Source organism: Coregonus lavaretus (assembly GCF_964263955.1).
Source record: "Coregonus lavaretus genome assembly, chromosome: 31".
Lineage (NCBI taxonomy): Eukaryota > Metazoa > Chordata > Actinopteri > Salmoniformes > Salmonidae > Coregonus > Coregonus lavaretus.
The window spans coordinates 24,408,322-24,480,410 of NC_140018.1; the positions used below are offsets into that span (position 1 = coordinate 24,408,322).

General features: G+C 42.3%; 1 protein-coding gene and 1 pseudogene across 2 annotated transcripts; both read left to right on the forward strand.

Moving 5' to 3' along the window:
- Nucleotides 1-11,239: 11,239 nt before the first annotated feature.
- LOC311106564 (clavesin-2) lies at nucleotides 11,240-32,352 on the forward strand (the record flags this gene model as incomplete). The annotated part of the gene is made up of 5 exons (XM_084148944.1): nucleotides 11,240-11,628; nucleotides 12,384-12,558; nucleotides 27,199-27,309; nucleotides 27,614-27,834; nucleotides 31,750-32,352. The coding sequence occupies 5 exons, from the start codon at nucleotides 11,240-11,242 to the stop codon at nucleotides 31,841-31,843; spliced, it is 990 nt and encodes a 329-aa protein (XP_084005070.1). The 3' UTR covers nucleotides 31,844-32,352.
- Nucleotides 23,284-24,339, forward strand: LOC311106397 (protein FAM98A-like; annotated as a pseudogene). The gene has a single exon. The product of its transcript is annotated as a protein FAM98A-like (transcript).
- Nucleotides 32,353-72,089: the final 39,737 nt, after the last annotated feature.

Genomic DNA, 72,089 nt, shown 5'->3' on the forward strand with positions numbered 1-72,089 from the left:
GAGAGCTGGGACCACAGTCTCAAAGAAAACCATTAGTATCACACTACGCCGTCATGGATTAAAATCCTGCAGCGCACGCAAGGTTCCCCTGCTCAAGCCAGCGCATGTCCAGGCCCGTCTGAAGTTTGCCAATGACCATCTGGATGATCCAGAGGAGGAATGGGAGAAGGTCATGTGGTCTGATGAGACAAAATAGAGCTTTTTGGTCTAAACTCCACTCGCCGTGTTTGGAGGAAGAAGAAGGATGAGTACAACCCCAAGAACACCATCCCAACCGTGAAGCATGGAGGTGGAAACATCATTCTTTGGGGATGCTTTTCTGCAAAGGGGACAGGATGACTGCACCGTATTGAGGGGAGGATGGATGGGGCCATGTATCGCGAGATCTTGGCCAACAACCTCCTTCCCTCAGTAAGAGCATTGAAGATGGGTCGTGGCTGGGTCTTCCAGCATGACAATGACCCGAAACACACAGCCAGGGCAACTAAGGAGTGGCTCCGTAAGAAGCATCTCAAGGTCCTGGAGTGGCCTTGCCAGTCTCCAGACCTGAACCCAATAGAACATATTTGGAGGGAGCTGAAAGTCCGTATTGCCCAGCGACAGCCCCGAAACCTGAAGGATCTGGAGAAGGTCTGTATGGAGGAGTGGGCCAAAATCCCTGCTGCAGTGTGTGCAAACCTGGTCAAGACCTACAGGAAACATATGATCTCTGTAATTGCAAACAAAGGTTTCTGTACCAAATATTAAGTTCTGCTTTTCTGATGTATCAAATACTTATGTCATGCAATAAAATGCAAATTAATTACTTAAAAATCATACAATGTGATTTTCTGGATTTTTGTTTTAGATTCCGTCTCTCACAGTTGAAGTGTACCTATGATAAAAATTACAGACCTCTACATGCTTTGTAAGTAGGAAAACCTGCGAAATCGGCAGTGTATCAAATACTTGTTCTCCCCACTGTATACAGTCCCAGTCAAAAGTTTGGACACACCTACTCATTCAAGAGTTTTTCTTTCTTTTTACTATTTTCTACATACATTGTAGAATAATAGTGAAGACATCAAAACTATGAAATAACACATATGGAATCATGTAGTAACCAAAAAAGTGTTAAACAATATATTTTAGATTCTTCAAAGTAGCCACCCTTTGCCTTGATGACAGCTTTGCACACTCTTGGCATTCTCTCAACCAGCTTCATGAGGAATGCTTTTCCAACAGTCTTGGAAAAGTTCCCACATATGCTGAGCACTTGTTGGCTGCTTTTCCTTCACTCTGCGGTCCAACTCATGCCAAACCATCTCAATTGGGTTGAGGACGGGTGATTGTGGAGGCCAGGTCATCTGATGCAGCACTCCATCACTATATTTGGTCAAATAGCCCTTACACAGCCTGGAGGTGTGTTTTGGGTCATTGTCCTGTTGAAAAACTAATGATAGTCCCACTAAGCGCAAACCATTCGCTGCAGAATGCTGTGGTAGCCATGCTGGTTAAGTGTGCCTTAAATTCTAAATCAATCAGAGACAGTGTCACAGGCAAAGCACCCCCACACCATCACACCTCCTCCTCCATGCTTCACGGTGGGAACCACACGTGGAGATAATCCGTTCACCTACTCTGCGTCTCACAAAGACACGGCGGTTGGAACCAAAAATCTCAAATTTGATATCCACCTGTCTAATGTCCATTGCTCGTGTTTCTTGGCCCAAGCAAGCCTCTTCTTCTTATTGGTGTCCTTTAGTAGTGGTTTCTTTGCAGCAATTCGACCATGAAGGCCTGATTCACGCAGTCTCCTCTGAACAGTTGATGTTGAGATGTGTCTGTTACTTGAACTCTGTGACGCATTTATTTGGCCTGCAATCTGAGCTGCAGTTAACTCTAATGAACTTATCCTCTGCAGCAGAGGTAACTCTGGGTCTTCCTTTCCTGTTGCAGTCCTCATGAGAGCCAGTTTCATCATAGCTCCTGATGGTTTTGCGACTGCATTTGAAGAAACTTTCAAAGTTCTTGAAATGTTCCGTATTGACTAACCTTCATGTCTTAAAGTAATGATGGACAGTCGTTTCTCTTTGCTTATTTGAGCTGTTCTTGCCATAATATGGACTTGGTCTTTTACCAAATAGGGCTATCTTCTATATACCACCCCTACCTTGTCACAACACAACTGATTGGCTCAAACGCATTAAGAAGGAAAGAAATACCACAAATTAACTTTTAACAAGGCACACCTGTTAATTGAAATGCATTCTAGGTGACTATCTCATAAAACTGGTTGAGAGAATGCCAAGAGTGTGCAAAGTTGTTATCAAGGTAAAGGGTGGCTACTTGAATAATCTCAAATATAAAATATATTTTGATTTGTTTAACACTTTTTTTGGTTACTACATGATTCCATATGTGTTATTTCATAGTTTTGATGTCTTCACTATTATTCTACAATGTAGAAAATAGTAACAATATAGAAAAACCCTTGAATGAGTAGGTGTGTCCAAAATTTTGACTGGTACTGTATATAAAAGTGTCTAGTAACAGTTGTGGTGCATGGTTGTAGTGTGCATGATAATTATGTGGAGGTGGCGTGTGAACGAGTCTCATACCCCAGGTCAATATTTCACACCCTTAGTCTAATGAAGAGACAATCCGTCAGCCATCTTGGTGAAGAGTAGTGCTTATCAGTGATACCTGTCCTCACTTACCCTCCTCTCTGTCACTTGATTTCAATTTCAGAATATCTGACATCGGGGCCTTACCTGCTTTTTAAATGGACTTACTTTGGATGCAGCAACTAAAACCTAAAATGATGCCATTTACAGCACAAAATAGCCTAAATACCAGTGGGTCTATTCCTGCAACAAGTAATTTGTGCTTGTAGACAATGAATGATGTCTCAAATCAATGTTGCAAGTTGTAACATTGTTGGAGGATGTCAGTGTACGTTGCAGACTCAGCTAAAATACAGCCACTTCCATTTAACTGTACAGTAGACCTATAGGCTCCCATTATAGCTAGTATAGCTGAGGGCTGGGCAAGACCTATCCGAACCCTTGAACCCTATGAGTCATGAGAAGTATTTTATTATATAGAGTAGATGACCCGGAGAGATACTTTTCATAGTCACACCTCTCAATTGTGGGTCATCTTTAGGTTCTCCTTCATCAATGCAAGGCCTTGGTGCTGAATTTTTGTCAACAAGGACAGGAGTGGTCTAGTCTGTGACTTCTAGTAACCTCTCTCCCTCTAGCCCTGTAATCCTCCAGGAGGAAATGCCCTTGGTCTGTAAATATTGCTTACTGTAACTTCTGCTGAATGGCCAGTTCACTCTGTCTCACTCCCAGCTTTGTGTTTTTTCCCCCAAAATGTAATTGAGACTAGTATTGTTGGTTTACAACAAGGCTCAACCCTGTTTAAGTGTTGTTGAGCTCCATTCTGGGTTTTTTCCTTTAACAAGTATGGACTTTGATTAATCCCTTTGTAACTTAACTCACAGAAAGGTTAAACAAAGTGACACATGGGCATATAGTCATTTTTTACATTACAAGAGATTAGACATTTAAATTAAAATGTTCATCGTTGTAAATTCACAGGAATGGCAAGTGTTTTACATTGTTTATATGTGGTGAAATGCAAGATAGCCATTGCTACTTCATCAAGCATTTAGTAAATCAAAAGTAAATCAAAAATCCTGGAGAAGTTTAATATAACTCTTGGCATGGCCAAATTCCCTTGTGGACAAACACATTGTTCTATTCATGGAGTGAACCTCATGTGGTGCTTTCCCACGGGGGTCCAGTATGAAAATATATGCACTCACTAACTGTAAGTCGCTCTGGATAAGAGCGTCTGCTAAATGACTAAAATGTAAATGTAAAAATGTGCTAGCTCTCACACACTACTCCTTCTCATACAGAATATAAAGAGAGTGAGTGGCACAGATTTTCAAAGCCAAACTTAGCACAGACAGCCATTGAGGAAGGCATGGTGATTGTGCAATTCAGTCTGTTTCCCCAATATGGGGGTAAGAGAGGGTTTCTTGAATGGGGAAGGGGGGGTTCCTTTCGTCTCATGCTTCAGTGGCAATTTGTCAGCCAGCATGAATGGCCACCTTTATGAACCCACATGAAGTCGGGGTTCAGATCTGATTGTACCCTGTCCTTTGTGGGCCGAGCATAGCCTGATCCCCCTCAGCCAATGGGCATCCAGCTAGGGCATTACCTCACAGTCAGATGATGTCTATGGCAAGCACACAAAAAACTCCCTCTTTTCCACTTTCAGAGGAAGAAAGGCACTCTGGGAAAAGAATAGAACTCCCATCGGGCCTTCCATGAGAACTTCTCTCTAGGAATAAACAACGGAGTGTAGAGAGAACAAAAGATCAATTTCTGCAGGGACGTATTTTACAAGGTGGCTTGTAGAAGTGAATGAGGGAGTGTTTAGAAGTGGGCCAAACATACATGGAAAATCACCATTATGGTCACTACTGCCAATTAAAATGTACCCCACTGTGCTGGGGCTGGAGATTCCCATGTTACACTAGGGTTAAGGTATTGTCTGCAGACACAAAGCTCTGATTGTGGAAGTGGGAACTGTACATACTGTATGCGTGCAAGAGACAGTGGTCTGCAGAAATATACAAAAGGAAACTAATGTAAATTAAGTTGTCATTTGGAAAGAATACAACTGACAGTATTTTTGCATGACAGAGAGTGTGAATAAAACTAAGAGGTGTGAATAGTTATTGAACCAATTTGTGGATTGTTATTGCTTCAATGAATTTAGACAAAAGTGAAGAACTGATACGATGTGATCATGACACTTACAATTTTCCACAAACATTTTGTGAGACTATGGACAGTAGCTGCATAGTTTTCAGCCTGACATCATCTGTGAACAAGATGATTGATATTAATTAATAATGACCTACAAACCATAGTAGAAATTACCAAATTCATGATGAATGTACATTGTCTTCTTGTGATTTGCATCCGTCTGGCATCCTATGTTTCCTTTCATAACAGACTAACATCTTAGGATCACGTTCCACCTACCCCCGCCCTGTGGCTTCATCTAAATATGTGAACAGAAGGACATTTTTCATTGATTGAAGGACAGTCAATAATGATTTTCTAAAGACAGGCCTAAGCCAATTGTGTGTCTTTGCTGCAGGTTTTCTTCCTTGGGGTTTATTCTTGGTTTGTGCTGGGCCTCAGTAGGCAGAGACTAGTTCAGGGTCAATGGGTTTGCCCAGGATGGAACAGGTTGGCCAAGGTCTTTGATCATGGTGGAGCCTGGGGGTTGTGACCTCTTTTATTCCACATGATGATAACTGTACTGACCCATGATACTATGAATGCGTCCCAAATGGTACCCTATTTCCTAATATGTGCACTACTTTTAACCAGGGCACACAGTTCACTAGGTAGGGAATGGGGTGCCATTTGGAAACACACATAGCCCAACAGATGACCCCGCCTGCAGCTTAGTGCACTGTCGGGGCACGGCGCTGGTTAATTTCTAAAGGCAGGTTTGCTCATTGCATTTAGGCCCTGCTAACTGACTTTTGAACTCTTGATGTTCACCTTTGTTACATGCATTAACCAGGCTAGTTTGATATGGATATGAACCATTGCTCTGTGAAACACTGTACAAATAATACTTGAAAATAATTCTGATAACCTCAATATTATCAGGTTGACTTTGAATTCCTGAGATATTTTTTTACCCCACCCTTACTTTACACTGTTGCATGCATGATACAGTATATTGCCATCTTCACTGCAATGGTGTGATGTGCTAGATCTTGAATATGGGATTGTGCTGTGTAACCCAAACGAGGACATTGCGTTCATCCACCTCTGGCCTGCTGGCTCCCCTTCCTCTGCGGAAGCACAGCTCCCCCTCAGCCCAGTCAAAACTGTTCGCTGCTCTGGCACCCCAATGGTGGAACAAGCTCCCTCACGACGCCAGGACAGCGGAGTCACTCACCACCTTCCGGAGACATTTGAAACCCCACCTCTTTAAGGAATACCTGGGATAGGCTAAAGTATTCCTTCTAACCCCCCCCCCCCCCCCCCCCAAATTGTAAAGTGGTTATCCCACTGGCTATAGGGTGAACGCACCAATTTGTGAGTCGCTCTGGCTAAGAGCGTCTGCTAAATGACGTTAATGTGCCCTTGAGCAAGGCACTTAACCCTAATTGCTCCTGTAAGTCGCTCTGGTTAAGAGCGTCTGCTAAATGACTAAAATGTAAATGTAAATGTATTGCAGATGAGGTGATGTGTGAAGGTTACCAGGATATACTTTAACACAATCAGACCTGACCCATGCATTCTGCTCATGTGGAAAATGGATGTCTGCTGACACCTCAGTTTTGACCCAGACAATCAATATGATGTGACTATGACCTTATAGTCATTTGACCAATGCATTGCCTGCACAGATTACTGATACAGGCTAACAAAACTAGGATTTGTGTAGTTTGCTACGATCAACCCACAGGCTAGGTTTAGTTTTAAACTGGCTATTAAAACCCCCATTATGATCGTCTTCGGTGTTATCATATTATCATTCAAACTATGCAAACTTTCCAAATCTTCTGACCGAAAACGCAAGAGGCTATGCTACTATCGCAAATGTTGGTAGACTGTAAGATTAACTGCTACAACAGTGCCACCATCTGGCATTGTATGTTCATTACATCCTTTTGAAGAAAATCCTGCCAAAATGTTGCACTCGTTGTGGAGTGCATGGGTAATCTGTTTATATGGTGGTGGTGTGCTTTTTACTTAATTAGATAGTTTGCCATTGGAAACTTGTGATGTGACCAGACTGACATTTTAAATAAATCATAAGAATAACAATAACAATAAACATGTCAGGATGGTATGCGTATAGCTTAATGGAATTGAATGTCATTCCTCATATCATACCCAATGCCGATGTTCCCTTGAGCAAGAAATGTAACCCCCTAATATGCTCATTGGGCGCTGTATATCCCTCTGCTCAAGCCTCTCCAACCTAGTGTGTGTGTGTGTGTGTGTCGGAGTGGTTGGGGAAAAAAGCAGAAGACAAATTTCCATCTCATATGGACTAAATAAGTATATCTTATATTATCTTCTCAGATAAATGAAGTGCTCTGTTGTACACTCTTAGAGTTAATGTGACAAATGAGGTCATATCTTAAAATAACTTTAATTGAAAGAGCACCTTCCTAACAATAGTATAAGTGATTCTGAGATAAATGTAACTAAAAAAATACAATCATAATGTTCCACAGAGATAACCATGGTGTACAAACAGTTTTGTAGGCCTATATGTTATAACATAATCAGTGAACATTACATTATTGGTCTCCTGGACCTGAGCCCTGTTATGACAACATCCCTCAATCCCCGGACTATTAATTGAACCTGTCGCCACTAATAACACCATGAAGGCTGCGTTTGACCAGATGTAAAATAGTGAGATTGGTTCAATCCTAATCCACGGACCGGCTCGCCATATAGCGTGTAATTTATCATGAGTTATACAGCAGTTCAAGCATATTGTTCCATCTGAACATTAGTGCACACACAACGACCATATTAGCGACGCCCCTGGGCAAGCCTCAGATAAACCAACAACACTAGTCCATTAAGTGCCATCTGAATCACTGTCTGTCTGGACGAGCGAGCACATCCGCCCTGGCAGTACTGATGCTACTTAGCACTGGGAGCCAGCCATGTTGAACCCACTCACCCATTTCTCTGAACTTGCTGGAACGGGGAACTGGAAGGCTAAGGGAAAAAAAATGTTTTAATGAAAATAATTCATGACAATTATCGAGAATCTTTAAACGGTAATTCTGGTAATTTGCTCAATTTTCAGTTGTAGGCATAATAGGTACATGCTCCCATAACTTGTTCAGAGAGTTTTCCCTCCACCATCTGGCTATTGAGATAAGCTCCTGGGCATTGCCTTGATGGGCGCTCACCCGGTCTAATATTGAAGCAGCACCAGACCAGTGGTTTTCACACAAACACGCTTGTGGACCAGCCAAGGTCAGAGGCTGAATCCCCGGGCTTATGAGTAATTTATGTAATTCATTAGTTTGACTGTAGAAAAATCACAACTCCAACTGAGAGGACTGTCTTTGCATTCAGATTTGCAATTGAATCACGCCACCATTTGATATTCGATGCGAATAGGCATACACTATTTATTTGTTTAAATCGTTTACTTTACAAAATAGGCTAGTATGCATCTCATGGCATCTTGCCATGCACGGGTGGATTTGCTTCACTCACACTTACATTTAAGTATGGAGAGTTCACAGCATGCCAAAAAGTGTCCATTGTCAAAATCTGACTGAGTGTTCAGGCCTAGTGGTCCTGTGCTGTTCAGTAAGTAGCCTGTTTCGTCTCACTACTGTATATTTGAGATGTAAACATCTAAAATAATGTATGGGTTATCTTACATCGCCCTCATTTATACCAGTGAAACCAGTCGTTTCCAAATACCCGGCAGCGTTAGAGCAGAGTCAACAAGGCGCTGTCCAGTCACATGGTGCTGAAACCGCCACGAGCAGTAGTGGAGTGACTAGACGCGTGAGTTCGGTCACTGTGGTGACTAATTTAATGACATCTTTGCGATCACACTCTGTAATATGTGTCTACTTCCCCATTAAGAACTTTTTAAATATCCATGTTTTAACTGAGAACATCTACAAAAAAATGTGGGAGATGGGTGGTAATTTTCATCAAGCATAGCCTAATGTCATTCTGAATGCCAAGCACCAATACAAATACTGCAAGCTGAGTTTAACGCCATCTTAGGCTACACATTTTCTAATCAAGCAATCAACCATCGAAATATCAAATGGCATTTTCACAGAGCGTGAGAGAGCTCCTCAAAATGATAGCTGCGCCTTCGCAACAAAGGTAATTTCCTATGCAGGTTCGTCCATTCATTTGATTTCCTCCACACTCCTCAGAACAGAATGTAATTATCCACTGCCCATTTCTACCTCCCGCGGGAGTCTGTTTTTCCTCCCTTTCACCGTGCTCAGCTGTCAGTCAGTCCCCTGCTCCCTCTGGCCCCTCGCACTACATGACATTATGATCCACGTGCTGCCCTTTATCTCCCGCCACTTACTCAACAGTGGCGCCTCAAGCTCCGGAGCGACTGAGTGATGGTCCCGCATACCCGATTGCTAACTAACACTGTGATTCACTAAACGAAATAACCAATTAATAAACCTCACACAAACTTTGCAGAATGAGTGACTGAATCCGAAGAAAATACACAAGGTACAATGCGTAATTGGTTCCACTTTGAGAGAATTGGAGGACATTTGTTCAAACAACATGCAGGACCTATGATTATTCTCCAGATTGGCAATTAGAATAGCCTACAGGCCTACACACGGAGCCTACTGGAAATAACGTTGAACCAACGTGGAATAGACGTTGAATTGACGTCTGTGCCCAGTGGGAGGTTTACGCATCATTATAAGGGCTCAAATCAGCAGACATGATGCGTCTTCCTCATCAGTGTGCACCCTTGATTTTCGCTCTCAGAACTTGGCAGGAATGTGGGCAACCGTGTAGCACAGCTTGTGATCAAATTTATTTGTCCAGGGGGAGAGAGCAACAAACGCAACAAACGCTGGACCGGACAGGTTGGTATATTCAGTTGAGCGGGCATTGGCCCCGCCCTAAGTGTGCCTCCGTAGACCACCACAAGACAATTAATTGCCTTACTGAAACAAAGCCCATGTCGGGATGTTTCTGCAATCAATTAAATAGGTCTATCAAACCAATTGTGTCGTCTATTTGTAGCAACATTGTATGCATTTTGATGCAAAGTGTAACAATAATGAAACAACGGGGAAAACTGATTGGATTTGCAAAAAGCCATAAATGTAAGGGAATTTCGTCTTTTTTTTCATCCAACTTTTAACCTAAATCCAATGACAGGGTGACCTTTTTGGTTGATTTCACGTTGAATTCGCGTTAGATGAGGGGTAGTGTAAAGATAAATAAAATTAACCAAGAAATCATAAGGCCACTTATTTTTCCGTTCTAATTGTAGGCCAGAGCCGTATGACAATTTATAGCCTACTGCAGAATTGGTCCTTCAATGCGATGCTAAATGACATCAACAAGATGGGACTGAATAGGTTGGCGGTCGTTTCAAAAAATAGAATTCATAAGCTACAGCACCAGAATAGCCTAAAATAAAATGAATAATGCACGCCCTACAAAATGATGAGAGACAAATTGAGACGAGGATAGAGGAGAAATCATTATCAATTCGGATGTAAAATCAGAGTGAGGAGACCATGTGTGGTCTGGTAGCAGCCAGTGAGCAGGTGTTTTGGTGCGATGAATAGAGAGAGGAGAGCGGGTGATTCTCCCCCCTCCACCATGTGATGACGGTCAGACTGACTGTATCACCGGAGCGATGGTTTTTAGTCACTTTCAACAGCAACAAATCGACGACAGCAGCACTTGACGTAAAGCCTCCACCACAGAACCGGAGCAGCACGGATCAGAACAACGGGACTTGAAGTTGGTCCCACATTCAAATAATTTTGGTACCAAACACACAGAATGGAAATAGACAGCAGGCTGGATGGAGTGAGGATGTCGACGGAATATATCGCCTTGATTCTTTGACTGTAATTTCTAGCAATCGGTGATAGCATCTCTCTGATTTTGAATTGAAATGCTTTCGGTAAGGATAGTTATGACAATAGTTGCTGCAGGCTGCCGCATTGCCTGACCGCTTGGATAGTGTAATGTTTTTATGGTAATTGTAATATTAGTTTTTTGGGTGGGGATGGACGATAATGGCTGTCTTACAATTGTGTTTAAAAGGCTTTCAACATAGCTAGCAATTGGTAGCGGAACATATTTAGACCCATTGGGGAAGTCAGCAACAGCCAGTATTATGATTGAATTGAGAGCTATAAATGTCGACATATGAAAATAAACTTGGAAACAGAAGTCAAATGTAAGGTACAGGTGGAAACCTAATGGCGCTGTCCAAAAAGTGAATACAGCCAATGTTGCTTGCACCTTCTATCATACTCAGGGAAGCAGGACGATATCTGAAGTCAGGCTTTGATTTTAGGGTCCTGATTGAGAAGGTGCAATAGGCCTGTACGTGACGCATTCATTGTTCGCGATTTTGGCTGTATCTACGGTAACATTTTAGCTACCATTCAACATTGGCCGTGGACGTTGAAGCAAGAACGATGACTCACTTACAAGCCGGCTTGTCCCCAGAAACACTGGAGAAAGCCAAGGTGGAGTTAAAGGAGAACCCCGACACTGTACATCAGGACATTCAGGAGGTGAGGGACATGATTATCACGCGCCCAGACATTGGCTTTCTTAGGACAGACGATGCTTTCATCCTGCGCTTTCTCAGAGCGCGGAAATTTAACCATTTCGAGGCGTTCCGTCTCTTGGCCCAGTATTTTGAGTATCGTCAGCAAAATCTGGATATGTTCAAAAACCTCAAAGCAACCGACCCGGGCATCAAGCAAGCTCTCAAAGACGGATTTCCGGGGGTGTTGACCAACTTGGACAGATATGGCAGGAAAATACTCATTCTCTTCGCCGCTAACTGGGACCAGAGCAGGTAATGTCCGTCTGATATTAGGGAGCTGTCGATTCAGAACTACTCTAACACCACTTGACAGTTTGCTTGCTTGCTCTATTTACTTTTCACAAATCTGTGTTATTGGTTTTGTTAGAGCCTAGTCTTATGAACATAACCGAAACAATTGAACTATTAACCCAAAGGCAATCCATGTCAGTATCATGGATGTAGGCAATGAGAAAAGTTTAGGCTGCACAGGCCAGTAGAAATTCTATCATCACCCCACTAGTGAATGAGGAATGTAAGGACTGAATCAGATACAGTCAAATATAGTTTCACCACATTACTTAATTGCAGAGATTTGACTTTAGGGGCCCACTTATGTGATCTCCATAGTCACAATGACAATTACATGAGTAATTTAAAACAGCCTTTTCAGACCTCACCCAATAGCAGGATGTGATGAACAAACAAAATGCCACCAGGAGTGGCCATTAACTTCACCAATAACAGCACTCACACAAGTCAAATTGTCTCTCCAATCTGATTCTCTGTGTTACTCTCCTGAATGAAAATGGTAAGAGTCACTTCCAGTATATAATGCCAAACAAGGGTATACTGGTTACATTTCATTTGAACTGGGATTACAGTACTAAGATGACATGGTACATTTGTTATTTAATAATAATTACACAATAATCACTTATTACTACTTTGTAGAACCAATTGCCCCTCTTATGTTTGTAATCTAGGCTACATAGAATAGTCTCCTAATGCTTTTCTCACATCTATAGGTATACATTTGTGGATATACTGCGAGCTATTCTGTTGTCGCTGGAGTCCATGATAGAAGATCCAGAGTTACAGGTGAATGGATTTGTCCTGATCATCGACTGGAGCAACTTCACATTTAAGCAAGCCTCCAAACTAACACCGAGTATGCTGAGACTGGCCATAGAAGGTCTACAGGTAATAGTCTCAACATTTTTCTAACCCTTCTCTTTTGTGGGCTCAACATCACTCAGATGAAGTTCTTAGCTACTTTTGACACTTGACTCCATTTACTGAGATTACCCAGATTACTCCTAATTTAGATGGGTTTGCCACATTTAATCATTTTAGTCAAGCCTACAACAGGGATCTTGTCCTTTTGGGATTTTGAATACACCAGGCACTTGTAAGTGCTGCATTTTTGAAGTGCAGATCTCCATTGTTCTTATGGTAGCTTATAGAAGTATAGCTCTACTGCTTCTAGTTTATATGCGTTGAACATTAGAGACAGGCTCTATTTCAACCAATGGCAACTGCTCGGCATCCGACCGTAAGGAGCTACAGAGGGTAGTTCGTAATGCCCAATACATCACTGGCCAAGCTTCCTGCCATCCAGGACCTATATACTAGGTGGTGTCAGAGGAAGGCCCAAAAAATTGTCAAAGACTCCAGTCACCCAAGCCATAGACTGTTCTCTCTGCTTCCGCACGGCAAGCGGTACCGGAGCACCAAGTCTAGGTCCAAAAGGCTCCTTAACAGCTTCTACCCCCAAGCCATAAGACTGCTGAACAATTAATCAAATGGCCACCCGGACTATTTACATAATCAAATGGCCCCCCCGTCCCCCCCCCCCCCCTGCTGCTACTCGCTGTTTATTATCTATGCATAGTCACTTTACCCCTACCTACATGTACAAATGACCTCGACTAACCTGTACCCCCGCACATTGACTCTGTACCGGTACCCCCTATAGCCTCGTTATTGTTATGTAATCTTATTGTGTAACTCTATTTCTTGAACTGCATTGTTGGTTAAGGGCTTGTAAGTAAGCATTTCTTGGTAAGGTCTTCACCTGTTGTATTCGGCGCATGTGACAAATAACATTTGATTTGATTTAATTTACCACACATGGTCCTGCACACCTACTGGAATAGGTGGACACGTCTCTGAATATTCACGAGAAACTCTTTCTGATCAACTATCTTATCATTCTCTTGGTTATGTGACAAACTGTTCAAATGTAAAAGCACTTTCACTCAATAATCACTTTCCTGTACTCTCAGAAACTACTTTACAATCAAAGACTTGCATAAGAAATAACTAATGATATTTACATTTTGATTACTGGCAGTGTAGGCCTATGATTGCAATCTTCAGCAGGTGATGCAGAGAATCAAATTTGAACAACATTCCTTTGACCCTGTTCAATCATTTCTAATGGAAGAGAAAAATACAAGGTCTCTGGCCAAGTGCATGCTTTGGTAGCTGGCCAACTAAAATATAAATATGATGTGGAGCCTAAGCCTATAACCTAATAACAATGCATACAGACATTTTTCTGAACGACCTTGCGAATGTCAGACAATTCCTCTTGTAACCCATTATTCAAATTCCAGTGTATGAAAAGTTTAGATAGGCTTGTTCTATAGCCGTGTAGCCTTGTATAATGTACCATGTAGAGCATAGACAGTTATCACCAGAGAGGTTTGTTGACTGAATATCAATGGAGGACCATGATGAGGCCGTTGCACATTCCATTGCTTCTCCAGACACAGATTAGACTGTGAATAATTGATCTATTTGATCTGCTATTAGTATCTCAGTCTCCCAATGTGCCACTACCAAATCATGCGGGAACCCACTGTTGTCGTCCGTTGAATGGAAAAGAAAAGAAAACACACAGAAACATTGTATAACTAATGGAATCAGCCACATTTTTCTCCCTGTCTGAGTCAGAGACTGAAAAACCCTGACTGAATCTGTTTCCATTTGAGCAAGTTTATACTGTATCTACTGTAAAAAAATATATGTTAATCAGCTCAACAATAGTATGTACTTCATAAGGTATATAGGATATTATTACATGGTATGGTATACCACTATTGATTTTCCACCTCAGACACAATATGTGTTGTCCAGTGCTGGACCCCTCTCCTTATAATGCTAAAATTAGAGAGAAAAGTTTCTCCTCTGTAATCAATAGTGGTGACCTATCTGTGAGCCCACTTGACACTGAGCACTGAGAGTATCTCAGGGTGTTGCGGCCCCCTGGTGGGTTTTGTAATGACATTGAGGGGGTTTGTGTGTACGCCTCATGAGTCACTATGCCTGTCATTAAGGGCCTGAGCTGCTAAAGAAATCACACACAAAAACTCACACAAAAGCACTTCCAAGACCTCAACATTAGGTTTTCATCCTCAGCTGAGGTTAACACTCGTTGTCTCTATGGTTATTGATTTAGGAAAATACCAAGACATGTCAAGATGTTCTTTTTTCGTATTATGTTGTGAAGGACATGTAATAGCTGATGATCCATCTTACATGTCATTTGTACCAGGTGCAGCTTACTGTTCGCTGCCCACCAGTGTGAGTGTGTGTGTGTGTCTATGTGTGTGTACTTGCGTGCGTGTGTGCGTACGTGTGTGATCTTCAGGATCTTGGTTCAGGTTGTTTATAATTTCCTGCCAGTACATTTGTTATTGCACATGGGTGGTGCGTTCAGAATACTATGAAGAATTTCAACACTACTGACAACAATGAAAACCGTTTAACACTACCACTGGCAACAATGAAAACACTCTGATTTACAGAGACTGTGGAAGATTCTGAAGCTTAACAGAAAAATGGAAATTCACAGAAAATCTCAAGATAGCCCATAAGGATATTTCAAAACACATCTCCAACTGTGTGATAATTTAGTTCCTTATTCCAAAACTGACAGTCACATCTATTGTTTTTGGAATGGCTAATACACAGAGCACAAACTCTGCTAGATATTTCATTGTGTATTTGCAAAAGAAGAGAAAGAAATTAATACTTGTTTACAGCGCAGATATTCTTGGCAAATCAATACCAAGAAAAACAAATGCTTGGACTGAGTAGAACACACCATGCTGGCCGTGGTTTCCCCAAGCTATACTTTGTTATCTTAGAGCCTCTGTTGTTTCCTCTTGCTCCCTCTGTCTCTGTCTTACCGATGCCTTTTGTCCCTCTCAGTCTAGAGAAATAACCCGTGTTCAGCAGCCAATCACAACAGACCAGTCCTCCCCATCCCACCCCACACTGAGTTTCCGTGGCAACCTGTCCATCCGCCATGCTATGTACTCTCCAGATGAGCTGTGCTGCTAGATGAGAGCCATTCTCCCTCAGTGTGGGTGATGATGTGTACATTGTTTCTGTGGGTTTTAGACAGAGTGGGGGATAAATCTATTTTTCAACCTGTTTACGTTAAAGGTCCAATGCAGCTGTTTTTATCTCAATATCAAATCATTTCTGGGTAACAATTAAGTAACTTACTGTGATTTATTTAAATTAAAATGGTCAAAAAGAAAAAAAAAAAGCTTCTTAGCAAACAGCAATTTCTCAAGCAATAATTTTGCTAGGACTGTCTGGGAGTGAGGAGGGGAAAATTAAAAACTAGATGTTATTGGCAGAGAGGTTTGGAGCTCTCTTTCTTATTGGTCTATGAATTAATTTACCACCTGGCGATGTCACCGGTCAGGCCAAAACTCGATCCCACCAAAACAGGCTGAAATTTCAGGCATTCTTTTTAAACAGCTCTTACGCTATAAAAAAATAAATAAAAATTCACAATTTCACAGTATTATTCTAACTGCATAGTGTGCAAATATATATAAAACACAGGGAAATAACGTGTTTGACTGCACTGGGCCTTTAACATAATTCTGCAGATGTAGGGCTGTAGTCAATCCCTCTGTCGATTTGGCCTGTTTCTCCATAATTATGTAACATGGTGCAATGGTGCTAATTCACATCTTAAAAGGTGACAGCTTAAAATCCATTTAGCCAGCCTCAATCCATCAGTTTTAATTATAGATGAGGGCAACACATTTTTCAAAAGCTCTTGTGCAACAAGATTTAATGTGGCCAAATTCTCATTACTTCTAATAATGATAGTAGGACATTGTCAGTGAAATAATTGGAACCGCAAGAGGTTCATGCTTGGAGCTATCTTCAGAGCTCATTTTTTTAGCACTCTATAAAGTATTCATACTGCACTGACATTTTTTTCTAATGTGTAAAAAGAAGAATTTCACATTTGTTTTTTCTGCGTATGGCAAATAGACTTATTTCAGTAGCAGCAGTCAAGGCTGTTTTGTGCATTGAGGCCAGTCAATGTACAGTGGGGAGAACAACATTTACATTTACGTCATTTAGCAGACGCTCTTATCCAGAGCGACTTACAGTTAGTGAATACATATTTTTTTATACTGGCCCCCCGTGGGAATCGAACCCACAACCCTGGCGTTGCAAACGCCATGCTCTATCAACTGAGCTACATCCCTGCCGGCCATTCCCTCCCCTACCCTGGACAACGCTGGGCCAATTGTGCGCCGCCCATGAGTCTCCCGGTCGCGGCCGGCTGCGACAGAGCCTGGATTCGAACCAGGATCTCTAGTGGCACAGTTAGCACTGCGATGCAGTGCCTTAGACCACTGCGCCACTCAGGAGACTCACGAGACTATCAAACAAGTATTTGATACACTGCCGATTTTGCAGGTTTTCCTACTTACAAAGCATGTAGAGGTCTGTAATTTTTTATCATAGGTACACTTCAACTGTGAGAGACGGAATCTAAAACAAAAATCCAGAAAATCACATTGTATGATTTTTAAGTAATTAATTTGCATTTTATTGCATGACATAAGTATTTGATACATCAGAAAAGCAGAACTTAATATTTGGTACAGAAACCTTTGTTTGCAATTACAGAGATCATATGTTTCCTGTAGGTCTTGACCAGGTTTGCACACACTGCAGCAGGGATTTTGGCCCACTCCTCCATACAGACCTTCTCCAGATCCTTCAGGTTTCGGGGCTGTCGCTGGGCAATACGGACTTTCAGCTCCCTCCAAAGATGTTCTATTGGGTTCAGGTCTGGAGACTGGCTAGGCCACTCCAGGACCTTGAGATGCTTCTTACGGAGCCACTCCTTAGTTGCCCTGGCTGTGTGTTTCGGGTCGTTGTCATGCTGGAAGACCCAGCCACGACCCATCTTCAGGTTGTTGGCCAAGATCTCGCGATACATGGCCCCATCCATCCTCCCCTCAATACGGTGCAGTCGTCCTGTCCCCTTTGCAGAAAAGCATCCCCAAAGAATGATGTTTTCACCTCCATGCTTCACGGTTGGGATGGTGTTCTTGGGGTTGTACTCATCCTTCTTCTTCCTCCAAACACGGCGAGTGGAGTTTAGACCAAAAAGCTCTATTTTTGTCTCATCAGACCACATGACCTTCTCCCATTCCTCCTCTGGATCATCCAGATGGTCATTGGCAAACTTCAGACGGGCCTGGACATGCGCTGGCTTGAGCAGGGGGACCTTGCGTGCGCTGCAGGATTTTAATCCATGACGGCGTAGTGTGTTACTAATGGTTTTCTTTGAGACTGTGGTCCCAGCTCTCTTCAGGTCATTGACCAGGTCCTGCCGTGTAGTTCTGGGCTGATCCCTCACCTTTCTCATGATCATTGATGCCCCACGAGGTGAGATCTTGCATGGAGCCCCAGACCGAGGGTGATTGACCGTCATCTTGAACTTCTTCCATTTTCTAATAATTGCGCCAACAGTTGTTGCCTTCTCACCAAGCTGCTTGCCTATTGTCCTGTAGCCCATCCCAGCCTTGTGCAGGTCTACAATTTTATCCCTGATGTCCTTACACAGCTCTCTGGTCTTGGCCATTGTGGAGAGGTTGGAGTCTGTTTGATTGAGTGTGTGGACAGGTGTCTTTTATACAGGTAACGAGTTCAAACAGGTGCAGTTAATAGAGGTAATGAGTGGAGAACAGGAGGGCTTCTTAAAGAAAAACTAACAGGTCTGTGAGAGCCGGAATTCTTACTGGTTGGTAGGTGATCAAATACTTATGTCATGCAATAAAATGCAAATTAATTACATAAAAATCATACAATGTGATTTTCTGGATTTTTGTTTTAGATTCCTTCTCTCACAGTTGAAGTGTACCTATGATAAAAAATTACAGACCTCTACATGCTTTGTAAGTAGGAAAACCTGCAAAATCGGCAGTGTATCAAATACTTGTTCTCCCCACTGTATATTATATGCTGTTCTGTCTGAGGCTTGGAATAAGGAAAGTACTTTGTGAAGATATGTAGTATAAATATGTTTTATGGCTTTATGCTTGAGAATGAAAGCACTAGATAATTAGATGGAATATTTTGACCGCCAGGTTTATTAGATTTGTTTTTGCTTTGATTTAACTTGGGCTTTGCCTGATCTTGGTATGCCCTTGAGACTTGTTCGATTGATTAAAAGCTGTTATCTCTGTCTGTGTCTTTTCCCTTTTGTTATCTAACATCCAAATCCCTCGGACTGCATATATATTAGCTGTCCAGTCAGTCTCTCATCTATCAATGCTCTTCTACATACTGGAGCTACTGTACACATCATGTGTATGTAGTACTGCAGGGAGAACAACCTTTTCCTAGACAAATGCTTCTTAGAATCCACTGAGAAAAAGAAAGAAGACATGTTTTTTTGTATTGGTCAGTATCCTTAGCCAACTCAGTGTTGCTGTATTATTTGGATGGAGACTATAGAGGTTTGATTCATCCATAGGCAGTGATGTCATTACAGATCCATAAAATACCCACTGAGCTTTGAAGGGGTTAAACAAAGTGTCTGTCCTTTTCTACTAAATTGGTGAAAAGGCCAGCAGAAGAACACTGACCGGATCCTAATGCCATTCTATGAATAACTCATTGAGCTCGGATGTACTGTATCCCATCGATTGCATGTTTTATTAAGCCCTCCATCTGGTTGTCTGACTGTGAATCTCCCATCTGGATGTTCAGCTCCACTGCCTCTTATCCCACAGCCCTGTCCAGGAGACTCTCGGCTGGCTGAGGAAACAGCAGCAGACATACCTGGGACCGAGGGGCAGAGGAAAACGAATTGTTAGTCTGCTTGCCTCAGATTCCAATTCCGCCTGGCACTCTGGAGTTTTGTTGTCGTTTTTCCTGCAGCAGAACTGTGCTGGTCTGGTCTGCAACAGGATTGGACTAGCCAATGAGTGGAGCTTCATCCCTCACTCGCACTGCTAAGTAAAGCAGGCCGGATCTGGCTGGTGCAGATAAAGTGTCTCCTGTTATTGACATGACCTATCGTTTGTGACTGTGTCTCTTCTCTCTCTCCTTTCTCCTCTCTTTATTACCATGGCTAAATGTGTTAATTCCAGGGTGTATCTCTTGAAAGAAAGCAGAGAATTTGCAATGGTTTTGTCATTTAAAATGTTCACTTAACTTCAATCAAAAGCCTTCCCCAAGGATAATGCTGCTGCTCACTGTAATCTGCTTTTAAACTAGTGCACACGAAGAGGTCTGATTCCAGTAAAGCGTTATAACAAAGTAGCATCTTCACTTCAGGCTACATTTCCTTTTTAAAAAGGGCTCTGCTAAATTGATGTTTTCTTTTTTCATTTTCACCGCAGGATGAGTTCACTCATCCTTTATCAATGACTCCTGACAGGAGCAGAGCAGAATTTAGAGAGCTCGTCAAGCCAGGAAAAGATGGGCTCATCAGCTTCTAAAAAAAGAACAGGAGGACATGAGAGCCGCATGCCAGAATTTTCAAGATCGACAGTAGTGGAAGATCAAATAGGATTGACATATTATAGGCTATAGTCTTTTAGTATACACCGTCGCATCTTTTGGGTGTGCATATACCCTTTTGTCATGTTTACAAATCCGTTGCCAAATTCATTCAAGACAATGAAGCCCAAGATCAAATGAGAGTCACTGTTGCAATCGGTTAATCAGCATGTTTTGGTCTACAAATAACATGTCATCAGTGTATAGCATCGACTCCTTGTAGTACAACACAGTTTGTAAACTCCTCATTCTGGGATTTTGCCAGTACGTGTTGGTCAGTGTTCACTGATGGGTTTGACAGCTTGGCTTTATAGGCTTCTATTGCCATAAATGCCTCTTTGCAATGCAAGGGAATGCCGCATCAGCAATCAATGCCTGGTTAGATGGACTGCCCTTGAACCTCTGCTCTAGTCTCTTGCTTTTGTTGCTTGGGAAATCTGCAATGTAACATCATGTACATTTAGATATCCAACAAAGGGACATCAGGAGGCTAAGCTGTGACATCACAGCCACCAAGAGATCAAAGTAATGACATGTCTATTAACTAATATGTCCAAACATAAGCTAATAAGCTAATAAACCAATTGGAAATTATCTTGTGATAAAAGAGCTTTGGAGCCCTGCAAAATGGCCCATATACGCCAAAGTCCATCTGTTCATGTTCCACGCTGCTGGCCTCAGATGATGTTTGCATGTCATCTGTCTTTTTAGCTGATCAGTTTCAAGTTTGAACCCATAAGAGTCTAAGGGGGGTTCTACTAAGCTTTATGGAATTGTTTTAAGAAGGTCATACCAAGGATCATTTAGTGATTTGATTTGGAATTTTAAGACACTTTTAAGTATAAAAACATATATATGTGCACAGGCATTCTATCGGTCAGCCCTATCACCAGTAAGAGGTTGAGTTAGGACCCAGCATGCCAACCCAGCAGAAGTGTTGTTCTTTAGTGATATTAGATTATTCTTGTGGTTTAATCAATTGAAGGTTCATCACAGAAATGGAGACAGATACAGTGGGGAAAAAAAGTATTTAGTCAGCCACCAACTGTGCAAGTTCTCCCACTTAAAAAGATGAGAGAGGCCTGTAATTTTCATCATAGGTACACGTCAACTATGACAGACAAATTGAGGAAAAAAAATCCAGAAAATCACATTGTAGGATTTGTAATGAATTTATTTGCAAATTATGGTGGAAAATAAGTATTTGGTCACCTACAAACAAGCAAGATTTCTGGCTCTCACAGACCTGTAACTTCTTCTTTAAGAGGCTCCTCTGTCCTCCACTCGTTACCTGTATTAATGGCACCTGTTTGAACTTGTTATCAGTATAAAAGACACCTGTCCACAACCTCAAACAGTCACACTCCAAACTCCACTATGGCCAAGACCAAAGAGCTGTCAAAGGACATCAGAAACAAAATTGTAGACCTGCACCAGGCTGGGAAGACTGAATCTGCAATAGGTAAGCAGCTTGGTTTGAAGAAATCAACTGTGGGAGCAAATATTAGGAAATGGAAGACATACAAGACCACTGATAATCTCCCTCGATCTGGGGCTCCACGCAAGATCTCACCCCGTGGGTCAAAATGATCACAAGAACGGTGAGCAAAAATCCCAGAACCACGGGGGGACCTAGTGAATGACCGGCAGAGAGCTGGGACCAAAGTACAAAGCCTACCATCAGTAACACACTACGCCGCCAGGGACTCAAATCCTGCAGTGCCAGACGTGTCCCCCTGCTTAAGCCAGTACATGTCCAGGCCCGTCTGAAGTTTGCTAGAGTGCATTTGGATGATCCAGAAGAGGATTGGGAGAATGTCATATGGTCAGATGAAACCAAAATATAACTTTTTGGTAAAAACTCAACTCGTCGTGTTTGGAGGACAAAGAATGCTGAGTTGCATCCAAAGAACACCATACCTACTGTGAAGCATGGGGGTGGAAACATCATGCTTTGGGGCTGTTTTTCTGCAAAGGGACCAGGACGACTGATCCGTGTAAAGGAAAGAATGAATGGGGCCATGTATCGTGAGATTTTGAGTGAAAACCTCCTTCCATCAGCAAGGGCATTGAAGATGAAACGCGGCTGGGTCTTTCAGCATGACAATGATCCCAAACACACCGCCCGGGCAACGGAGTGGCTTCGTAAGAAGCATTTCAAGGTCCTGGAGTGGCCTAGCCAGTCTCCAGATCTCAACCCCATAGAAAATCTTTGGAGGGAGTTGAAAGTCCGTGTTGCCCAGCGACAGCCCCAAAACATCACTGCTGCATGGAGGAATGGGCCAAAATACCAGCAACAGTGTGTGAAAACCTTGTGAAGACTTAAAGAAAACGTTTGACCTGTGTCATTGCCAACAAAGGGTATATAACAAAGTATTGAGAAACTTTTGTGATTGACCAAATACTTATTTTCCACCTTAATTTGCAAATAAATTCATTAAAAATCCTACAATGTGATTTTCTGGATTTCTTTTTCTCATTTTGTCTGTCATAGTTGACGTGTACCTATGATGAAAATTACGGCCTCTCTCATCTTTTTAAGTGGGAGAACTTGCACAATTGGTGGCTGACTAAATACTTTTTTCCCCCACTGTATTATTGACTCACTGGTAGATCTGGGGTACCAAGGCCCTCTGTTGGAGGATGGCGCACTGGAGGCTGCAGTGAGCGGGGGAGCAGCAGCACCAGAGTTCACCAAGGTGTGTGCCTGGATCGTCTCAGAGCTCAAGCTCTACTGTCAGCTGGAGGAGAATGTCCATGCCACCAACTGTCCCAGTGAGACAGAGGGGTTCCAGCTGGAGATGAGTGGTCTTCTGTCTGAGCTGGCCTGTCCTTACAATGTTCTTACCACAGGAGATGTCACCCAGAGGCTCCTCAACAAGACAAACTGCCTATTGCTCATCACCTTTCTGATCTCGGAGCTGAAGGCCTCCAGGATGATCCTGGTCAACAAGCCTCAGAAGGCAGCCCAGGAAGCAGGGGGCAGTGTTGTCTTTATGGAGCTGAAGGGGATCTGTGTGTCCCTGGGCATGTCCAAACCCCCAGCCAACATCACCATGTTCCAGTTCTTCAGTGCGAGAAGAAGCTGAAAGAAGCTCTAGCCAAAGTGCCATCAACTCATGTTGGGGGTCTTCTGATGAAGAAGGCACTTGGACCAGTTCACTTTGAAAAAATCGAAGCCATCAATCAAGCACTTGTGAATGAGTATGAAGTCCGAAGGAAGATGTTGAAACGTCTTGACGTGACAGTTCAGTCCTTTGGTTGGTCTGACAAAGCTAAGAAACATGCTGAAAAGCTGGCCAATGTATACCCGCCTCTGCGTTCAACCCTCGCCACAAAGAGCAAAGTCTCGGTGGCTCACCTCTTTGCTGCATGAGAGGACCTCTCCAAGATTATGCGCACAAGGAGTGGCAGGATGAGGGAGAGGACTGCTTGTGCCATTAACAAGGTTCTGATGGGACGCGTGCCAGACAGAGGTGGGCGACCCACTGAGATTGAGGCGTGCCCACCAGAGATGCCCACCTGGCAGAAGAGGCAAGACGGTCCTCAGGGAGGGAGGTGGACACTATGGCGGGGGTGGACGAGGAGGCGTCAGGGGGGGCTACGACCAGCACTCTCAGGGGGGCCGAGGGGGTTACGAGCGAGGAGGAGGGGGTTATGAAAGGGGCGGGAGGGGGCGGCAGAGGGGGCAAGGTGCAGGGAGGCTGGTCGGACGGAGGAGGAGGTGGAGGTGGTGGTGGTGGGGGTGGTGGTTACCAGGGTCATTACCAGGAAGGAGGTGGCCATCAAGGGGGTGGGGGGAGAGGAAGTCACGGGGGTGGACAATTTCAAGGGGGCTTTCAGGGCCCTGGTTACCCTGCAGTAGGGCATCAAGGGGGAGGAGGAGGGGGCGGAGGAGGAGGTGGTTACCAACACGACAACCAAAATCAAGAAGGCGGTTGCCACCAGGACAGGGGTGGCCGAGGGGGTCGCGGGGGTAGAGGAAGAGGTGATGGTAGGGGAAGAGGTCAGGGAGAAGGTTGGCGAGGGGGTCAGAATTTGAACCAAGGAGGACAGTTTGAACAGTTTTTCCAGCAGGCTGGCCAGCAGTACAATCAAGCAGGCTTTAGCCAGAGGAGCAAAAACTACACTAGTTGAAAAGAAAGTGCAGGCCACTGAAGCAGAGATCATGCAAGTCATGAAGTGAAAACTCCTTATTTTCTAAATGTGAATATGAATATAAAGCATGGTTATTATAATTTCTTCCCTAAACCGAATAAGAATGTGAAGAGTGACCATGTCTCCAACTGAAGAGAAAGTCCAGGTCATGCATAGCCTAGTCCCCTGTAGCTCAGTTGGTAGAGCATGGTGCTTGCAACGCCAGGGTTGTGGGTTTGTTTCCCACGGGGGGCCAGTGTGAAAATGTATGCACTCACTAACTGTAAGTCGCTCTGGATAAGAGCGTCTGCTAAATGGCTAAAATGTAATAATTACATTATTTGATGAATAATTATTTTTGACCTTACTGCTATTAGCCCATACAAATGCATGGAATAACAGATTCACTACATGGAACAAAAAAAGTTTGTTCTGAAGTGTCTGTCCTATATCTGAGAGATATACGAAAGATCAAGAAGCATTATTTTAATTTTATTTTTTACATGTATTTAACCCCTTATTTTTGGCACTAAACAGTCTCCATATATACAGTACCAGTCAAAAGTTTGGACACACCTACTCATTCTAGGGTTTTTCTTGATTTTTTCTTATTTTCTACATTGTAGAATAACAGTGAAGACATCAAAACTATGAAATAACACATATGGAATCATGTAGTAACCAAAAAAGTGTTAAACAAAATATATTTTATATTTGAGATTCTTCGAAGTAGCCACCCTTTGCCTTGATGACAGCTTTGCACACTCTTGGCATTCAGATATCTCTAGCCACTTCCGTAGATGCGGAAATCGACCTTAGGTGGTTAATGTCACTTGAAACTGATCAGCTAAAAAAAGCAGATGACATCCAAACATCTGAGGCCAACAGCACGGAACATGAACAGATGATCACAGTTAAGCTTCATGCTCTCACAATCATGGAGGTTGTCCTCCCCAAATGAAACCGCAGCAGAAGTATCTTGTAGCTAGAATAAATAAATGAGGGCAGCGGTGATTTCTATTCTTTCCCCTTTCCTCCTTCCCTCAACATCACACTAGGGGTACAGATCAATCCACTTCCACCACCAACAACCAGAGGAGGAAGACAGAGCCTCCATCATGTATTCTGTTTTGTGTTTCATGTATAATGCAGATGGCGCCTTCATCCTAGTCAAAGCTGTCGGATGGATCACAAAGCGGGAGGGACAATATTAGGCAGGCTGATGCTGCTCTCAGAGACATACTCCAGGCTGTGGCAACCTGGGAGATTTGGCCGGGCGAGGTGACTCGGACCTCTTGCCCTCTTCCTGTCCACTGTCAGCTGTCTCTGTTCCTTGGTGTCAGATCTTTTATCTCAGCCTGCGAGTGCCTCCGCTGGTGCCAGACGCTGGACCGCCCGGTGTCCTTGCAGCCAGGCCAAGGGACGCTAACCCAGCTGTCCAGCATCACCGTGGCGACAGAGGCTTAAAGCTCAGTTCTGTCATCTTCACCATCAAAGTACATGACTCTTTTCTCTCTCAGACACATGCTAGCCCCACTGAGGGTGATGACGAGTATCCTGAACAAACGATGGACTCTTAACACCCTGATCCCTGTGATCACAGTACCTGTATGTAAAAGGATTAAGGTGGAAGGATCCTTCTGTTCGGCTTCAAGGCCTACATGTGCACATGAAGCCATTACTGTCCTGTTTTAAAAACGAACAGCTATCTGGTTATCTGCAAACTATCAGAAAATCAATATGCATAGCCAAGAGGCAAGGTCTATCTCCCATGGCAAGAACACCCTCTGGCACTTCAACTTGTTGTCTGAAAGTGTGATAGAAATAATTAGTATCCCGGTTTTCCATCTGTATTGTGATATGAGTTGATTGCCATACTTAGTCAGTAGAAGTATACGTTCCGCTCAGTAGAAAGGTACAGCATGGCTTGCGTTAATGAAGAACTCCCAGCTTGGGCTCTCTAAACTGGGAGGGAAAAACTCCATAATGACAGTCATGTCTGTGATCTGAAATGTCGGGCCTGATTAATATGGATGAGAAACAGACAGATTTAAGAGGGAAAGCTACAGCAAGCTAGCGACACCATCATTAACTACCTTCATTAGCTCATTTAAATGATACAGGTAGCCATTACACCAGTCTTAAACCTCAGTAAAGTCTTCAGAACAGATGGGAACCACACTTACATATGAAACAGAGACATTACCAACTTGTTAAATGTGGCCAGAGTTTACCCCAGGCTGTGTCACTAGATTACATGGAGTACTCTGGGTGTTCCTCCTGCGTCCGCCTCACAGACAATCCCCTAAATCATCAGATTACTCATTTACATAAACATTTCCCCAGGGATCCAGTTCTGGTGCTCGCCAGCCAACCCTGTTATGTCAGGATATAATCTCAGTATACTCCCTGTGTCCAAATTATGACACAGAGATTAGAACATTGTGAGAATAGTGTCCAAACTATGAGAACTGCCCTAGCTGCCAGTCTCCAACCTGCATGGCAATGTAACATGGCCCAGAAGGCAACAGCACTGAACAATTCAATGTTAATTCAATATACAGTAGCTATTAAGATAAATGGACTGGGTGATTTTCGATGAGCAACATTAACATAAACCCAATATGCAAACCCATCAAGATAAATCTGTAACATTGGAAAAGGGAATGGAAAATCACTTAATGATGTTCAATTTACATTCTACATAACAATGTTTAAATCCACTCTCATTAAAACATACTCTCCTCTGACATACTGTAATTTGAATAGAATAATATTAACACAGCAAAAGAGGATTAAGTTAGTAACCATACCATCAGGCAGAATAGTGAGTGTATTTGTGTTCTTTGTTGCCCACAGGACAGCTTCCCTGCCAGGTTCGGAGGAATCCATTTTGTGAACCAGCCGTGGTACATCCACGCCCTGTACACCGTCATACGGCCCTTTCTGAAGGACAAGACGAGAAAACGGGTAGGAGTAGAGTATGTTGTTGAGGGAACATAATGAAAAACCTTTTTGACAAAGACCATCGGGTCAACTGTATTGCTGTATAACCAATGAATGTCAGTTCATTGTGTTCAACATCATTTATCGTAGCCTTCTGAATAGCTGTAGTCATATAAACAGTGTTCAGGTCAGGACATAAGCTTTTCACAATGGCAAACCTATCCTCTCTAACATACTGTAGACTTTAGCATGCTGTTAGACTGTATACTGTATGCTCATTATCTATCTGTGTCAATGTTGTTGTGTTGTTTTGTCCATCCATCTGCAGATCTTCATGCATGGGAACAACCTGAACAGCCTTCACCAGCTCATGCACCCTGAGATCCTGCCCTCTGAGCTGGGGGGGATGATGCCCCCCTACGACATGGGAACCTGGGCCCGCACCCTCCTGGACCACGCCTATGACGAGGAGACCGAGTACTGCCCCGAGTCCTACAGCCTGTCTGTCAAAGACCTGGAGAAAGACCTGTCTCCCAAAACCATGAAGAGGTCCGTCTAGACTCTGGACAGTCATGTTATTCACGTGTGTCAATGTGATAGACTGTGTGTTGTGTCTTCATACGAGACAAAAGTAGAGGTGTCTGACATGTTAGTCTGTCAGATATATCATAGCTGATGTATTTTCTTCCAGGTACAGTGGGAAAAAAAAGTATTTAGTCAGCCACCAATTGTGCAAGTTCTCCCACTTAAAAAGATGAGAGAGGCCTGTAATTTCCATCATAGGTACACGTCAACTATGACAGACAAAATGAGGAAAAACAATCCAGAAAATCACATTGTAGGGTTTTTTATGAATTTATTTGCAAATTATGGTGGAAAATAAGTATTTGGTCAATAACAAAAGTTTCTCAATACTTTGTTATATACCCTTTGTTGGCAATGACACAGGTCAAACGTTTTCTGTAAGTCTTCACAATGTTTTCACACACTGTTGCTGGTATTTTGGTCCATTCCTCCATGCAGATCTCCTCTAGAGCAGTGATGTTTTGGGGCTGTCGCTGGGCAACACAGACTTTCAACTCCCTCCAAAGATTTTCTATGGGGTTGAGATCTGGAGACTGGCTAGGCCACTCCAGGACCTTGAAATGCTTCTTACGAAGCCACTCCTTCGTTGCCCTTGCGGTGTGTTTGGGATCATTGTCATGCTGAAAGACCCAGACACGTTTCATCTTCAATGCCCTTGCTGATGGAAGGAGGTTTTCACTCAAAATCTCATGATACATGGCCCCATTCATTCTTTCCTTTACACGGATCAGTCGTCCTGGTCCCTTTGCAGAAAAACAGCCCCAAAGCATGATGTTTACACCCCCATACTTCACAGTAGGTATGGTGTTCTTTGGATGCAACTCAGCATTCTTTGTCCTCCAAACACGACGAGTTGAGTTTTTACCAAAAAGTTATATTTTGGTTTCATCTGACCATATGACATTCTCCCAATCCTCTTCTGGGTCATCCAAATGCACTCTAGCAAACTTCAGACGGGCCTGGACATGTACTGGCTTAAGCAGGGGGACACGTCTGGCACTGCAGGAATTGAGTCCCTGGCGGCGTAGTGTGTTACTGATGGTAGGCTTTGTTACTTTGGTCCCAGCTCTCTGCAGGTCATTCACTAGGTCCCCTCGTGTGGTTCTGGGATTTTTGCTCACCGTTCTTGTGATCATTTTGACCCCACGGGGTGAGATCTTGCGTGGAGCCCCAGATCGAGGGAGATTATCAGTGGTCTTGTATGTCTTCCATTTCCTAATAATTGCTCCCACAGTTGATTTCTTCAAACCAAGCTGCTTACCTATTGCAGATTCAGTCTTCCAAGCCTGGTGCAGGTCTACAATTGTGTTTATGGTGTCCTTTGACAGCTCTTTGGTCTTGGCCATAGTGGAGTTTGGAGTGTGACTGTTTGAGGTTGTGGACAGGTGTCTTTTATACTGATAACAAGTTCAAACAGGTGCCATTAATACAGGTAACGAGTGGAGGACAGAGGAGCCTCTTAAAGAAGAAGTTACAGGTCTGTGAGAGCCATAAATCTTGCTTGTTTGTAGGTGACCAAATACTTATTTTCCACCATAATTTGCAAATAAATTCATTAAAAATCCTACAATGAGATTTTCTGCAATTTTTTTCCTCAATTTGTCTGTCATAGTTGACGTGTACCTATGATGAAAATTACAGGCCTCTCTCATCTTTTTAAGTGGGAGAACTTGCACAATTGGTGGCTGACTAAATACTTTTTTTCCCCACTGTATATCATAAAGTATATGGCTCATGTAATAACCACAGAAATAGGGCAGATATGGGACATAACTAGGGATTCCTATACCTATAAGATACATGGAAAACACATGATTGATTTTCTACAGTAGGAGTAATCCTTCAATAAATTGCACAACACTGTAGTACAGAGCACAGAGATCTATATTCTGGTTTGTGTGTTGTGTACTAAAGGCCTCTCACCGACATTATTCAGGGGGGTAGCTCTTAGAGATAAGCATAGGAAATGGTATACTTTGATATTATAATATGTATTCACTATTCAAAATGCAAAACTTATTCAGAGAAATTGTTCTCAGTGTTTCATTCAGGTGAGTGGTTTAGTTTCTGAAATCCTCCATGGCAGATAGATGTATGTTTTATAGAAATAATAAATGAGGCATGATGACTGACTAGTTTGCTTTAGTGACAGTCCCTTGTCTCGGTGAGTTTCTTTAGGGCTGTCTCTCTCGACTTACTGGGTCATGAAATGGAGTGAGCTCTGACTTTTTCAGAGTGCACTAGCTACCTTCTGGAGCATGAACAGAAGTGATGGAGTTTTACCTTTGGCAATAAGCTCAGTTCCACTCCTGCTGCCACACACAACCCTGTACTGAACCTGGACAGACATATGACATTGTCATGAAGGCCTTCTTGCCTTGAGAATATTAGCCTCTTCAATGTCCTTTTGTCCTTTTCTTTAGTGAGCCATCTAAATTTCTCGTGTGTGTGTGTGTGTGAAATACATGCACTTCCCCCAAGCATAGCACAGTATCCTTAGTAAAAATAAAAAAATAAGTGGTTTAGCAGATTTGAATCAGTGAAATTTACTATGAATGACATTTCTGCTTACCAAGACAATAGACTGACGCAGCAGTCAAAGCAGTGAGAGATAAGGTACTGTATGGGATTTTCATTGATTCATCAAGGAAATAAAAGCATTTAATAATGTCTTTATTCCTATTGTTACCTAAGCCCTCTGTTACCCTGCACTGCCCTGTATCTGTGACAGAAGCATTTGATTGGTGTATTATAGCATCATGGTCAGGGGCCTGCTATATGGTGAATTTAGTGCTGTAAATCACCAGCAGCCATATGATCTGAAGTGACTTATTTAGTCAGGGCTGTTAGCTCTCCACTTTACACTGCGATGTATACGCTCCACAAAGGTCAAGCCAACATTGCCTCTTCCATTACTTGATTAAAAAATAACAAAATCGGCTATGAGTCACTGTTGGAGAACCATATGCTCTGAATGATGAGCCGCTGTATCATGGCCACCCCATAATGACACAGCCATACTGAACTGTATGACTGTGATGCGTGTGTGTGTGAGTGGTGGACTGGCTCCCAGGCTGATCTGTTTTACTTCCCTGTTCACTGCTGCAGTAATTACATAGATCCCCGCTAGCAGCAGTAGCTTTATGAACTTCCAAATGTTAAGCTCACTGAGGCTGACAGGGTCCTACTATTTTAGTTTTACTATTCCAAAAGCAATTTGAGCCCCTGTGTAAATACTGTACAATCATCTATTTTATTTTGTTTGTTGGTGTTTTTTTGTTGCCACAGGTGAATGAAGCTCTGGTTGTTTTCTTAGTTATCATCATTAGTCGTATGAATGTTTTTCTGTCACAGCAGTCACAGGAGACCAACCTGTTCCAGACTTCTGCATGATGAATGATCACTCCTGTTCCCCAAAGCAGCTTAGGCTTCTGTTGGAGAAATACATCAGAAATAGGTCAGAGCAGTGTCTGAGGGTGACATTTTGTGATCGAATGACCTTTTCGGGCTCATGTACTATACAAGACAACACAATTTATATTTCTAGGAGATCATTTTTAATGTTTTGTTTGCTTTTGCGCGTGCGTGTGTGTGTGTGCACGTGTGTATGTTTGTGTGTTTTGGTGTATTGCACGTGACCCAAGGCCTCCTAAAACAATTCATGCTGGGGGATTTTGTGATGCATTTATGAAACCAATCGTCTATGACCTTGTATGATTCCTATGTGTGCTCCCTGCTCTGCAGGATTCAAGGGTGCTCTGGTGCTCGCACCTTTGCATCCCACACCTTTGTACTAGAGTAGGCGAGAAGTCCTCAGTGATACTGCTTCAATGAGCACAGGCCCCTCTGATGCCAGTCATCTTTTATTCATATCCACAGGTCCCAGTCGGTGGTGGAGCCCGGAGTGCTTAAACGGCCAGAAAAAGTGAAGAGCGAGGAGGAGAACATGCAGCCGCTGCTCTCGCTGGACTAAAGTACGGCTCGACAACACAAGCAGACCAAGAAACATCGCCCTCAGACAGAAAGACAGACAGAGGGGAGAGAATTCCCATGCTCCCTCAAACAAAAAAAGAACACAGAGAAATAACGATGCGAGGAAGAGGGAAGAGATTGGAGCACGAGGAGAACCTCTTCCAGCATCATAAAGATGGGAAAAGCCGGCATTTTGAGAGATATTTCTAAAAACGAAAAGGGAAGAAGAGATACTAGCAGAGTTCCATATGTTATTGTCAAGTGCCAATTCAAAACTGTAAATACACTTCTGATCTAAACACTAGGAGGATGGGGGAGTCAATGTGACAGGAACACATGTAAAGACTGCTGTTAATATTCTGTATGTGCTTCTCGTGAAATATTATGTGAAAAAAGTGGTACTGTAGGAGGCTGATGGGAAATCACGCTTAAAGGGGATTGGAAGCTGGGGGCTTTTGGGACAGTATTTAACATTTCCAAAACTGCAAGTGCAGCTCAGGATTTGTTCTAAAAATGATGAGGTTCTCTTCAAACGCAAAGCAGAAAGTGTCTGACTGTGTGCACAGCAAGGCTTGTGGCTCTTTGATCATGGGGAATTCAAACAGGCGTTCAGGTTTCTCTATCTAAAAGCAAACTCCCCTTTACAGTACAAGGCTCAATGAATGATGTACTTTTGTCAGTGGCCACATTTTTTATTTCATCTGAATCTTACCATTGGAATGCTTTCATCTATGATACCCCTCTTTTGGTTGAACAGTGTCTTCAAACTGGCAAACCACAAAATGTTTCTACAATTATGAAACATTTGTCAAGGTTAGATATTTGATATTACATTTGCTACACATTAAGAAGTAAGTACAGTACCATGAAAACATTCTGCAACAGCAAGGTCACATGACAAATATCTCATATTTTGAAATGATTTAGTATTAGGTATTGGTTCAGCTCAGAAGTGGTAACAATGTTGTCTCTGTGTCATGTGATTCCAAAAATGTGTTCCTATTTAAGGATTATCTTGAAACTATCTGTTTCAATAGGAGAGACGCTGTCCACAACAGCACACACCTACTTGAAAACCAATTTAGATACAGTATTTAAAATATATATATATATAACTTTCTCGTATCTTATTTTATGATGGTGGAAGTTAAGATACAGTATTATGTATACTTATATATATATATATATATATATATATATGATAACATGCTTTTTTGATGGCTGCAGGGGTACAGTCAGTGTATGCCACTGTGTTATCTTCGGTTGCTAGCTCCTTTGTTTCTCCCTGCGTGGCGGTGAAGCTTGAGGCAGTGTTCAGCTCTGGAGCCTCTGAGCCCTGACACAGTGCTGCCTTCCTGTTATGTCACTATGGACTCACTCTGGAGTGGCTGCCTGGCTGCCCAGAACTAGGCCGGCCAGCCAGTCAGTCAGTCAGCCAGTCAGTCAGTCAGTCAGTCCTAATACCTAGTGATCACCGTACCATAAACTGTCCAGGAAATGTCATCTCCAGCTCGATGACTGAAGGACTCATGCTTTCAGCTGCTGCAGACCCAGGAACCTCTTTGGTTTCTTTGGTGACCAGAGGGCGCCATAACAGCTTGTCAGTGTTACCCAGTCTGTCTGTAGTAGCCGTTAGGTAGCGATGTGTGAGAGACGTTACAATAACCCGATAGCTGAACAATGGTGTTGTTATCTGAAGCCTCATTGATCAGATGTTGCTGTCTGTGTGTTTCACCCTGGTTTAAAGTATTTCATATTTTTGTGTGATGTTAATCAGTATTTTAAGGCATCCATGACTCGTTTGTCCTGTGCACTATTCAGATCATGCTTCCTTACAGAATGATGATGCAACAACAGCAGCAGCCTTTTGCGAATTGAATATGCTTGAGAGAATTGAATATGCTTTTGAGAATTAAATATGTTTAGCATTTGTAATATTCTTCCAATTGTTTTCATGTATCCAGACTTATTTTTATTTTTATTTTTTGCCATTTCAACCAAAGCCACCCTTTGAAAAAATAATGTTTTTATTGTATAATGCTTTACTTCATCCATGGCTTGAAGGTACAGTAACGACTTATTATGACAATTAATAATTGTTCATGGAATGAATGCATATTATTGCTTTGAGTTAATCCTTTGGTTTCATGTTTCCATGTCAATTTGATTGTATATACATATAGGAACAGATGAGAGAGAAACTCAAATTAGAGGTTTTGTCATATCACAGATTATTCAAAGCGGACGTGTTGGGAAGTGTGTTTTAATGTTTAAATGTCCTTAAAGACAACTTGCTGAATTACATTATGTAAATGAATCAAACATGAGCAACCAATAAATATGGACACACAGGTTGGTATCACTCTGCTCTCTTATTTACCTGTTTTGCACTCCTGTATACTGCATACTATGTTTAAGTGTAATGAATATCCTAAAATGGAGGCCATACTCCTGACGCACACCAATTTCAGCTAAGCAGTAAGGCATGAGAGTGTGAGCTAAACAGTGTCAAGACCAAGGTTATGCTAAAGGTAAAACTGACCTTGTATTTACAGGCACTTTTGTTAGACGAACCTCTGCTGTTGAAGTATGAGTTGAAGACCACTGAACTGAATACATTATGATTACAGCAGGTGATTGAGAGACCTTCAAAGCGTTCAGTAAGCAGGTCGCATTGAAATGAGAGCGCCTTCAGTAAACACGTGTATTGGCAAATTTGCCGATGAATACATGAAAAACTCTGAAAGATATCAAAAGCTGTGTGATCATGGTAATTGGTCGGGTGGAAAATGACCTCAGAATACCTCTAGGCCGCGTTTCAGAAAAATATAAGCAGCTGGTGTCTGTGTAGAGAGCTAATATGAGGAATTGTCGCAGCAGAAGGATTTTTCCATCCTTGCCTATACTGAGCCACCCTGGGTTTACTGCAGTGTGTGTGGAGAAGAGGACACACCACAATCCCCCACTGAACACACATAGCAGCAAACCCACCAGCTTTTTGAATTATTCATTGAGAAAGCCATCGTTATTTCCTCCCACATGACCATCACGGTGCAGTCTGTTTGGCTAGTTGGCTCACCCAGTCAGAGGAGGCCCATACTGACTAAGACAACAGACGTGGTGTGATTTATGATTTCACATGGGATTCTCCACCTTGACTGAGTCTACTGATCTTCCCCATTGACTTCAATGTAATAGTGTAGCACTCTTTGTTCTATAGCTCTGTTGAGAGCGCGAGGAGCCAGAGGTGGAACCAGCAGCTTCCATATTGCCTTACTTTGCCCTGGTCCACTCCCAGACAGCCTTTTATGGAGATTGGAGCTCTGATCCTGGCCTGAGGTGGACTCTGGGAGCTGCCTGCCTTCCGACTGCGTGTTTAGGCTGTTGATGCTGGAGGGAGTTGTGTTGTGGAGGATACTGTGGCCAAAAAGGCAGAGATGAATCACACCTCTTTACCTCAGGTCTCTTACTCACATCACATGCATGAGACTCACCCACTCTGACTATGTGGCAAGGAGCAATATTCTCTCTAATGTCTCTGTCTGCACAGTGGTTATATCAGGAATTCAAACAACCCCCACAGCATAATTGATTTCACTCTGTTTTCACCCAAAACTCCACGGTAGCTTCAAACCTAAGACAACAAGCGGTTGGTTTTTGGAACGTCCGTTGTATTATTCATTGCAAGAGGTGGCATTACCGAGCATTGTACTAATTTAGTGCTCTGGCTGACCCAGATCTCATGGCTCATCAGCTGATGAAGAGGCCTAGCTAGCTGGCTTGTGTGGCTCTCTCTCTTTGTGGTAGACTGCTACTGTAGCTCAGGGATCATAGGGTCCTCAGGACCAACACCTCTCCTCTGCTGTAGAGCCATGGAGAATCAATCAATCAATCAATTTTATTTTATATAGCCCTTCGTACATCAGCTAATATCTCGAAGTGCTGTACAGAAACCCAGCCTAAAACCCCAAACAGCTAGTAATGCAGGTGTAGAAGCACGGTGGCTAGGAAAAACTCCCTAGAAAGGCCAAAACCTAGGAAGAAACCTAGAGAGGAACCAGGCTATGAGGGGTGGCCAGTCCTCTTCTGGCTGTGCCGGGTGGAGATTATAACAGAACCATGCTAAGATGTTCAAAAATGTTCATAAGTGACAAGCATGGTCAAATAATAATCAGGAATAAATCTCAGTTGGCTTTTCATAGCCGATCATTAAGAGTTGAAAACAGCAGGTCTGGGACAGGTAGGGGTTCCATAACCGCAGGCAGAACAGTTGAAACTGGAATAGCAGCAAGGCCAGGCGGACTGGGGACAGCAAGGAGTCACCACGGCCGGTAGTCCCGACGTATGGTCCTAGGGCTCAGGTCTCTCAGTTGGCTTTTCATAGCCGATCATTAAGAGTTGAAAACAGCAGGTCTGGGACAGGTAGGGGTTTCGTAACCGCAGGCAGAACAGTTGAAACTGGAATAGCAGCAAGGCCAGGCGGACTGGGGACAGCAAGGTGTCAGCATGCCCGGTAGTCCTGACGTATGGTCCTAGGGCTCAGGTTCTCAGAGAGAAAGAGAGAACGAGAGAATTAGAGAGAGCATACTTAAATTCACACAGGACACTGGATAAGACAGGAGAAGTACTCCAGGTATAACCAACTAACCCCAGCCCCCCGACACATAAACTACTGCAGCATAAATACTGGAGGCTGAGACAGGAGCGGTCCGGAGACACTGTGGCCCCATCCGAAGAAACCCCCGGACAGGGCCAAACAGGAAGGATATAACCCCACCCACTCTGCCAAAGCACAGCCCCCGCACCACTAGAGGGATATCCTCAACCACCAACTTACAATCCTGAGACAAGGCCGAGTATAGCCCACAGAGGTCTCCACCACAGCACAAACCAAGGGGGGGCGCCAACCCAGACAGGAAGATCACGTCAGTAACTCAACCCACTCAAGTGACGCACCCCTCCCAGGGACGGCATGAAAGAGCACCAGCAAGCCAGTGACTCAGCCCCTGTAACAGGGTTAGAGGCAGAGAACCCCAGTGGAGAGAGGGGAACCGGCCTGGCAGAGACAGCAAGGGCTGTTCGTTGCTCCAGAGCCTTTCCGTTCACCTTCACACTCCTGGGCCAGACTACACTCAATCATAAGACCTACTGAAGAGATAAGTCTTCAGTAAAGACTTAAAGGTTGAGACCGAGTCTGCGTCTCTCACATGGGTAGGCAAACTGTTCCATAAAAATGGAGATCTATAGGAGAAAGCCCTGCCTCCCGCTGTTTGCTTAGAAATTCTAGGGACAATTAGGAGGCCTGCGTCTTGTGACCGTAGCGTACGTATTGGTATGTACGGCAGGACCAACTCGGAAAGATAGGTAGGAGCAAGCCCATGTAACGCTTTATAGGTTAACAGTAAAACCTTGAAATCAGCCCTTGCCTTAACAGGAAGCCAGTGTAGGGAAGCTAGCACTGGAGTAATATGATCAAATTTCTTGGTTCTAGTCAGGATTCTAGCAGCCGTATTTAGCACTAACTGAAGTTTATTTAGTGCTTTATCCGGGTAGCCGGAAAGTAGAGCATTGCAGTAGTCTAACCTAGAAGTAACAAATGCATGGATTAATTTTTCTGCATCATTTTTGGACAGAAAATTTCTGATTTTTGCAATGTTACGTAGATGGAAAAAAGCTGTCCTTGAAACAGTCTTGATATGTTCGTCAAAAGAGAGATCAGGGTCAAGAGTAACGCCGAGGTCCTTCACAGTTTTATTTGAGACGACTTTACAACCATCAAGATGAATTGTCAGATTTAACAGAAGATCTCTTTGTTTCTTGGGACCTAGAACAAGCATCTCTGTTTTGTCCGAGTTTAAAAGTAGAAAGTTTTCAGCCATCCACTTCCTTATGTCTGAAACACAGGCTTCTAGCGAGGGCAATTTTGGGGCTTCACCATGTTTCATTGAAATGTACAGCTGTGTGTCATCCGCATAGCAGTGAAAGTTAACATTATGTTTTTGAATAACATCCCCAAGAGGTAAAATATATAGTGAAAACAATAGTGGTCCTAAAACGGAACCTTGAGGAACACCGAAATGTACAGTTGATTTGTCGGAGGACAGACCATTCACAGAGACAAACTGATATCTTTCCGACAGGTAAGATCTAAACCAGGCCAGAACTTGTCCGTGTAGACCAATTTGGGTTTCCAGTCTCTCCAAAAGAATGTGGTGATCGATGGTGTCAAAGGCAGCACTAAGGTCTAGTAGCACGAGGACAGATGCAGAGCCTCGGTCTGACGCCATTAAAAGGTCATTTACCACCTTCACAAGTGCAGTCTCAGTGCTATGATGGGGTCTAAAACCAGACTGAAGCATTTCGTATACATTGTTTGTCTTCAGAAAGGCAGTGAGTTGCTGCGCAACAGCTTTTTCTAAAATTTTTGAGAGGAATGGAAGATTCGATATAGGCCGATAGTTTTTTATATTTTCCGGGTCAAGGTTTGGCTTTTTCAAGAGAGGCTTTATCACTGCCACTTTTAGTGAGTTTGGTACACATCCGGTGGATAGAGAGCTGTTTATTATGTTCAACATAGGAGGGCCAAGCACAGGAAGCAGCTCCTTCAGCAGTTTAGTAGGAATAGGATCCAGTATGCAGCTTGAAGGTTTAGAGGCCATGATTATTTTCATCATTGTGTCAAGAGATATAGTACTAAAACACTTAAGTGTCTCTCCCGATCCCAGGCCCTCGCAGAGCTGTGCAGATCCAGGACAGCTAAGCCCTGGAGGAATACGCAGATTCAAAGAGGAGTCCGTAATTTGCTTTCTAATGGTCATGATCTTTTCCTCAAAGAAGTTCATGAATTTATTACTGCTGAAGTGAAAGCCATCCTCTCTTGGGGAATGCTGCTTTTTAGTTAGCTTTGCAACAGTATCAAAAAGAAATTTTGGATTGTTCTTATTTTCCTCGATTAAGTTGGAAAAGTAGGATGATCGAGCAGCAGTGAGGGCTCTTCGGTACTGCACGGTACTGTCTTTCCAAGCTAGTCGGAAGACTTCCAGTTTGGTGTGGCGCCATTTCCGTTCCAATTTCCTGGAAGCTTGCTTCAAAGCTCGGGTATTTTCTGTATACCAGGGAGCTAGTTTCTTATGACAAATGTTTTTCGTTTTTAGGGGTGCAACTGCATCTAGGGTATTGCGCAAGGTTAAATTGAGTTCCTCAGTTAAGTGGTTAACTGATTTTTGTCCTCTGACGTCCTTGGGTAGGCAGAAGGAGTCTGGAAGGGCATCAAGGAATTTTTGTGTTGTCTGAGAATTTATAGCACGACTTTTGATGCTCCTTGGTTGGGGTCTGAGCAGATTATTTGTTGCGATTGCAAACGTATTAAAATGGTGGTCCGATAGTCCAGGATTTTGTGGAAAAACATTAAGATCTACAACATTTATTCCATGGGACAAAACTAGGTCCAGAGTATGACTGTGGCAGTGAGTAGGTCCAGAGACATGTTGGACAAAACCCACTGAGTCGATGATGGCTCCGAAAGACTTTTGGAGTGGGTCTGTGGACTTCTCCATGTGAATATTAAAATCACCAAAAATTAGAATATGATCTGCTATGACTACAAGGTCTGATAGGAATTCAGGAAACTCAGAGAGGAATGCTGTATATGGCCCAGGAGGCCTGTAAACAGTAGCTATAAAAAGTGATTGAGTAGGCTGCATAGATTTCATGACTAGAAGCTCAAAAGACGAAAACGCCATTTTTTTTTTTGTAAATTGAAATTTGCTATCGTAAATGTTAGCAACACCTCCGCCTTTGCGGGATGCACGGGGAATATGGTCACTAGTGTAACCAGGAGGTGAGGCCTCATTTAACACAGCAAATTCATCAGGCTTAAGCCATGTTTCAGTCAGGCCAATCACATCAAGATTATGATCAGTGATTAGTTCATTGACTATGACTGCCTTTGAAGTGAGGGATCTAACATTAAGTAACCCTATTTTGAGATGTGAGGTATCACGATCTCTTTCAATAATGGCAGGAATGGAGGAGGTCTTTATCCTAATAAGATTGCTAGGGCGAACACCGTCATGTTTAGTTTTGCCCAACCTAGGTCGAGGCACAGACACAGTCTCAATGGGTATGGCTGAGCTGACTACACTGACTGTGCTATTGGCAGACTCCACTAAGCTGGCAGGTTGGCTAACAGCCTGCTGCCTGGCCTGCACCCTATTTCACTGTGGGGCTAGAGGAGTTAGAGCCCTATCTATGTTGGTAGATAAGATGAGAGCACCCCTCCAGCTAGGATGGAGTCCGTCACTCCTTAGCAGGTCAGGCTTGGTCCTGTTTGTGGGTGAGTCCCAGAAAGAGGGCCAATTATCTACAAATTCTATCTTTTGGGAGGGGCAGAAAACAGTTTTCAACCAGCGATTGAGTGCTGAGACTCTGCTGTAGAGCTCGTCACTCCCCCTAACTGGGAGGGGGCCAGAGACAATTACTCGATGCCGACACATCTTTCTAGCTGATTTACACGCTGAAGCTATGTTGCACTTGGTGACCTCTGACTGTTTCATCCTAACATCGTTGGTGCCGACGTGGATAACAATATCTCTATACTCTCTACACTCGCCAGTTTTAGCTTTAGCCAGCACCATCTTTAGATTAGCCTTAACGTCGGTAGCCCTGCCCCCTGGTAAACAGTGTATGATCGCTGGGTGATTCGTTTTAAGTCTAATACTGCGGGTAATGGAGTCGCCAATGACTAGGGTTTTCAATTTGTCAGAGCTAATGGTGGGAGCCTTCGGCGTCTCAGACCCCGTAACGGGAGGAGTAGAGACAAGAGAAGACTCAGACTCAGACTCCGACTCGCTACATAATGGGGAAAACCGGTTGAAAGTTTCTGTCGGCTGAATGAGCGACACCGGTTGAGCATTCCAACGGTATTTCCCTCCAGAAGCCATGAGAAAGTTGTCCGGCTGCGGGGACTGTGCGGGGGGATTTATACTAACGTTACTATCTGTACTTACTGGTGGCACAGACGCTGTTTCTTCCTTTCCTACACTGAAATTACCCTTGCCTAACGATTGCGTCTGAAGCTGGGCTTGTAGCACAGCTATTCTCGCCGTAAGGCGATCGTTCTCCTGTATATTATGAGTACAGCGACTGCAATTAGAAGACATCATGTTAATGTTACTACTTAGCTTCGGCTGTTGAAGATGTTGACGAACCATGTCCAGATAAAGCGTCCGGAGTGAAAAAGTTGAATGAGGGAAAAAAGTTGCGATGGAAAAAAGGAAAATAAAGTAAAGTTGGCAGCAAAAACGCACAGGAAAATGACTCTTCTGTCTCGGGATAAAACGTCCGGGGTGAAAAAGTTTAACGAAAAAAGATGAGTGAGGACAAAACTAAAAAGTTGGTAAATTTGTTGAACACAGAGATTGATTAAACGTTTATTAAAAGTAAAACGTGAATAGTTTGGCAGGTAGCCAAGTAGCAACAAACAGCACAGCAGCACGGAGACAATGCGGAGACATTATTCCTTTAAATAGTGTACTGCTTTTAGGGGACAGAAAATGTGGGTTCAAGTAGCACGGTTTTAGCAGGAAACCAATGTAAGAGAGGAATTTACTCGCTGGATTCTATTTTTGTTCCCTGGCCTTTTTCTGAGCAGATTTGATTCCATTAGTTTTATGAATAGCTCAGGCGTGGGCTGTGACTCCTCTTGTTGGGCCAGTTTGGGAGGAGCCTTGAGAGAAAATGGAAAGGACGGACCCACAAATCAAATTATACAGTACCACTAAAGTCCTTTGGCATACAGTAGCCTCCACTCATACAGTATCTGTGGAACTGACTCAATGTTATGAAAGCACTTATCTGCACTGCATGATATTTAGGCAAACACACCTCAAGTACTCTGTCGTGTTTTTATTTCCCCTCTCAGGCCTGGGAATCGAGTATACACTGTGTCCTGGGAGTCTTAAAGGTTGCCTGTGTGGTAAAGTGTCATAAAAACAACACAGCAGCAATTGATGGAGGCACTCTGCAGCAGCACATACGGTTGCCTGCCTCATAACTGGGGTAAAAAAAAGCTATAAAAATGTCAGGTATGATTATCCCTCTGTTGCAGAAACAGTATTATCGCTGCTGTTTTATCCCCACCGATATTAGTCCCTGTTTATAAGGACTGCTGTTACACAGGGAAATATGGACATAAGAGGATTGGACCTAATCAACAGTCTTTATAGTCACTGTTATGCCTCAGGATCAGATAACTTTGTTGCTGGGTGGCATGACAATGCGCTGTCCAGAATACAATAGTTTAAGGACAGATTACAGTGTGTAGTGAAGATTTGTGTCATTACAATATGAAAAGAAGATTGTTGCATTAAGGAGATAGTTCGTGATTATGGCAATGAAGCCCTTAATATATATCCCCAGAGTCAGATGAACTTGTGGATACCATTGTTATGTATCTGCGTCCTATCCCTTTAACACAAAAATGAATCTTCCATGACTAGAAGATATTAAAGACATCTATACCTATAATTTGAAGTAAGCACATACCAAAATAAAACACACAGACATTTAAAATGTTTACATGTTTACTCAATTTGTAACGCTAACATTGGACTGCCATGTGTAGTCCACAGCCACATTTTGCTTAACGTATACTAAAATATTAACAAGGTTGACAAAAAATAAGTCAAGAGAACATTGTTCTGAAAACAAAACAAAGAAATCAAAAAATAAGAATTCATATAAATACTGTAACACTTTATAAATGCTGTATTATCAGTTGGTTTATGCACCATTTACAACATACTTTCAATAGATATTTTGGGGGATTTCAAATACTTTCAATAAATCATGTGTTATTGTTGTTGTTTAAATAAGGGTTTGCACTTTGTTAAAACTGTTCAAAACTACAACTACAACATAAGAACAGTATCATTAAACATATCAGTGACACCCTGTTGTGATCAATTGCAGGACAGAGCTACAGCAGAGAAGGGAAAACGTTTAGAAATAGTCTCATAATCTAGCAATAGAGCATTGACAAGGTAACCCAGGGTAAATAGCTATAAAAAAGGAATAGCACAAAAAAATATATATATATATTTTGTATTTTTGGCAAGAAAATGAATCTCAAACGCAATTAGTATTTGGGAACATATCTAATATTGTTGCTGTTACATAAGTTGGAGCATTTGTTTTCCTCTGTGCATGTCAGGAAATCAACAGAGCGTACACATCTCATAGCAACGCGATCTATATCCATCCATTACATGCAGCTCAACTGATGTCTGACAGGTCTGTTTATACCTAATATTTAAAGTCCTACAATAGTGCTACAAGTCCTACAGTACTCACCAAAGTGTTGCTGGGAACAAGGGACAATAACTGCAAAATGTGTTGTGTTTATTCAAATAACAGTCATGCATAATACAGGAAATTAACAAAACTGAATAATCTAAAAGAACAAAACAACCCAAAACATATTTCAATTCTGAATAATGTTTTTGAAACGACATTGTTACAGCTCACATAATCGGCACATACTCAGTGCTTATTAATCATGTATATCTGAGGTCTGTACTCAAGACATTCCACAAGTGAATAAATTAACTGAAATGTGCCAGTGGCACTGGTGTAAATCAAGTAAACTTAAGGTATTAAAACCTCATACGGTATAGTTGTCTTAGTCATTGTTTTGTTATACTTAGTGACTGGGAAAGGTATGATGGTATGACCTTTCTATTCTATAAAAGAATAGAAAGGTAAGACATAGTTATATATTTATGAAAAAATATAATTCCCTGCTGTTGTTGTTGATGTTTATCGTAGATGAGTGTATCTCATGGTGGGGGGACTCTGCCCCCAGCCATCAGTCAGATCCACAGAAAACAACACACAGAAGACAGCAGCATTTCCTCTGGTGGAACAGGAAATGGAGCTCTGGAACTTCAAAGTCAAGTTTATTTTACTCTCTGGCCTACTTCTCAATACTTTGTCGAGCTGTTGTTGCTGACTGTGAATGCATGTCTCCTTGGAAAACGTACAATTTACTGTACCACTGCAAAATGTATGGATAGATAGTAAACAGATACCATACAACAGGCTGAGACAGCTACAGTCAAAACAAAGTAATTGCTCAGCCTTCACTTTCAGGCTTTCATGGTATGGGCTCTCAAGTCACCATGTATTGCCTGTACTTATCGTCCCTTCTGTTGTAGCAAGGACATCTAAGCTCAGATCCAATAGTTTCTTTCACATGGTCTTGAAACATGGACTCCTGACATCAAGTCTCGAGTTGAGTAAGAAAACAATGGAAATGCTGGGCTCAGCTCAGCAACACCATTATCAGGAAAAGGCACTCCTACTTGAAAATACAGTGCCCTCTGTAATTATTGGGACAGTGAAGTATTTGCAAGTAGTTAATTATCTGGTCAACATATTCATAGCACGCAATGACTACATCAAGCTTGTAACTCTACAAATGTGTTTGTTTTGGTTGTGTTTCAGATTAATCTGTGCCCAATAGAAATGAAAGGTAAATAATGTATTGTGTCATTTTGGAGTCACTTTTACTGTAAATAGGAATAGAATATGTTTCTAAACACTTCTACATTAATGTGGATGCTGCCATGATTACGGATAATCCTGAATGAATTGTGAATAATGATGAGTGAGAAAGTTACAGATGCACAAAAATGATAACCTCCCCTGTTAATGTAATGGTGAGAGGTTAGCATGTCTTGGGGGTTTGATATTTTTGTGTCTGTAACTTTCTCACTCATAATTTCACGATTATAAAAAATGATCCGTAATTCTGGTACCATCTACATTAATCTAGATGTGTTTAGAATCATATTCTATTCCTGTTTACAATAAAAGTGACTCCAAAATGACACAATACATTATTTAACATTCATTTCTATTGGGCACAAAATAATCTGAAACACAGCCAAAACAAACAGCAAATGCATCCAACAAATTTGTAGTGACAAGCTTGATGTAGTCATTGTGTGCAAATACTGAAATGTTTACTACTTTAATACACATATAAGTGAATTTGACCCAATACTTTTGCTCACTTAAAATGGGGGGACTATGTACAAAAGTGCTTTAATTTCTAAACGGTTCACCAGATATGGACGAAAATACCCTCAAATTTAAGCTCACAGTCAGCACTTTAACCTGTTTGATTTACAGAGCCAAAATAAGAAAAAATGCTTCACTGTCCCAATAATTACAGAGGGCACTGTATTTAGCAGTTGCTGCGCATGGCAGCAAGCACCATGATAGGAACATGACAGCGATGATGAAGTCACCCACACATATATATCACAGGATAACATCAATAACACCATCTCACGAGAATCCTTGTTGTAAAAAAACGTGTGGACAGTCATTGACTTGACCTTCTCTAGTGTTGCATTCTCATTACACACGCTCCTCAGAGGAAGACAGCGAGAGCAAGAGAGAGTCAGAGAGAGAGAGAGAGAGAGAGAGAGAGAGAGAGAGAGGAGAGAGAGAGAGAGAGAGAGAGAGAGAGAGAGAGAGAGAGAGAGAGAGAGAGAGAGAGACAGAGAGAGAGAGAGAGAGAGAGAGAGAGAGAGAGAGAGAGAGAGAGAGAGAGAGAGAGAGAGAGAGAGAGAGAGAGAGAGATGAGAGAGAGAGAGAGAGAGATGAGAGAGAGAGAGAGAGAGAGAGATGAGAGAGGTTATTCTGGTTAACAATGGGAGCTCCCATGAGTAATTCTACCATACTCAATTTCCCACAATCCTTTACCGACATGCCAAGCAGCAAAATACAAGCTGATGCAGTTATTTACATGGAAGTCTCATTAAACACACAATACATAAAACAACATCACAGTGTAAGTAATGAGTGATAAGGCAATGTTCATGTGTGTATGCAGATGTATACAGTAGGTGTTAGCATGCCTGTGAACCATATCTTATAACTTCTGACAATGAGTGGACACGTTTACTGTAGGTGAAAACTCCTTGTCATCTTTGTTAGGGGGACTACATTTGTAAAATAACGTTTTTATTAACTAATTATATTTTGTCTGAATCTAAAATATCTATTATATCTATACAAATATCTATCCTCTTTCATGATCAAACTGTGATGCACGAAGCCGCACAATTAAAAATAAATATTCTGAATATCTTCCCCACTGGGCACAGCTCAATGTCTAGTTTTGATATACATTTGGTTTAATTGTCAACTAACGTGAATTCAAATCAAATCAAATCAAATGTTATTTGTCACATGCTCCGAATACAACAGGTGTAGACCTTACAGTGAAATGCTTACTTACAAGCCCTTAACCAACAATGCAGTTTTAAGAAAGAATACCAAAAAAAATACAATATAAAATAATAAGAAAGAAAAGTAACAAATAATTAAAGAGCAGCAGTAAAAATAACAATAGCGAGGCTATATACAGGGGGTACCGGTACCGAGTCAATGTGCGGGGGCACCGGTTAGTTGAGGTAATTTAGGTAAAATCTATTAATTGAGGTGAAATCAACGACAAAATGTCACCATGTTATTAGACTTAGGTTACAAGTTGGGTGAAAAAAAGACTAAATGCCCTTACGTTGATTACTTAATCCAATCAGTTTTCCACGTTGATTCAACATCATCACATTGATTTTTGGGGTTGAAATTTTGTGGAAACAACATTGATTCAACCTGTTTTTGCCCAGTGGTTCATTGTTTATTTGCTGTATCTTTTGTACTCTGGATTTGATGCGCAACCTTTACAATAGTGTCTCAAAATATGGCTTAGGATTTCCTGACACAGATAAGGCACAGAGAGCAATAAAGGCGGGGTATGACACTCATCAACAGAAACCTACAGACATGGACATGTTCGGCCAAAGTGAGTAACATTGTTCATTTGTTATTGTATAGCATTTTCTGTGAGTTTCCTTAATAAAATAGAATCAAAACATGAAATTAAACTCCTAACTCCATTTATATCCGAGTGCCATAGAAGTATGGCCCAAAAATATATGTACAAGACAAATATTGCAATCATTAACTTGATATAACAAAAATAATGATGTGAAGTAACCATTCAACAAATGTAAACTGCAAGATGTAATATTAAGATGTACATTATATACAGTACATTGAACTTCAGGTAAATTACTAATTATATGCATGTGTACATTGCATTTGGTTGAAATGTACAGAAATGATCAATTCCATTTGCTGCTGAAGGTGATTTAACGATAACTTACACTCCTTTCATAATAAATAAATATGCAGAAAAACATAGATCGCAAAGTACTCAACACTGAGCGCTACACTCTTAGAAAAAAAGGTGTAATCTATAACCTAAAAGGGTTATTCGGCTGTCCCCATAGGAGAACCCTTTGAAGAACACTTGTTGGTTCCAGGTAGATCCCTTTTGGTTCCAAATATAACCATTTTGGGTTCCATGTAGAACCCTTTCCACAGAGGGTTCTACATGGAACCCAAAATGGTTCTACCTGGAACCAAAAAGTGTTTTACCTGGAACAAAAAGGGTTCTCCTAAGGGGACAGCCAAAGATCCCTTTTGGAACCCTTTTTCTAAGAGTGTAGAAAAAGCAGCAAAGCCACAGCTAAAGGAAACTCACGGGAGCTCGACCGGTCATAGAAAAATAAATAATACTGTACTCTCCATCCATCCTTCCCCTTTAGTTCCTGATTGTCCTCCGTTTTCAATGAGAAGACAGTGGCCCAGCAGTAAATACAAGCAGCGCCACCTGCTGGTTAAGGTTGAGGTGCAGACTGAGATGAGGGAGCAGCATTGGGGTGAGGAGCTAGTCTACTGTCCCGCTGCTCTGGCTTTCTGCATCATCATGGACCGCATGGCTGGGCTCATCGACATTGGGGTCATACCAGGGGTGGAAGGTAGCAAAGGGTAGTGGGCACTCTTTCCACCCATAAAAACACACTGCAATACTTTTTGGCCTGTAAAATACAATGAGGAAAAATAAGGAATAAATTAAGGATTTGTTATTTTTGCATGTGTTTGTATGACAGTAAGAAAAAGCATGATGATGTGGCCGGTGACACTTTGCTTCTTGAAAGTCCAATATCTTGAAAACTGCTGACATGCAAAATATTTTGGGACGGTATCAACAGTGGTCCTCTGAAGCTCAATTTGTAGAGCATGGCGCTTGTAACGCCAGGGTAGTGGGTTCGATCCCCGGGACCACCCATATGTAAAAATGTACGCACACATGACTGTAAGTCGCTTTGGATAAAAGCGTCTGCTAAATGGCATATTATTATTATCTCTAATGAAACAAATCCTAAAAGACAGTTTTTGAGTAGAGTTTCCCTGTAAGATGGACAGAACTTTATCCATCAGTCATCTTACCCGACGTCTTCTTCTTCTTGTCCGTGGCACTCTCCTCAGTCTGAGAATCTTCTGACGAGGGATAAGAACACAGAGAATCAGAGATAGAACATGTATGAGAGAGAGAGGACAAAGACTATCTCAAGGTACCCAATTGATATATTCTCCTTGTATAAATACACAATGTGATGGCTCTCTCTTCCCCCTACTGTAGATTTCATCTATCCATTACAGAGGATATGAAGGGAATTTCAAAGCAGACCCTTTCAATCCCAATGGGACTTATTCAGCCATGTGGAGACTACAGGGATGCAGGGAATGTGTGCTGCTGTGCTGACATGAGAGAGGTTCACACTCCTGGGGAATTCTGATCCGAAAGTCTATAGTAATCCACTGGGGAAAATGGACTGTGAATTTCAATGACACAGATGACCTTAACAAATACTGCGATGGATGAAGGAAGGAAGGATAATCACTTCCCCATTAGAAAGAGATGTTTTAAACATTTTTAATCGAATCAAATATGACAGAGGGTTTTTGTTTGGTCCTTAGGGAGAAAAACAGAGAATATACAGCATAAATCCAAACTGCAATACCACCTGACCTGTTGCTAAATAAGGTAAATGTGGCTAAATGCTGGAACTTTGGATACTCAACTAATAAGATGAAAGCATTATCATAGCAATTACCTCAGGAAGGAGAGCAGTTACCAACAGTATTAGAATATATCCCATACGGAAAAGTAATATATGGCCATATATGGCCTTATACAGTGAGGGAAAAAAGTATTTGATCCCCTGCTGATTTTGTACGTTTGCCCACTGACAAAGAAATGATCAGTCTATAATTTTAATGGTAGGTTTATTTGAACAGTGAGAGACAGAATAACAACAACAAAATCCAGAAAAACGCATGTCAAAAATGTTATACATTGATTTGCATTTTAATAAGGGAAATAAGTATTTGACCCCCTTTTCAATCAGAAAGATTTCTGGCTCCCAAGTGTCTTTTATACAGGTAACGAGCTGAGATTAGGAGCACACTCTTAAAGGGAGTGCTCCTAATCTCAGTTTGTTACCTGTATAAAAGACACCTGTCCACAGAAGCAATCAATCAATCAGATTCCAAACTCTCCACCATGGCCATGACCAAAGAGCTCTCCAAGGATGTCAGGGACAAGATTGTAGACCTACACAAGGCTGGAATGGGCTACAAGACCATCGCCAAGCAGCTTGGTGAGAAGGTGACAACAGTTGGTGCGATTATTTGCAAATGGAAGAAACACAAAATAACTGTCAATCTCCCTCGGCCTGGGGCTCCATGCAAGATCTCACCTCGTGGAGTTGCAATGATCATGAGAACTGTGAGGAATCAGCCCAGAACTACACGGGAGGATCTTGTCAATGATCTCAAGGCAGCTGGGACCATAGTCACCAAGAAAACAATTGGTAACACACTACGCCGTGAAGGACTGAAATCCTGCAGCGCCCGCAAGGTCCCCCTGCTCAAGAAAGCACATATACAGGCCCGTCTGAAGTTTGCCAATGAACATCTGAATGATTCAGAGGAGAACTGGGTGAAAGTGTTGTGGTCAGATGAGACCAAAATGGAACTCTTTGGCATCAACTCAACTCGCCGTGTTTGGAGGAGGAGGAATGCTGCCTATGACCCCAAGAACACCATCCCCACGTCAAACATGGAGGTGGAAACATTATGCTTTGGGGGTGTTTTTCTGCTAAGGGGACAGGACAACTTCACCGCATCAAAGGGACGATGGACGGGGCCATGTACCGTCAAATCTTGGGTGAGAACCTACTTCCCTCAGCCAGGGCATTGAAAATGGGTCGTGGATGGGTATTCCAGCATGACAATGACCCAAAACACACGGCCAAGGCAACAAAGGAGTGGCTCAAGAAGAAGCACATTAAGGTCCTGGAGTAGCCTAGCCAGTCTCCAGACCTTAATCCCATAGAAAATCTGTGGAGGGAGCTGAAGGTTCGAGTTGCCAAACGTCAGCCTCGAAACCTTAATGACTTGGAGAAGATCTGCAATGAGGAGTGGGACAAAATCCCTCCTGAGATGTGTGCAAACCTGGTGGCCAACTACAAGAAACGTCTGACCTCTGTGATTGCCAACAAGGGTTTTGCCACCAAATACTAAGTCATGTTTTGCAGAGGGGTCAAATACTTATTTCCATCATTAAAATGCAAATCAATTTATAACATTTTTGACATGCGTTTTTCTGGATTTTTTTGTTGTTATTCTGTCTCTCACTGTTCAAATAAACCTACCATTAGAATTATAGACTGATCATTTCTTTGGCAGTGGGCAAACGTACAAAATCAGCAGGGGATCAAATACTTTTTTCCCTCACTGTATATCAAAGAATGTTTCACATTATTTTAAAATATATGATCATATATTTAAAACCAATATATAAATGTGACATACATTTTAAAATATATGATCATATATTTTAATAACATATATAAATCTCACTTTGAAATGTATTCCAGAAACATTTTAGTTTTTTACATGCCATATATTTAAAAACTTCCTCATGATCATTGATGCCCCACAAGGTGAGATCTTGCATGGAGCCCCAGACCGAGGGTGATTGACCGTCATCTTGAACTTCTTCCATTTTCTAATAATTGCGCCAACAGTTGTTGCTTTCTCACCAAGCTGCTTGCCTATTGTCCTGTAGCCCCTCCCAGCCTTGTGCAGGTCTACAATTTTATCCCTGATGTCCTTACACAGCTCTCTGGTCTTGGCCATTGTGTAGAGGTTGGAGTCTGTTTGATTGAGTGTGTGGACAGGTGTCTTTTATTCAGGTAACGAGTTCAAACAGGTGCAGTTAATACAGGTAATGAGTGGAGAACAGGAGGGATTCTTAAAGAAAAACTAACAGGTCTGTGAGAGCCGGAATTCTTACTGGTTGGTAGGTGATCAAATACTTATGTCATGCAATAAAATGCAAATTAATTACTTAAACATCATACAATGTGATTTTCTGAATTTTTGTTTTAGATTCCGTCTCTCACAGTTGAAGTGTACCTATAATAAAAATTACAGACCTCTACATGCTTTGTAAGTAGGAAAACCTGCAAAATTGGCAGTGTATCAAATACTTGTTCTCCCCACTGTATGTGGTCACAGACAGAAGGGCTAACCCAGACATGTCACAGAGGCTATAAAGCTGAAGCATTAGAATGTTTTCTCACCACCAAATATGGTAGTGAGAGGACGTCCAGTCGCGGGTAGTGGGAGAGGATGGAACTGGGTGAAACTGGGCCGACATTCTGGGCCCCCCCTGCCGACCCCTCACGCCCCCCCTAGTGGGTGCGTCCCACAGTTTGGGAACCACTGTTTTATAGCATCTGACTGAATTATTCATGTTTTGCAGATGGAAATTCACCCAGGCTTGAACGTTACAGTCCAAAGAACGTCTGGAGGACAGCCATGCAACCAGGCGAATAGTTCCACTGCGATGGCAAGAGCGCTGTTGTGTGCTTTAGATGTTGACATGTTGCTGAAAAGCAACCTGAGAGGTATGTACAGAGATTGTATAGACCGTAGAATTAGAATTACTAGAAGGGGCATAGGCCCTTAGATCATGGCTAGGAGGTGCTCTGCCTTTGGGTGTGAGGGAGGAGCTTTCTCAGGCTCAATAGAATTTTGTCTCCAAGTCTGAAGAAGATCCAATCACATTGGCTAATTCTTTTGGGATCTCCATCTCAGAATGCACATATACCGATAACAGGCATTGTGTCGGAGATACATTGCCTGTGAAAAGAGGCTACTTGCTGTTCACCCAAACCAACATTGTTTCAGTTAGGAATGTCCGTTCTACTCATTCTAATTCCATGCGACAATGGCTGTGGTACAGTATGTCTATGTATGTATTATTTGTAGCGTTGTACAGGTAAGCCAGAGTCATTATCTTCAGAACTAATTCAAATTTTAATATCTGGCTGTGTCATTATGACTTTGGAGAATGATTTATGACACATTGAACTTATTTCATTTGAACAATTCTAGGTGGCAAAGCTAAAAGGGGAGAAGAGTGGGAGAAAAAGTTAAAAAGGGACTGCAATAACTGGTGAGTAGGTTTTTGTTCATCGATTTCAAATGAGAATGATATATTTAAAAAAGATTATGACTTATGACTCATGGCATGTTAACTTCAATAATCTCCAAACTGCACACAGAGATATAAATGGTATTCATGAGTTAATCTCAGGGTAAGTAGAAAAACGACCTAAATCTCAAAATCTCTCAGTATCCCTTTAAAAATGTATACCCCGTGACAGGGTTGGGGTCAATTTCGATTTAATATAGTGAAGACGTTGAAGGGATAGTTCACTTTTTTACACCTTATAGTCAGATGCCCCAAAAAATTTTTTTTAATGTTTGTGGCCAAATCCCCTCAAGTTAATAGTGACTATTTAAACAACTCAGAACCACCATGGATTACAGTTTCTCCTGGCCCATAGACTACTTTCAGGGTAAGGAACCTTCTGACTGGCTATAAGGTGTAAAAAAGGGAACTATCCCTTAATTGAATTTACAAGTCAAACATTGTTAATGGGGCATTAATGTTCAAGGATTTCTTATTAAACTGAATCTTTTCACATACAGTGGGGGAAAAAAGTATTTAGTCAGCCACCAATTGTGCAAGTTCTCCCACTTAAAAAGATGAGAGAGGCCTGTAATTTTCATCATAGGTACACGTCAACTATGACAGACAAATTGAGATAAAAATTTTCCAGAAAATCACATTGTAGGATTTTTTATGAATTTATTTGCAAATTATGGTGGAAAATAAGTATTTGGTCACCTACAAACAAGCAAGATTTCTGGCTCTCACAGACCTGTAACTTCTTCTTTAAGAGGCTCCTCTGTCCTCCACTCGTTACCTGTATTAATGGCACCTGTTTGAACTTGTTATCAGTATAAAAGACACCTGTCCACAACCTCAAACAGTCACACTCCAAACTCCACTATGGCCAAGACCAAAGAGCTGTCAAAGGACACCAAAAACAGAATTGTAGACCTGCACCAGGCTGGGAAGACTGAATCTGCAATAGGTAAGCAGCTTGGTTTGAAGAAATCATCTGTGGGAGCAATTATTAGGAAATGGAAGACATACAAGACCACTGATAATCTCCCTCGATCTGGGGCTCCACGCAAGATCTCACCCCGTGGGGTCAAAATGATCACAAGAACGGTGAGCAAAAATCCCAGAACCACACGGGGGGACCTAGTGAATGACCTGCAGAGAGCTGGGACCAAAGTAACAAAGCCTACCATCAGTAACACACTACGCCGCCAGGGACTCAAATCCTGCAGTGCCAGACGTGTCCCCCTGTTTAAGCCAGTACATGTCCAGGCCCGTCTGAAGTTTGCTAGAGTGCATTTGGATGATCCAGAAGAGGATTGGGAGAATGTCATATGGTCAGATGAAACCAAAATATAACTTTTTGGTAAAAACTCAACTCGTCGTGTTTGGAGGACAAAGAATGCTGAGTTGCATCCAAAGAACACCATACCTACTGTGAAGCATGGGGGTGGAAACATCATGCTTTGGGGCTGTTTTTATGTAAAGGGACCAGGACGACTGATCCGTGTAAAGGAAAGAATGAATGGGGCCATGTATCGTGAGATTTTGAGTGAAAACCTCCTTCCATCAGCAAGGGCATTGAAGATGAAACGCGGCTGGGTCTTTCAGCATGACAATGATCCCAAACACACCGCCCGGGCAACGAAGGAGTGGCTTCGTAAGAAGCATTTCAAGGTCCTGGAGTGGCCTAGCCAGTCTCCAGATCTCAACCCCATAGAAAATCTTTGGAGGTAGTTGAAAGTCCGTGTTGCCCAGCGACAGCCCCAAAACATCACTGCTCTAGAGGAGATCTGCATGGAGGAATGGTGTCAGAGTGTGCTGATGTGGATGCGGTGGTGGAGTCAAGCGCAGGACACAGAGGATAAGTCAAGACGACTTTACTAACACTTGAAATAGTACACAAAATAAACGGCCTCAAAACACTGGAGGCGAACAAATACGCGGAGTGCGTAAAACAACACGAAGAGTCAAAATACGCGGAGTGCGTAAAACAACACGAAGAGTCAAAATACGCGGAGTGCGTAAAACAACAACATAGAGCCAAGGCACCGAACCTATCCATACACGACAGGTGGAACAATAACACACAAGATACAAACATAACATAGGGGAACTTATAGGTGACATAATCAATACAGAATACGAAACAGGTGCACTAACTAGACATGACAAAACAAACATCGAAAACATCAAACGGTAGTAGCTAGTTGTCACGATCGTCGGATATAGAGGACCAAGGCGCAGCGTGGAAGGTGAACATACTTATTTATTAAATGATACACGAACAAAACAACAAATCGATACGTGACGTCCACAGGTGCAAACCACAAACCAACACGGAACAAGATCCCACAAACACTGTGGGAAAACCACCTCACTAAATATGGTTCCCAATCAGAGACAACCAGCAACAGCTGATACTCGTTGCCTCTGATTGAGAACCACTCTGGCCAACATAGATATACAAAAACTAGACTAGACACAACGAGCACAAAACATAAACTCTACACACCCTGGCTCAACTTAAAAGAGTCCCTAGAGCCAGGGCGTGACACTAGTACTCCGGGGACGACGAACGCCGAAGCCTGCCCGAGCAAGGAGGAGGAGCAGCCTCGGCGGCATCCGTGACAAATGGGCCTAAAATACCAGCAACAGTGTGTGAAAACCTTGTGAAGACTTACAGAAAACGTTTGACCTGTGTCATTGCCAACAAAGGGTATATAACAAAGTGTTGAGAAACTTTTGTTATTGACCAAATACTTATTTTCCACCATAATTTGCTAATAAATTCATAAAAAATCCTACAATGTGATTTCCTGGATTTTTTTTTCTCATTTTGTCTGTCATAGTTGACGTGTACCTATGATGAAAATTACAGGCCTCTCTCATCTTTTTAAGTGGGAGAACCTGCACAATTGGTGGCTGACTAAATACTTTTTTTCCCCACTGTACATTTTTTATTTATGACCCCAAACCCAACCCCTAACTGTTGCTCTCTTTCCTCTTCATCATCTATTTGTTGCTTTCCCCCCACAGATGCTGTTATGAAGCGCTTCCCGGGTGCAACAAACGGCTTAAAGTGATTTGAGAAGAGATGAGAGAAAAAATTTAATGTACAGGATTAAATTACGTTTGTGTTTTGTGTCGTTTGTTCTAATGTTTTATTACCATGACTACAAGTATCACTGAAATAATGCTCCCGTAACATACATGTTAACAGATATTGTTAACATGTATCGTGATATATAAGGGACATTAATGTAATAAACATTTGAATACTATGTGTCACACATATATATAAAGATAAGGTAACATATTTTATGACATATAAGGGACATATACTACCGGTCAAAAGTTTTAGAACACCTACTCATTCAAGGGTTTATCTTTAATTTCACTATTTTCTATATTGTACAATAATAGTGAAGACATCGAAACTATGAAATATCACCTATGGAATCATGTAATAACCAAAAAAGTGTTAAGAAATTCAAAATATATTGCATATTTGAGATTCTTCAAATAGCCACCCTTTGCCTTAATGACAGCATTGCACACTCTTGGCATTCTCTCAACCAGCTTCATGAGGTAGTCACCTGGAATGCATTTTAATTAACAGGTGTGCCTTCTTAAAAGTTAATTTGTGGACTTTCTCTCCTTCTTAATGCGTTTGAGCCAATCAGTTTTGTTGTGACAAGGTAGGAGGAGGGTTATACAGAAGATAGCCCTATTTGGTAAAATACCAAGTCCATATTATGGCAAGAACAGTTCAAATAAGCAAAGAGAAACGACAGTCCATCATTACTTTAAGACATGAAGGTCAGTCAATACGGAACATTTCAAGAACTTTGAAAGTGCAGTCACAAAAACCATCAAGCGCTATGATGAAACTGGCTCTCATGAGGACCACCACAGGAATGGAAGACCCATAGTTACCTTTGCTGCAGAGGATAAGTTCATTAGAGTTACAGTACCAGCCTCAGAAATTGCAGCCCAAATAAATGCTTCACAGAGTTCAAGTCTCAGAAACATCTCAACATCAACTGTTCAGAGGGGATTGTGTGAATCAGGCCTTCATGGTTGAATTGCTGCAAAGAAACCACTACTAAAGGACACCAATAAGAAGAAGAGACCTGCTTGGGCCAAGAAACACGAGCAATGGACATTAGACCGTTGGATATTTGTCCTTTGGTCTGGAGTCCAAATTGGAGATTTTTGGTTCCAACCGCTGTGTGTTTGTGAGACGCGGTGTGGGTGAACGGATTATCTCCGCATGTGTAGTTCCCACCATAAAGCATGGAGGAGGAGGTGTTATGGTGTGGGGGTGCTTTGCTGGTGACACTATTTGTGATTTATTCAGAATTCAAGGCACACTTAACCAGCATAGCTACCACAGCATTCTGCAGCGATACGCCATCCCATCTGGTTTGGGCTTAGTGGGACTATCATTTTGTTTTTCAACAGGACAATGACCCAACACACCTCCAGGCTGTGTAAGGGCTATTTTACCAAGAAGGAGAGTGATGGAGTGCTGTATCAGATGACCTGCCTCCACCCAATTGAGATGGTTTGGGATGAGTCGGATTGCAGAGTGAAGGAAAAGCAGCCAATATGTGGGAACTCCTTCCAGACTGTTGGAAAAGCATTCCAGGTGAAGCTGGTTGAGAGAATGCCAAGAGTGTGCAAAGCTGTCATCAACGCAAAGGGTGGCTATTTGAAGAATCTCAAATATAAAATATATTTTGATTTGTTTAACACTTTTTTGGTTACTACATGATTCCAAAGGTGTTATTTCATAGTTTTGATGTCTTCACTATTATTCTACTATGTAGAAAATAGTAAAAAATAAGTAGGTGTGTCCAAACTTTTGACTGGTACTGTATTTGTACTTATATGTGTGGATACATATATAAGCATATATGGGCATATATGTTTCCACCATATACAGTATGCCCATATAAAACATATAAGAAATATACATGGTACGTATATTGTACTCTGTTTACCATACCGTAAGTGTAGAGAGTGGGAAGGTCATGGCAGTGAACACAAGCATGACTACAACCCTTATTAAAAGAAAGTAACTACTGCTCGATCAGGTCTTAAAATATATGTAAATCAGTCCGTTTTTCTATAATATTATACATACAGTACATTACATGTAGTATTGCTTGAGGTTCAGTGTGCGCTGTGTGGCAAATCACACAGGATGTGAGGAGAAAGTGACTGGGAAGATGGGTAAGGAAGGGGTGGGACTAGAATATCAAGAATCCACTGGTTCACTCAATAGAACACCCCCCTAATGTATTTAATGCATTTGGCTTTAACTTTAATCAATCCATTAAGTGTTATTATTATTTATCACTAGGCATAATCATCTCAATAACTAAATGCTGGTCCGTGAACAGTGTTTAATACCACATCATCTACACTATTCATTTACTCCCAATAAATCACCACAGAGCAATTAACAGTAGAGAGAGAATCATATTCTCTTTGAGTTGACCAGTGGAGTGGAAGATATAGCTACTACCTTAGTCCTGAGTACAAGCTAAAGAAGATTCTGCCCCAATCTTTAGAAATGGTAAACATATGATCATTTAAATGTGAAATTGCAAGGGAAACTGTTGCTACAGTAGCTAATTAATTAAAATCATATTGGATATGCTCAAGATTACATCAATTGTAAAATGATGCATAAATATGAAGTCATAAAAATGTCACAATATATTATTCCCACTTCCAGACTACTGTAGCAGTAAATGTTTTTACGCATTACATTTGGATTTTACTACTCTGGGACCACACGCTGAGATAATCCTAAATAGTAGATGCAGCAGACTTCAAAGAATCATTGGGTTAGACAGAGCACCACCATGCTACATCATTATCTCTAATTTGAATCAAGCACAGGCACAGGGCATTGGTATTTACTCACTTGCTTCACCAGGGTTCTTGGCTTCTTTCTCTGAAATCATAGGGGAAAAAATCATCAAGCATAAATAATCAAAAGATACAGTGAGGGAAAAAAGTATTTGATCCCCTGCTGATTTTGTACGTTTGCCCACTGACAAAGACATGATCAGTCTATAATTTTAATGGTAGGTTTATTTGAACAGTGAGAGACAGAATAACAACAACAAAATCCAGAAAAACGCATGTCAAAAATGTTATAAATGTATTTGCATTTTAATGAGGGAAATAAGTATTTGACCCCTCTGCAAAACATGACTTAGTACTTGGTAGCAAAACCCTTGTTGGCAATCACAGAGGTCAGACGTTTCTTGTAGTTGGCCACCAGGTTTGCACACATCTCAGGAGGGATTTTGTCCCACTCCTCTTTGCAGATCTTCTCCAAGTCATTAAGGTTTCGAGCCTGATGTTTGGCAACTCGAACCTTCAGCTCCCTCCACAGATTTTCTATGGGATTAAGGTCTGGAGACTGGCTAAGCTACTCCAGGACCTTAATGTGCTTCTTCTTGAGCCACTCCTTTGTTGCCTTGGCCGTGTGTTTTGGGTCATTGTCATGCTGGAATACCCATCCACGACCCATTTTCAATGCCCTGGCTGAGGGAAGGAGGTTCTCACCCAAGATTTGACGGTACATGGCCCCGTCCATCGTCCCTTTAAAGCGGGGAAGTTGTCCTGTCCCCTTAGCAGGAAAACACCCCCAAAGCATAATGTTTCCACCTCCATGTTTGACGGTGGGGATGGTGTTCTTGGGGTCATAGGCAGCATTCCTCCTCCTCCAAACACGGCGAGTTGAGGCCAAAGAGTTCCATTTTGGTCTCATCTGACCACAACACTTTCACCCAGTTCTCCTCTGAATCATTCAGATGTTCATTGGCAAACTTCAGACGGGCCTGTATATGTGCTTTTTTGAGCAGGGGGACCTTGCCGGCGCTGCAGGTTTTCAGTCCTTCACGGCGTAATGTGTTACCAATTGTTTTCTTGGTGACTATGGTCCCAGCTGCCTTGAGATCATTGACAAGATCCTCCCGTGTAGTTCTGGGCTAATTCCTCACCATTCTCATGATCATTGCAACTCCACGAGGTGAGATCTTGCATGGAGCCCCAGGCCGAGGGAGGTTGACAGTTATTTTGTGTTTCTTCCATTTGCAAATAATCGCACCAACTGTTGTCACCTTCTCACCAAGCTGCTTGGCGATGGTCTTGTAGCCCATTCCAGCCTTGTGTAGGTCTACAATCTTGTCCCTGACATCCTTGGAGAGCTCTTTGGTCTTGGCCATGGTGGAGAGTTTGGAATCTGATTGATTGATTGCTTCTGTGGACAGGTGTCTTTTATACAGGTAACAAGCTGAGATTAGGAGCACTCCCTTTAAGAGTGTGCTCCTAATCTCAGCTCGTTACCTGTATAAAAGACACCTGGGAGCCAGAAATCTTTCTGATTGAGAGGGGGTCAAATACTTATTTCCCTCATTAAAATGCAAATCAATTTATAACATTTTTGACATGCGTTTTTCTGGATTTTTTTGTTGTTATTCTGTCTCTCACTGTTCAAATAAACCTACCATTAAAATTATAGACTGATCATTTCTTTGTCAGTGGGCAAACGTACAAAATCAGCAGGGGATCAAATACTTTTTTCCCTCACTGTATCAATAATGTATCAACCGTTTGAGGAAAGGTATCATTTGATACCTTGAGCCAACATACCTTGAGCCTCTTTCACAGCTTTCTTCTCAGTCTTCTCAGTCTTCTCAGTCTTCTCAGCCTTCTCAGCCTTCTCAGCCTTCTCAGGCTTTTCAGCCTTCTCAGCCTTCTCAGCCTTCTCAGGCTTCTCAGCCTTCTCAGGCTTCTCAGTCTTCTCAGCCTTCTCAGGCTTCTCAGTCTTCTCAGCCTTCTCAGCCTTCTCAGCCTTCTCAGCCTTTTCAGTCTTCTCAGCCTTCTCAGCTTTATCTGTGAGAAGATAAAAATGCAATTTCACCTGCTCTTCAAACTCTGCTTATAATGTCAAACGTTTTATCTTCAAACTGTAACACAAAGTGACATGGCTGTAATTGCAGTTTTGCCATGCATAAATGTCCTCTCTAATCAAGTGACGAGCAACTGGTTTCATTTTTCATGTGTTGTGAATTTGTTCCGGAAAATGTATATAATGATTGATGTGAAAGAGAATCATGGCAACGCTTATTCAAAACTGATCTGCGCTGTCGAGTACACAAAGTCATTCTGCCGGGCCTTTGTCTAAAGGTATGCCATTTGACAGATCCAATTTCTTCTTGTCAACTAGTGTTTTGTGTTTAATAAGCATGAGAAAGATAACTGATGCTGGCATGTAATCAACCTATCACTATCAAACTATACCATTATGCGTGATATGCTATTCAATAATAATGTGCCACTTTACAAAACACTATAATAGAGAAAAATAGGGCATCCAGCGATTAGAATATGACATTTACAAGGCTGATCCATGGACAAGGAGCTCCTCAACAAAACAGTGAATCAATATTTAGCATGACAGATGTATTCAAAACCTTGAAACCACTCCTTTGTGGCTACTCCAGTTTTAGGCAAGATAAAGAATGCATTAAGTCCTATATGGATTCATGTGTTAAACAAACAAAAGAAAGGAACTGACCCGCTTATCAAAACAAAGAAGATTTATTGCTTAGGGATTGAATATGGTTTTGATTCAGTTTTCTGTTTACTTACGTGGTTTAGTGGGCTGGGCTGTCTTCACAGAGTGTGTGGCTTTAGCTTTGGCTGAAATAAAATATTAACCATAAGTACATTTACAATAATAATAAATTTACAAGTGTTTAGTGTATGCCGGGATCAGATAAAGCTTTTGCACCATCTCCATTATTCAGCAACAATGCATTATTCAACTTGAATTATGTAAACAGCTTTTCAATTAGTTGTAATTTGAACAAATCATTCACAAACAGCATTTAACACGTTTAATGACAACTATAAGTCAATCTGTGCATAACATCTTTTGTTAACATGTCTCGTCTATAAAACTTGGAGAATTAACTACGCATGCAGTAAACAATGCTAGTCTTTTTCGTATTTATGTCAAGGAGGGACTGAAATGGCACGGATAAAACTCAATGCTGCATCACAATCTATTGATTGATCACTCTAATTGGCCTGGGGTCATTAATTAAATTGAGCCATTTGCCTCAGGTTTATTGATTAAATGTCTTGGCAGTCGCACTTTGATATAGGCTGCATTTCACATGGTCAATACCAGATTTCCACTTTTCCTCAGCCCAGTTCATTACTGGAATCTAGTGTTGTTGGCCTGTGCAATAAAACGCTGCAGCCCATCCCAAATATCCCATAGCTAGAGGATGAGGCATAGTCAAACAAGGACTGTAATATCTGATCACTCTATTGGAAGATAAAAGGAGATGCTGTTTGTAGCTGTGTAAACAGATATACCACGTAAACATTGCTATGGTAGCTAGGTTTGATAACATCAAACATATAATTTTTTTTAATTCAATAGCAGCGTACGTTTACACTGAAAATGTTTGACCATCATATTTTTGGGAGTGGCTCACCGCTGCTAAATGAATATAGGGGAAACACTGGAGCTGTGCATTACCAACAGTGTTAGAGTATATGGTAAAGCATGTACAGTTGAAGTCGGAAGTTTACATACACTTAGGTTGGAGTCATTAAAACTCGTTTTTCAACCACTCCACAAATGTCTTGTTAACAAACGGTTAGGACATCTACTTTGTGCATGCACAAGTAATTCTTCCAACAATTGTTTACAGACAGATTATTTCACTTATAATTCACTGTATCACAATTCCAGTGGGTCAGAAGTTTACATACACGAAGTTGACTGTGCCTTTAAACAGCTTGGAAAATTCCATAAAATGATTTACATAATTTGAGTCAATTGGAGGTGTACCTGTGGATGTATTTCAAGGCCTATCTTCAAGCTCAGTGCCTCTTTGCTTGACATCATGGGAAAATCAAAAGAAATCAGCCAAGACCTCAGAAAAAAAATTGTAGACCTCCACAAGTCTGGTTCATACTTGGGAGCAATTTCCAAATGCCTGAAGGTACCACGTTCATCTGTACAAACAATAGTACGCAAGTATAAACACCATGGGACCACGTATCCGTCATACCGCTCAGGAAGGAGACGCGTTCTGTCTCCTAGAGATTAACGTACTTTGGTGCGAAAAGTGCAAATCAATCCCAGAACAACAGCAAAGGACCTTGGGAAGATGCTGGAGGAAATAGGTACAAAAGTATCTATATCCACAGTAAAACGTGTCCTATATCGAAATAATCTGAAAGGCCGCTCAGCAAGGAAGAAGCCACTGCTCCAAAACCACCATAAAAAAGCCAGACTACGGTTTACAACTGCACATGAGGACAAAGATCGTACTTTTTGGAGAAATGCCCTCTGGTCGGATGAAACAAAAATAGAACTGTTTGGCCATAATGACCATCGTTATGTTTCGTTATGACATCAGTCAGGAAGTTAAAGCTTGGTCGCAAATGGGTCTTCCAAATGGACAATAACCCCAAGCATACTTCCAAAGTTGTGGCAAAATGGCTTAAGGACAACAAAGTCAAGATTTGGAGTGGCCATCACAAAGCCCTGACCTCAATCCTATAGAAAATGTCTGGGCAGAACTGAAAAAGCGTATGCGATGAAGGAGGCCTACAAACCTGACTCAGTTACACCAGCTCTGTCAGGAGGAATGGGCCAAAATTCACCCAACTTATTGTGGGAAGCTTGTGGAAGGCTACTCGAAACGTTTGACCCAAGTTAAACAATTTAAAGACAATGCTACCAAATCCTAATTGAGTGTATGTAAACTTCTGACCCACTGGGAATGTGATGAATGAAATAAAAGCTGAAATAAATCATTCTCTCTACTATTATTCTGACATTTCACATTCTTAAAATAAAGTGGTGATCCTAACTGACCTAAGACAGGCAATTCTTACTAGGATTATGTCACACCCTGGCTCTGGGGACTCTATATGTTGAGCCAGGGTGTGTAAGTTCTATGTGTTTTTGTTCTATGGTGTATTCTATGGGTGCTATTTCTATGTTGGCCAGAGTGGCTCCCAATCAGAGGCAACGTGTGTCAGCTGTTGCTGGTTGTCTCTGATTGGGAGCCATATTTAAACTGTCTGTTTTCCCTTTGTGTTTGTGGGATCTTGTTCCGTTTTGGTTTGTTGCCGTGTCGGTTGTGTTATACCGAGGACGTCACTTTTGCGTTTTGTTGTTTTGTTCGTGCATTCATTAAATAAATAAATATGTTTGCAACTAACGCTGCGCATTGGTCTACTCCATATAACGATCGTGACAGAAGATCCCACCATACCAGGACCAAGCAGCGTGTCCAGGAGCAGGCAGCCTGGACGTGGGAGCAGATCTTGGACGGGCAGGGGTCCTGGACCTGGGAGGAAATCCAGGCCGGGATGGATCGCCGGCCATGGAAGGAGACGGTAGAGGCGCGACGGAGAGAGGAGCAACGGCGTAATCAGTGTCGTCGTCGGACGGACGAGAGGCAACCCCAAAATAATTTTAGGGGGGGGGCACAGGGAATGGACGACGGGGCTGACGGAGGCAGACAAGGGGCGAATTCAGAAGGCCACCAGGTTACGGGAGCCATTGGTGAGAAGAGGGAAGGAAGATGTAGAGGCGCGGAGAGAGGTACTGAGGTGTATTGCCAGTCCGGTCCGGCCCGTTCCTGATCCCCGTTTAAGGCCAGTGGTGTGTGTTCCCAGTACGGTCCGGCCTGTTCCTGCCCCTCGCACCAAGTGTACGGTGCGCGTCGCCAGCCCGGCCCGGCCTGTTCCTGCCCCTCGCACCAAGTGTACGGTGCGCGTCGCCAGCCCGGCCCGGCCTGTTCCTGCTACTCGCACCAAGTGTACGGTGCGCGTCGCCAGCCCGGCCCGGCCTGTTCCTGCCACTCGCACCAAGCCTACGGTGCGCGTCGCCAGCCCGGCCCGGCCTGTTCCTGCTTCTCGCACCAAGCCTACGGTGCGCGTCTCCAGCCCGGCCCAGCCTGTTCCTGTCACTCGCACCAAGCCAGGGGTGCGAGTCGTCAGCCTGGTAAGGCCCGTTCCTGCGCCACGCACCAAGCCAGGGGTGCGCATCGTCAGCCCGGTCCGGCCCGTTGCTGCTCCACGCACCAAGCCAGGGGTGCGCATCGTCAGCCCGGTCCGGCCCGTAGCTGCTCCACGCACCAAGCCAGGGGTGCGCATCGTCAGCCCGGTCCGGCCTGTTCCTGCTCCACGCACCAAGCCAGGGGTGTGCGTCGTCAGTCCGGCACAACCCGTGCCTAGGTCACCGGTGCCTGGTCAGGTACCGGTCAGCTGCTCCACACCGGAGCTGAAGCTATCCGCTCCTACGATGTCCAGTTCAGCTCCAGCCAGCGGGGCCAGACCGGACCAGGGGCGCTACGGGGGGATTATTAGAGGGTGGTGGTCTAGCCCGGAGCCGGAACCGCCTCCGAGGAGGAATGCCCACCCAGCCCTCCCCTGGTTTGTTGATGTTTAGGCGCGGTCGCAGTCCGCGCCTTTGGGGGGGGGTACTGTCACACCCTGGCTCTGGGGACTCTATATGTTGAGCCAGGGTGTGTAAGTTCTATGTGTTTTTGTTCTATGGTGTACTCTATGGGTGCTATTTCTATGTTGGCCAGAGTGGCTCCCAATCAGAGGCAACAAGTGTCAGCTGTTGCTGGTTGTCTCTGATTGGGAGTCATATTTAAACAGTCTGTTTTCCCTTTGTGTTTGTGGGATCTTGTTCCGTTTTGGTTTGTTGCCGTGTCGGTTGTGTTATACCGAGGACGTCACGTTTTCGTTTTGTTGTTTTGTTCGTGCATTCATTAAATAAATAAATATGTTTGCAACTAACGCTGCGCATTGGTCTACTCCTTATAACGATCGTGACATATTAAAATGTCAGGAATTGTGAAAAACTGAGTTTAAATGTATTTGGCTACGTAAACTTCCGACTTCAACTGTATATTGTACTGTATGTTTGTTTACCATACCCTCAGTGTAGAGAGTGGGAAGGTCATGGCAGTGAACACAAGCATGACTACAACCCTTAATTAAAATAAAGTAAATGCTGCTCGATTAGGTCTTAAAAGATATGTAAATCAGTCAGTTTTGCTTTAATATTATACATACATTACATGTGGGCTCCCGAGTGGCGCAGCGGTCTAAGGCACTGCATCTCAGTGCTTGAGGTGTCACTACAAACCCCCTGGTTCGATTCCAGGCTGTATCACAACCGGCCGTGATTGGGAGTCCCATAGGGCAGCGCACAATTGGCCCAGCGTTGTCCGGGTTTGGCCGGTGTAGGCCGTCATTGTAAATAAGAATTTGTTCTTAACTGACTTGCCTAGTTAAATAAAGGTAAAAAAATAAATAATGAATTTACAAAAATAATGTAGATAGCCATCATATTGAGAATAATGATTAAGTATTGCTTTATGTTCAGTGTGCACTTTGAGGCAAATCACAAGGACACGAGAAGAGAGTGACTGGGAAGATGGGTAAGGAAGGGATGGGACTAGAATGTCAAGAATCCACAGGTTCACTCAATAGAACATCCCCTAATGGAATGAAGTGTTGTTGGCCTGTGCAATAAAACGCTGCAGCCCATCCCAAATATCCCATAGCTAGAGGATGAGGCATAGTCAAACAAGGACTGTAATATCTCTATTGAAAGATAAAAGAAGAGTCTGTTTGTAGCTGTGTAAACAGATACATAATACTGCGTAGACGTTGCTATGGTAGCTAGCTTTTATAACATCTAATCCGTTTTTTATTCAATAGCAGAATCTGTTCAAACTAGATCAATGTATTCGTATACTTTTATATGAACAGAACTTATCATCTGATGCCTTCACATCCTTCACCATGTCTTCTTCTTATGCAAGGATGAAACATGTACAGTACCAGTCAAAAGTTTGGACACACTACAATAACACCAACATGTGACCCTTTACAAAATAAGTTTCAGCATGAAGCTCTATAAAACAATGCAAAGGGACTTTTTAAATTCATCTTTGGGTGGTGTAAACGTAAAACGTACTGAAGTGGGTTTTTTAAGGTTAAAGGCAAACTCTTGAGAATCTCACAAAGCTACCAGGTTCTTTCTTTGGAATTAGACAAGGGAGTTAAACCGTTGAAATCAGTTCTTCAAACTAATGAAAATAGATTCATCAGTCATGCAAAAGGATATGTAATACCCAGATAACACCCTATTTCACCCTAATGTAGGCCTATCATCAATGTAGTCAATGCACAGCAAAGCCATATATCATTAACCACGTTTGTTTTGTTTTCACAAATGTCCCAGTTTTTGTGTTTGATTTTAGGGTTCAAGTCCTTGAAGGGAATTACTGTACATCAGGAGTGTTGTTTTTCCAAACCCATTACCCAGGTCAGTAAATCAGCACTTTGCTCTACCATGCAAACTAACCGCAGGCGATTTACAGGGAGGTAATTCAGAGAGGGATCCCATGGTAATGGTCTAGATACAGGGAGGAAATGAGACGTTAGGTTGGGAGGAGCAGAACATATGCTGATGGTAGACTAAGAAGAACTGCCAGGTAAACATTTTAACCCTACACTTAACTACTCAGGAGAGTGTGGAGACAGTCAGGATGCCTGTATGACAGACTCAATCCTACATACCTGACCCGATCGCTCCATGCTCCGCAGAACACGTATTCAGTTATTTAGTATGCTGGATTGCAGAGGTTGTTTATACTTGTTTAGCGAATACAATAATTGGGTGAGTAAATAAACCCATCCATGTTGTGGGCCTCGGTGAGGGGTTGCTATAGTAACGTGATGGAGGGTTGTGTATGTGATGACGGTTTTCACCAACAGAGGAAATGGAACAGCACAATCTTATTAACATCCAGAGATAGCTGGAAGAAATACTGGATGTATTAGAGATGAAGCAGCATCATTCTGAAGGATTTTGCAAGTGAGATATTATATATTGTGTGCAACACCAAGCTCCCACTCTGCTAATAGGCGCCATCATTTAGGGTTTCATAACCATTAGGTGCTAAAGTACATCATGGGAGAGAGCTGTTAAATTGCTCTAGGTCTAGGTCACAAACGCACCCCCGTTTCAACTGTTTTAAAGGGATACTTCAGGATTTTGGCAACTTCCCCTGAGTCAGATGAATTAGTGGATACCATTTTTATGTCCAGTATGAAGGAAGTTTGCGAGCCAATGCTAACTAGCGTCAGCGCAATGACTGGAAGTCTATGGGTATCTGCTAGCAACTACCTCTAACTTCCCTTTAAGTGTTAACCTGTTTGTTTCCAAAAAAACTCAGAAGTCCACTGAAAACATAGTCAACTCATTCTTACCTTTTTTCTCTGCCGCTTTTGGTTTCTCTTTTGCTGATGGGAAGAGGTTTTAATTAATGTACCATTCGGTAAAAATGCAAAAGGAAAACAGTGAAAGATGTAATACTCCGTTTCTGCTCTGCACACTAATGGGACTGATGCACTTTACTGTACCTGGTTCAGGTGCTTTCGTTAGCTTCTCCTTCATTGCAGGAGCTAAAAGTGTGAGAACAGTTAGACAGCCTGATTCCAATGATCATTGTATCTAACTGAAAATAATATATACACTGCTCAAAAAAATAAAGGGAACACTTAAACAACACATCCTAGATCTGAATGAATGAAATAATCTTATTAAATACTTTTGTCTTTACATAGTTGAATGTGCTGACAACAAAATCACACAAAAATTATCAATGGAAATCAAATTTATCAACCCATGGAGGTCTGGATTTGGAGTCACCCTCAAAATTAAAGTGGAAAACCACACTACAGGCTGATCCAACTTTGATGTAATGTCCTTAAAACAAGTCAAAATGAGGCTCAGTAGTGTGTGTGGCCTCCACGTGCCTGTATGACCTCCCTACAACGCCTGGGCATGCTCCTGATGAGGTGGCGGATGGTCTCCTGAGGGATCTCCTCCCAGACCTGGACTAAAGCATCCGCCAACTCCTGGACAGTCTGTGGTGCAACGTGGCGTTGGTGGATGGAGCGAGACATGATGTCCCAGATGTGCTCAATTGGATTCAGGTCTGGGGAACGGGCGGGCCAGTCCATAGCATCAATGCCTTCCTCTTGCAGGAACTGCTGACACACTCCAGCCACATGAGGTCTAGCATTGTCTTGCATTAGAAGGAACCCAGGGCCAGCCGCACCAGCATATGGTCTCACAAGGGGTCTGAGGATCTCATCTCGGTACCTAATGGCAGTCAGGCTACCTCTGGCGAGCACATGGAGGGCTGTGCGGCCCCCCAAAGAAATGCCACCCCACACCATGACTGACCCACCGCCAAACCGGTCATGCTGGAGGATGTTGCAGGCAGCAGAACGTTCTCCACGGCGTCTCCAGACTCTGTCACGTCTGTCACATGTGCTCAGTGTGAACCTGCTTTAATCTGTGAAGAGCACAGGGCGCCAGTGGCGAATTTGCCAATCTTGGTGTTCTCTGGCAAATGCCAAACGTCCTGCAAGGTGTTGGGCTGTAAGCACAACCCCCACCTGTGGACGTCAGGCCCTCATACCACCCTCATGGAGTCTGTTTCTGACCGTTTGAGCAGACACATGCACATTTGTGGCCTGCTGGAGGTCATTTTGCAGGGCTCTGGCAGTGCTCCTCCTGCTCCTCCTTGCACAAAGGCAGAGGTAGCGGTCCTGCTGCTGGGTTGTTGCCCTCCTACGGCCTCCTCCACGTCTCCTGATGTACTGGCCTGTCTCCTGGTAGCGCCTCCATGCTCTGGACACTATGCTGACAGACACAGCAAACCTTCTTGTCACAGCTCGCATTGATGTGCCATCCTGGATGAGCTGCACTACCTGAGCCACTTGTGTGGGTTGTAGACTCCGTCTCATGCTACCACTAGAGTGAAAGCACCGCCAGCATTCAAAAGTGACCAAAACATCAGCCAGGAAGCATAGGAACTGAGAAGTGGTCTGTGGTCACCACCTGCAGAACCACTTCTTTATTGGGGGTGTCTTGCTAATTGCCTATAATTTCCACCTGTTGTCTATTCCATTTGCACAACAGCATGTGAAATTTATTGTCAATCAGTGTTGCTTCCTAAGTGGACAGTTTGATTTCACAGAAGTGTGATTGACTTGGAGTTACATTATGTTGTTTAAGTGTTCCCTTTATTTTTTTGAGCAGTGTATTTAGTTTGAAGAACATTTCAATTGCTGTGTGGTTACCTTTTTTTGTAGGGATGGGTCTTATAGCGACAACTCTTGCAGTGGCTTTTACCATTGGCACCTCTACATTTGTGTGGTTACCTTTTCTCATAGTGGGGACTCGTGGAGTGACTTTCTCTTTAGGGAGCTCGGGTTCTAAAACAACTAGTGCAGAGATTCTATTATTTATTACATTACATACTCATAAAATAAAAAGTTAATAAGGCTCTTGATCGACAAAGTTAATTAAGCCAAGCAGGATATAGGGAGCATAATACCATTCTTTACATGCAACCATTTGGCTTTTGCAGCAGAGGGTTCTGAGAGAAACAAGAAATGTTTAACATTTGTGAAATACAGTATTACCTTTCTTGGTAGTGGGTGTGGTTGTCTTGCTAGTGGTTGTCTTGACTTTATCTTTGGAGATTGCGGGCTCTAAAACCATTATATATCCACAGTTAGAACATATGTTAATTTGTCGACTAGAATAACTTTATCTAAGTTGTTGTTAACTTTCTTTTTAGGAGTTATTTTGTCATTTTCCCTTTCCACAGGATCTGAGACAAAGAAAATAAAAAATATGCTCATCATTCAAAATACAGTAGTCATACAGCTCAATGTTGCTCTGAGAATCCTATAGCAACTACATATATTTGTTATCTTTCTTGGCAGCAGTTGTTTTAGCTTTATATTTGGAAACAACAACGTCTGAAACTATGAACACAGACCAATACATTCTATTCACCCACTGAACAACTCTAAAAGGAAAACATATATATAAAATGTCTGTGTATACATATTACAACATGCAATAAAGTACCTTTCTTTGTTGTGGAAGGTTTTGTCTTTTCTTCGGAGAAAACAGCTTCTGTAATGAAAATATCATGGTTTATATTTTCAAATAAAAGTCAAGTACGCAGTTTGTTAATAATAATGTACTACCAAAATCTGTACCTTTCTTTACAACAGCTGGTTTGACCGTCTCTTTGGACACCACAAGTACTAGAATACAAGGAAAGAAAAATTAACTATGTAACTTTATTTAAATACAGAAAGCAATGATCCCGTTCAATTGTACAAATTGTTACCTTGTTTCTTAACTTTTTCTTTAGGAGGCTCTGGCTCTGGAAATTATTTTATGATTGACAAAATATCAATAGAAAATCTTATCGATGTGTGTCTGCTATGGTGTAATACTTATAAGCAGCTATCTTACCTTTACCTGAAGTAACTTCTAACTGAAACCCTTACCATTGACTGCATTTAAATAACATGTAATGAACATACACTACCAGTCAAAGGTTTGGACACACCTACTCATTCAAATATGTTTCTTTATTTTTACTATCTTTTACATTGTAGAATAATAGTGAAGACATCAACATTATGAAATAACACATATGGAATCATGTAGTAACCAAAAAAGTGTTAAACAAATCAAAATATTATTATTCAAATAGCCACCCTTTGCCTTGATGACAGCTTTGCACACTCTTGGCATTCTCTCAATCAGCTTCATGAGGTAGTCACCTGGAATGCATTTCAATTAACAGGTGTGCCTTCTTAAAAGTGAATTTGTGGAATTTCTTTCCTTCTTAATGTGTTTGAGCCAATCAGTTGTGTTGTGACAAGGTAGTGGGGTATACAGAAGATAGCCCTATTTGGTAAAAGACCAAGTCCATATTATGGCAAGAACAGCTCAAATAAGCAACGAGAAACTACAGTCCATCATTACTTTAAGACATGACGGTCAGCCAATACAGAACATTTCAAGAACTTTGAAAGTTTCTTCAAGTGCAGTCACAAAAACCATTAAGCTCTATGATGAAACTGGCTCTCATGAGGACCGCCACAAGAATGGAAGACCCATAGTTACCTCTGCTGCAGAGGATACTGTCACGACTTCCGCCGAGGCTGCCTCCCCTCCTTATTCGGGCAGGTTTCGGCGTTCGTCGTCACCGGCTTACTAGCTACTGCCGCTCCCATTCTCATCACTCCACTTGTCTTGTCTTGTCAATCACACACACCTGGTGCTCATCCCCTAATTAGTCTGTGTATAAGTGTTCCCTCTGCCCCCTTGTCTTTGTGAGTGATTGTTCTATGTGGGAGGAGAGTAGCTCGGTTGAGATACTCTCTCATTTATTTAGCCAGGGTTGATTTTCCCCTGTGTCATTAGATTTATTGTATTTTCTGAGACTGTGTTTGTTCAGGGAGGATTGTTTCCCCTGTACCTGTTTCGATTGCCATTGTAGGTGCATTGTATGCCTCAAAGGAATACATCTGCATCCTGTTATTTTACTCCTGCGCCTGACTCCGTCCATCATTCACCACAGATAAGTTTATTAGAGTTACCAGCCTCAGATATTGCAGCCCAAATAAATGCTTCACAGAGTTCAAGTAACAGACACATCTCAACATCAACTGTTCAGAGGGCACTGTGTGAATCCGGCCTTCATGGTCAAATTTCTGCAAAGAAACCACTAGTAAAGTACACCAATAATGAGAAGAGACCTGTTTGGGCCAAGAAACACGAGCAATGGACATTAGACTGGTG